The 72089-nt window shown below is 37.6% G+C and overlaps 1 long non-coding RNA gene across 2 annotated transcripts; it reads right to left on the minus strand.

The window, feature by feature from the left end:
* Positions 1–16565: 16565 nt before the first annotated feature.
* LOC122238109 lies at positions 16566–36351 on the minus strand. 2 transcript variants are annotated; one of them, XR_006217067.1, is made up of 3 exons: positions 35987–36351; positions 35007–35096; positions 16566–16680 (listed from the first exon to the last, which is right to left on the minus strand). It is a non-coding gene; the product is annotated as an uncharacterized LOC122238109 (long non-coding RNA). The 2 variants fall into 2 exon arrangements; XR_006217068.1 differs by lacking the exon at positions 16566–16680 and adding an exon at positions 24705–24773.
* Positions 36352–72089: the final 35738 nt, after the last annotated feature.

Below are 72089 nucleotides of genomic sequence, written 5' to 3' on the forward strand. Positions count from 1 at the left end.
GCTGTGAACACAAATCATTGGCTGAAGTCCCAAAAGTAGTATTGCTTTAATAAATGTATTTTAAAACTTTTTGAGACATATTATAAACTTCTTTCCATAAATAATGAACCGATTTATACTCTCATCTATTATGTATGAAAATATCCACTTCCCCCACCTCCCCAATATTAAGTATCATCATTTTATAAACATTTAACAATAATTAAACACTAAACAATAAGAAGAATTACTAAAACTCACAGAGCAATTATTATATCCCAGAACCTGTTCTAAGCAATTTATCTATATTAACATCCATTTGATATGCAAATCAACCTTGAGTTAGGTACTACTATGACTCCCATTTTACAGGTGGGGAAAGTAAAGCAAAGAAAGATTAAGTTACTTACCCAAGAGGAAAATTCAGGAGGATTACTCAGTACATTTCCTTCAAACTCAGGAATTCTAATTCCAGAGTTGGTGCTCTTATCCACTATAATATTATTTCTCATTGTTACTGTAAATATTAAATGATTTGATTGTTGGTGTGGCTGAGCTTTCTCTAATGCTACTGACCTCTTCTCTTGTGAACTGCCTTTTTGTGTTCTGTGCTCATTTTCCCAATAAGGTGTTTTTAAAAACTTTTTAATTTGTAAGAATCCTTAGAAATGAAGGATATTAACCCTTTATCAGTTCTATCTATTGAAATATTTTCCCAGGATATTTTTCTTCTATCACCTTATTTTTTCAGAATTTTTCACTTTATTTTAAAACTTTCTAAAATATGTAATACTTTCCTTGTGAAATACAGCCTATGTGGTCTTAATACATCAAAAATAAATATCAATGCATTCCACAAACATCTCATCTCTAATAATTACTTTAGAATTCTAAAATTAATTTAAAATTTTAGATAAATAAATGGAAGATAGGTATATGTGTTTTTACTCTAACAAAAATAGAGTAAATTCTATGATAAACCTCTTCCTTTCTAATTGCCTTTATCTCATATGTTTAATACATCTGTAAGCCATATTACTTTTAATATTTTAACAGAGAAAAAACAACAATATATATTCCCTTCTTAGGAACACCATACATCTATTGTGCAAGCCAAAGATCTAACTGCTATACCTGACTTCTCTTTCCTTATATTTAGTATCCAATCTACCCATCAAGTCCTCCAAAACATACCTTTAATATGTTTATTTCTCTTCCTCTCCATCACCACCATCCCAACCCAACTCACCATCATCTTCCACCAAAACTACTTGTATATTGTATGGCCTCCTCTGATGTCACCTCTCTCCCACTCTCGCCTCCCCGTCATCCATTTTCTACCCAGCAACCAGAGTGCTCCTTTCACAACGTACAAGCAAGACCTCTTGCCCATTTAAAACTTCTAATGATTAGACCACAATTAAAATAAAAACCAACTTCTTTCCCAGCTCACAAAGTCCTAAATAATCTGCCCCTTGCTTTTCTTCCCACTCTCATCTTTGGCTACTCTCTTCCTCATATCCTATACTCTAGCTGCAAAAACCTTTCTTAAACTCCTCTAACACACTGGCATTCTAGAGCACCTTCAGTGTTTTGCATAGCTGTTCCCTACAGTTAGATATCTGACTCCCCCTGCCTGTCCCCTCCAATCGGTATAGTTTGCAAATTACCATCTCAGGGAAATTTTCCTTGACCTCCCAGTCACTTCATATCATGTCACCTTATTTAACTCTCTGCATACTACTTGTCACTCCCTGATATTTTTGTTTGCGCTCACTATTTACTTGCTTATTTTCTATTGTTCTGATTAAAATATAAGTTCCATGTCTTTAGACCTTGTCTGTCTTGTTAACACTGTATACCCAGCAACAATAGCAGTACCTAAAATGTTGCAGGTCCTCACTAAATATTTATTAAAAGGAGGAATTGTGAGGTATCTGGAAATTACCTAATACCAACAGATAAAATTAAACATTTGTGTTCAATATATACAAGATAACTTTTAGAAAATTAGAACTACCCCAAAATAGAATGCCTGGTCTCTAAGGCAGTATACAAAAAGATATCAGACAGCCACCTATCAAAGAAGTTGGAAATCTTAGTTCCAAGCAACATGGCCAACATGCAAATCTTCTTCCTTTTTTTTTACACTGCTTGCATTTGCTACCATGAACCTCTGCCCATTCTTCAACCCCTGTCCTCCATGCTCTTCTTACTCTCTTGGCTGCCAACTGCCCTCAATCTGTGTCTTGCTCTTTGAACTTGACCTACAGCTCTGGCCTTCCCATCTCCTTGGAATAATTTTTGTTCTTTAGGAATTAAACACAAAAGCAAAGCAATAGCAGAGAACAGCTATAGATAGCAAATCATATAACTTCTTATCCCCAATCACTAGCCACTCACACATGTACTCTAACAATTCATAGTTAATCAGGTTCTGTTCCCACTTGGAATTCCTATTACACATGGAAACATGTTTCTAATACCTTTATTCATATGATAGACCCTTAACATCCATGAGAAATGTTTTAAAATGTGACAATGTATAATTTCTCCCACAAAAATGAAGTATAACTGAAAAATTTCAACTGACCCCCTTCCAATTCATAAAGACTCCACAGGGCAGAAACAAAATTATTAACATAAATTCTATGACTAAAATAAGCTGTACATTATATGTGCCTCAGCAAAATGGCAAAGGATTTCCAGGGTCATTCAGAAATACTTTAAAAAGCACACAAAAATTAAAGCCAATAATTCCAAGGTTTTCTCTTTTCTCTCCTTGGCATCTTATTCAAAGATGCATTTTTATGCCTCCATGCCATGCTTTTTAGATTATCAAATAGTACCATATGTAATTATAACTAGATTATAAACCATTTACTTGACAACTATGCGTGCCTGCTCTTTTAAATCTAATAATTCAGTGCTTCCAGAAGTTTTATAACGTACCAACAATTCACTCTGAACAGCTTTAAAACTGTGTCCTCCAACAGACCATTAACCTTCGCACCTGTTGTGGAGGACAAAGATGCAGATTTTCCTAGTCCTTTTCATAACAATGAATTATAGTCTGTTGAAGGCAAAAAAAAAAAAAAAAAAAAAAAAAAAAAAAAAAAAAGTATGAAGTCGATTCTCTTGAAAAGGGTCCTCTATGATGATTTTAATGTCCTTGGTCATATTTTTCAAGTGAAGAATTTGCATGTCCATATAAACATTTTAGTCCATTTCTATTTGTTTCTAAAAGAATTGTATATTCACATATCAGCAAGTGTATACGGAGTGATTTATGTAAATTAGTCATTAAGCTTATACCTTTCTCCACTTGGAAAGTGAAGTGTTTTTAAGAGTAGGCAGCTCATCTACACTTCTACAAAACTCTGTTACACCAAAGATCCTTCATTTCAAATATACAGGTACCCAAATCCTTTTCATTGCTACCAGGAAAATAAGGATACAGGTAGACTGTATCAATTTAGGAGACTGTCCAGTCTGAGCATTAACCCAGGAGACAGGAAGCTGGTAAAATCCAACCAAATTGAAGTAGTTCACTAATCTACTGGTACTCTCAACTGAAGCCAGTAATTTTTAAAAGGAACATCCTTGGGAATAATACATTATACTTACTAAGTGATTTTGCTCAACTATTAAACAAGATACATATTATATAGACATGAACCACCTGTGTCTTTAGTGGGTTTTTTTTTGTAGTTATTTTTTGAGAGAGAGAGAGAAAGAGAGAGAGTGAGCGAGCAGGGGAGGGGCAGAGAGAAAGAAAGAGGGATAATCCCAAGCAGCCTCCACACTGTCAGTGAAAAGCCCAATGTGGGACTCGAACTCACAAACCATGAGACCATGACCTGAGCCAAAATCAAGAGTCAGGCACTTGACCAACAGAGCCATCAGGTGCCCCCTGTGTCTTTAGTTTTGACCATCAGTTCCCCTCCCACTAAAAACTGGTCCACACACACACCCTTGGCATGACTGGTCAGTGTCTGTCTGTTACCTCTGAGACTGTGTTCTCTTCTTCAGTCTTCCTGTGTGGACTGCAGCACACTCACACACTTTTAAGGTGTTTATTCTGCACCTCTTTATTATATTACTCAGGCTTTCCTGTTCCAATAACTAGTTCTCAGAAGCTCATCTTCCCCTTCTAAATTACTTGTCTTTGCACACTTTTCTTCTCTTCTGCACTGCTCAGTCTAGACATTATACTTGACTGCCACTGCCCCTTTCAGGTTGAAAATATTTTGCCTTCCAATGAAGTTGCTGGAAACCCCTTCATCTTTTCTGTCTGAATGTCTTTATGGGATACTCCAAGGCCACTTTGTTCTATATTTTACCACCAATCAGAGCAAACACAGGCACTTTAAGAAATACCTCTGTGGCAACATCCAACATCTCAGGACACCTCTTGCCTTTTATTCCCATTTGCTTACTCTGTTTCTGGGTCTCTGATTCCCAACACATAACTGATTATCTTCCCAGATCCGTTAAATTAACACTTCAGTAACTATATGCTTGGTTCTCAATTCCAACCTCAACCCTAGACTATTTACGTACCTAGTGTGACTCCATATTCTCAGGCTCCACTTTTAGGAAACCAGACTAAGACATTCCCTTATGGCCAAACTTAATTCTGGTTAATATAAAATATAAGAAAACAAAGAAAAACTAAAACACATGTTCTATGAGGACACATTTGCCCTAACACTGGCCTCTCAAAGGAGACTTGCCAACTCTAGTTACTATATCGCCTGCCACCCACCACTAAACTAAAACACAAACAGTATCCAATTTTCTCTCATTCATTTGCAATTCAAGTTTATCAACTTTGAATCTTTACCTGACCCCAAACATTTCATTCTCACTTCTTACATTTCCAACCCTATAGTCCTTCAGACTGTCACTGATGATATACTCCTTGGTCTACAAGCCTGAGAGTCCTCAAACATTGTTTTGACTCATGCCTTTACTTCCTCAAATCCTGTGTCACCTCAGGTTGAGTGGGTATCTCTGCCCCGGCCTTGTCTTTACAAGTTGTAGTCCTGGAGGTAGAGGAAGGGAGTATGTAATGATTTCATTTTTAATTTCAATTATTTTTGTAATTATAGTTGGTGCACTGTAAGATTTTTGAATCATTGAACTAAGCCCAGGCTTCTTTAAAAAGAAATATAAGACAGGGAGACAGATGGCTCAGTTGGTTGAGTGTCCAACTCTTGATTTCAGCTCAGGTCATGATCCCAGGGTCATGGGATCAAGCCTCGTGTCGGTCTCCACGTTGAACATGGAGCCTGCTGGAGATTCTCTCTCTCTCTCTCTCTCTCTCTAAGATAAAAAAAAAATGAAAAATAAATTTTAAAAAAAGGTAAATCTAGGGAGAGGCAAGATCCCATGGACTTTATTATAGTGCCATATCAGAAAGGAACTTGAAACCATTAATGGTTACCTATCTCCTAAAACATGGCATGTGAAATTTATTCCCATTTAAAAACATATAGAACATGTCCCAAAGCAATAAGAATTATGTGTAAATTACACAGTCTGAAATAAAGATATTTGGTAGCTAGCTTCCAACTACAAACAAAATGTCTGAAACTTAAAAATTCTTATTGCTCACCAACTCTCATCAACTCCTTTATTTTCTCCCACCTTTAATTTTATTTTTATATAAAAAAGTAAAATAATGTTACTTTCAGGTCAATAAAGAGGTCACCAGTTGAAATGCAGCCAACAATTCTAACAACTTTGAACTCTCATTAAAAAAAAAAAAAATTACCAGTGCTGTATGCCAGTTCCCTAGGTAACCAAGACTCCACTTCAAAAACGGACTGGATAATCAAGAGAAAGCAATACATACACATACACTACACCAAACAAAAGGCAATTTTGCTTCATTTGCTAAAATAGATTTTACCAAGTGTTTTTACATGGTGGCAGATGGTAACTGCATTAATATTTATGTTGGACACGGCAAGAGAGGCTCAGAGCAAAAGGACATTAGATTGAAGATCCATCCTTGGAAATAAGTAAAAATCAACCTGTCTGTGTAGAATGAGCACATGCTACCAAATATGAGTGTAAATCCATGCTCTCCCACCCCACGCTATCTTGGATAAGGATTATATTCTCTGCACCTCAGTTTCCTCATGAATAAGAGCTAAACTGGAAGACTGTAATGGGGATTAAGTAAGATAATGCTGGTGAATCACAGTTACAGCTACCATTTCCCACGTGCTCACCTTGGGTTAGGCATGTGTAACAACCTAATGAGTTAAATATAGGCACCTCCAGTTTACAGCCGAAAGTAAGATTCTAAGAGTTTAAATAACACATGAATGTTATTTAATGCCACATGACTAATACGTAGCAGACATGAAATTCAAACCCAGGACTGCCAGAACTCAAAGTCCATGCTCTGGACTATTCCAGATTCCTGCAGTAGGACAGTACCTGAATCAGACCAGGCACTCAATAATGCTTTTTCTTATTAATCAATATTTTAAATACAAGGAGCACCTTGAGGGCTTCGAAGCTGCACAACTCTAGGGGAGCCATTCATCTCAGGGTCTGTATGAATGATACACTCTGACGAGTTGTGCGATGCACTGCACAGCCTGTACTTCTGTACAAAGTGACCCCTGGGCACTAGTGTTCATAGGGCTCTATAATCAAGAGAGAAAAAAGGGGACAGAAATATATTCAAAGAGGATTTCTATCTGTAGTAGGCCTATAATATTCAGGCTCTCCCAGCATCTTCTGAACAGCTTTTATATGTTTCAGGGATGCCCTAAATTATGACTTCACCTCTTTAAGTTGGAATTTAAAACTCCTTTCCTAGCCCTACTTGCTTATACTGTTTGAGTATAAGCATATATAAGCATGGGGCCTGGATTAAACCAAAGTTCACCTATAGATTTCATTTCAAAAGTGATCAACGTGAGGCACTACATCTGACTCTCTCACATCTCCAGATATTTAATTTTCACTTTTGCCAGCTCCTTATGACAGAGCCTTCTTTCAGACCAGTTGTCCAAGCCCCACTTTCTACCACCAAAGTAGCCTAACAATGTTTTCTAAACAAAGACTCTCCTCTTCCTAAAATAACTCCTGTGCCATCCCAGTGGTCAAGACAGCAATATTTTTAAGTCTCTACTCATGTGATATACTTGCTATAAGTGGATACACACAGAAAATGCTAAATAAATTCTAGTTTCCTTAATTCTTTCCCTATATATCTTATTATCTCTACAAGATCAGACACTGGGCCTTATTATGCCTCTCAGTATAACCACTGGTGACCAGAGTTGTACATCAGCAGGGCCATGTTTGTTGAGAGTAATGATGATCTGTTGAGGATAGTGGTGGTGAGGACCCAAAACACAAAGCTAAAGGGCGCCCATAACCACCTGCTATAGACTGAATGTTTGTGTCCCCCAAAATTCATCTGTTGAAACCTAATCCCTAATGCGATGTTAGGAGGTAGGGCCTCTGGGAGGTGATTAGGTCATAAGGACAGAGCCCTCATGAACAAGATTAATGCCTCTCTACAAGAGGCCCCAGAGAACTGCCCTGCCCCTTCTGTCATGTGAGGACACAGCAAAAAGATGGTTGTCTATGAACCAGGATGTGGGCTCTCACCAGACACCAAATATGCCAGTGTAATGATCTTAGACTTCCAGCCTCCGGAACTGTGAGAAATAAACTTCTGCTGTTTTTAAACCATTCAATCTATGATATTTTTGTTATAGAAGCCTGAATGGACTAAGACATCTCCCATCCCTAAAAGTTGTATTTCATTTTACAAGTGTTCCTATAAAGAAGAAAGATGGAATTTATTCACAGCTTTTGTTAATTCTCTTGTCCCTTTTAAATAATGTATTTTGATTTTTAATATAATCCTTCAAGTAGCAGAGCCTTCTTTCCATCTTGAATTATTTTCCTTAGTTCAACTACTACTTTTGTTTCACTAAAACAGCTCTCAACTAGGCATTGCCAAAGGCTCTTGGCGATGTAAATTAATTCCTATGGGCTCAAGCATAATCATCTGGTAATAGAACAGTAGTGAAAATATGACCTGCCTTGGGTATCAGGAGCTGCCCGGGCCAATATAGTTATAACCATTATATATACAGGCAAACCCCTCAGCAGAACCTTAATCCCTTCTACTCTGTCAGAGGCCTTAATGACTTAATGATTCTTAAAATACAGGACACTATGCTATGAATACAGATTATCAACCTCCCACCCCCTTTCAAACTCTCCAGGTTGGCCAGGTTGGCCTTGGTAACCTATAAATACTAGCTGATAACTCCTATCTGTGTTTATGCATGTGCCTATGTAGAATCGACCCATTCTTCCCTTCTGAATATCAGTGAATCTTTTTTTAATCTCATATCTGCAGTATGAAACTGACAGAACCTATTTCAAGAGTTGTTCTCAGAGTTAAACGATATCAGGTATGTAAAGTACCTGGCACAGTGCCTGGTATAAAACAAAGCTCAACGGAAACAAGTTTCCTGCCCTTCCTCTTCTCCTTCTCCTCCAGCCCCTAATGGTTTCTCCTTGCCCTGAACGCCTCTAATACAACGCTTTGTTTCTTCTTTTACTCATCTAAACCCTGGTAAGTTATTCTATTTAATTCATTCAGTACTTAATCAACATTAAATTTGTTCAAAACTGTTCGAAGTTGGGATATATGTACAAAATACACTCAGGACTTGTCCTCAACACATGCACAGTGTTGTAAGAGCAGAAAATTTTTGAAATTAAACAGAACTGCACTACAATGTACTTTCTGCTATAAAAAATTAATGTATAAAGGACAGAGTGACAACCAGGGCTAGAAAATATCAATGAAAGCCTCAGCAAAAAGATATTTAAGCTAGGCATTAAAAATTAATAGGACTACATCATAAGAATGTGGCAAAAAAAGTAACTCAGGCAGAGGAAAGAAAAAAAAAAATTCACCAGAGCAAAAACTTCTGTAAGCATATTAGACTTGTATTATTAATTATGATTACCAAGACCATACTTTTTAAAGTAAAAAGCAGGATACACAAATACAAAGAAAACTATACGGACATCTGAACAAAATAGTTTGAAAACCTAGGATATACAGTTGCCATTTCTAGAAAAGCAAAATAAATGAACAAAAACCTAATTATCAAAAGAATAAGGAAATGGTTAAATAAGTAGTGACTAACCAAATTAAGGAACTATGCAGACTTTAGTAATGATAATAATGGAGTAAATGTAATGTCATTTCAAATATTTAAAATAATATAAAATTGAAAATTCTTATTATAATATGTGAACAAAGACTTTAAAGGAATATGCATAAATAAAATAGCTATTTGGTGTATTAACGGTGATTATTTTATAAAAACCTTTTTGAATCCTTTTACAATAACGCTTTAAAAATAAAGGATGAAGTGTGTCTATTCAGGTAATGCTTTTTATTGACAAAATTATTTTAAGTTGTTTTTCAACTTAATTTATAACAACCTTTTTTATTTCCACCAAAAACAGCAAACCAGAAGCATCATGTACTTAAGCAAATATTCCCATAATGTTAACTTACACTGTCCTGTCCTCCTCCACCCTCGCCATCACCATCCTCAAAACTCAAGTTACTCCCATTTAGAAAGGCTGTGGCTTTTCTTTACTCACTGTATGGCATATTTTATGTTCAAAGCACAGAAATTTAATTACTTATAGTATAAGGATTTTGAGCTGACGTTGTCTCAATGAGAACGCATTTATTTGAAGACAAAATGGATTCTCCTATTTCTCGCCTTTTTTTGGACAAAAAAGATAAGCCAGGAAGATCTTCACCGGACACATGATATCTAAACATGAGGTTGTCAATCTCATGTGGAGTCAAAAGGAAGAACAGGGAAGATCAAAAGTTAAGAGCATGTTAATTTCTTATGTTTTTCTATTTTTATTTCCTAACATTTAAAATCAAGAATACTTTAGCATTTCATCTCAATGTACCTAAAAGATCCATTTTTGAGTTTCTAATTAACTGATTGTTATAGAATTTTACTTTCTGAAATTGTAAGATAAATGCACCTATCTTTAAGAAACTATCAAAATAATTAGGAGTCAAGAATGTCACCATTCAATTTTAAAGAAGCAAAGTGAACTGAATTTACCTTATTAACTGTCTTTTAAGTGTGATAGATGTGCTTATGCATTTTATTAGATTTTTAATAAACGTAACAAAATGTACTACAAACAGTAAAATAATTATTTCCTTCAATGCTCAGGATTTTTTTAAATGGCATTGAATACCACAGTTTCTCTTTCACGACAATTATTAATCTTGAAAGGTCAGCTATAAATATCTTTTCCTAATATCTTTGTGGGTTGGATAAAAACTGAACGTCTGCCTAATGAGCATGGTGCTTGTCAGCCTTGATTTTCTTTCTGTGGCCTTCGGTGATCGGCACCTCGAAATACACTTCCTAGAGCGACTCAGCAACAGGAGCTCAAATCTTTCTGAGGTACCTGCTGTTATGGGAAGCTCGCAAGGAAAGCAAAGAGAAAAGGCAGTGTGCTTTCGGAATAACCAGAGACAGAGGACCGAAAAATGGAATATATCTCTGCCACATATATAAATACATTACATGTAAACAGCATGTTATAGCTTATTAAGTATCTTACACACAGCTCCTGCACTTAACAGATCATGGAACAACTTCAGAGAGCCCAGAGACATGGCCATGGCCGCTTGGCTATCGGAGAGCCTCGAGACGGAATTTTCCTGTCCCAAATCCTAGTCTACTCCAAGTGTAACAGTATAGCTCATGGTGTTTGTAATGAGACAGACCGAGGCTTGAGTTTCAGCTCTGCCATTTCCCAGTCTTGGGCAAGTCACTCAAGACCTATGTGCCTCAGCTTCCTTATCTGTAAAATGAAGTAATAGGAGCCTAGATTGCATAGGGTTGTTGTGAGCATGAAATACGGCACATAAAGCCTTTCACACACATGCAGCCCCAGGATCACCCTAATGCTAGTTGTCGTGATTGCAGCAACAGCTATTACTGGCATTCTTCTCCAGATGCAGCTGTCAGAACTGTTACTGCAGGAGGCAGCATGGTGTAGCAGTTAGGAATGTCGAGTTCTCACGCTAAACCTTATCTGGGTTCAAATCCCACCACTGCCAAGTAAAAGCTATGTGACTTATAGACAGGTTGCTTAACACTCACTCTGTCATCTCAGTTTCCTCCCCTGAAAATGAAGGCAGTGATAATAAAACCTAGTTCTTTTGGCTGCTGGAAGGATTAAATGAGTCACACATACACAATACTTAAAATGGTGCCCAGTATTGGAAAGTACTTAATGAATACTAATTTTAATCTATTGTCATTACTATCTTATCAATTTCCAGCACCTTCCCCCAAGTTCCTGACAGTCAACCCTTTTAAAACAGCTGAGCATCTATTATATGCAGATGTTAGCAGTACATCGAAAGAAAATGATGCTTCCTACCTTCGGTAGGCACAGTTACAATCTATTTTATTAGCTAGGACATAAATCTACACTAATGACGCAAGGCATCATATTCTAACTGCCAATGAAGAGTAAAGACAACAGGTGAGACTAAAGTCCAGAGGAGGAAACCAATTTGAATGCATCAGTCTTCCCTCTTTGGGAGCAGATTTGTTATTTATAGCCAAAGAACCAAGGAAATAAGGAAATGAGATGTGGTTCCGGGACCCTGGAATTTCATGGCCCCACAAAATTTGTTTAAAAATCAAGGTGAATGAAATAGGGATATCTAAGACATTAGAAATGCCTTAGGCAGGCTGAGGCATTAAGAAAATTATCTACCTTCTACTCATACTACAATTTCTTTAAAGAAATGTATTTTAACAGCAAAAGTAGATAGTAAGAAATAATCTCATAATATGAAACAATTCTCACCAAAAAAGGGAACCAATGATTGTGAGGGTGTGTGTGTATATTGTACATAGGTACATATATATTCAGGTGCACACTTTTTCTCTTACTACTCTCTCTTTGTTTCTGATTTCTCTTCAGACTGTTGAAACCCTTGAGCAGGCTGAATTCACAAATCAGTCTTTGGCAACCACTGGGGTAAAGTGCAGTGCAGAACACAACAGGTGTGGACCAGATCTATACTGGCAGAGCAAAGCAAAGAATTAGATCATTTTAATCAAAATGTTTGGCTTCAATTACTGAAATAACTTCTTTCTTTACCAATCTTTCCAAAAATCTACTTCCACTTCCTGATTCTGTTGGCTGGGATAAAAACTTTTTTTAGACTTATCATGCTAACAACCCCAACCCAAGGAATAGGGGCCGCAATGAGTTAAACTGAAAATCATAAGCCAGGCCAGTAAATGGAGATGAATTGTTAGTGTTCCTAGAAAGAACAGCTCCGTTTTCCAGATTTCCTGAGGAAGGAGCTGCACAAAGTGGCTTATTTGATTTTGCAGACGGAAGCAGGTAGCACAAATCTAGCAGGAAACAGAGCTCTCAAGGGAATTATTCAGGGAATTTTTGAAAGGAAGCACTTCAGAAAAAAATTTAAATAACTCTTCCAAGCAAAATTGGAAATATTATTTAGAGGAAAGAGCACAGACTGAATCCCTGTACTACCACCTACTAGTGACATCTTGGCAACCCTCTAACCTCTCTGAGCCTCAGTTTTCTCATCTACAAAATGGAGAGAAAGATCATACACACTAGCAGAGTGAAGGATTAAATTACAATTATATACACTGCCTGGCCATTATTAGGTGTTCAAAATGGGTAGCCATTATCATTACAGTTATAAGGTTCACTCGTGTGGGGACCACTAAGAGTATTTATTCACCAGCAAACATGTGGTTGGGCACCTGCTGAGTCACACAAGTCTTTGAATCCAAGGTCCTCAAAGTCCAGGGGGAGAGACAGGGAAAGAGAAATAGTGCAAATGGATTCTGACTGATTCTACAAGAAAAAACATAGACAAGGTAACAGTGATGGGACCATGGACAGAGCAATCAAATGTGTAGAGGAGGCTCCAGGAAAAACAAAACACCTAAAATATTTTTGGAAAGGTGTGAAGGACTCATTTTGTGTGGAAGTCTGGGAATGACATTTCAGGCTGGGGGAACCACATATGCAGAAACACGGAAATATGGAGCACCCTAGTGTGTTCAGGACACTGTAAAAAATCACTTTCTAGAAACCATTCCCAAACATTTAATTTGTCACAAGGGCTTAAATAGGATATTCATGCCATTTTATCAAATACAATAAAATCTCACAGTGCAACAAGTATGGTCATAAAAGCAACTGGTAATTTGCTCCTATCCATTCAGCATTCCCACCGGGCAACAGTGAAGGGTTAGTTCTCTTCTGTGAGAAGTGTGGCATTAAAGTGGCTCTTCTCCCATGATTCAGCTCTTTTTCAGTTCAGCATATAATGTTACATTTCGATTGTAGCAACTGGTCTATTTCCTATACCTCTAACAAGTGAAAAACATGTCTTTCTCTGCACAGTGACTAGAATAATACTTTCAAAAATATGTATATTATTTCGGCTTAACCCTGCAACAACAAAGCACCACAATCTTCATGACTAAATTTTTGGAGCCACATTGATCATCACAGAGGGAACGGACTATATTTGCATACTAAAATACAAATTATTTAGTGCCAAAATAACACAGGAATTTAGTACAGATTCTTGTCAGACTGGATATAGTTAGCTTGTGCTGACTTTTGACTGAGTTATTCAATGGTTTTATTAATATGTTAAAGGATAACATCCTAGCTATTTCTGAATCAAAATCTTAGGTTTCAGTAAATCTTTCCTAGATTTCATTAGCCTTGGAAATACCAACCATTTGCCAAATGAAAAGAAACACACACCCAAGAGTAAACTCAAATTGTCGGACACCAAAGAACACACATTACTTCTCAGCATGCTTTTCAGTATCCTTAGAGTTTCAAGAAGGAATCGTGACTTTAGAGCCTTAACAGACTTTAAAAGCACCTTCATTATCTAGATTGGGAAACTGTGGTCCTTGAAAACTGAAACCATGGCTTATTCACTTACAGAGTCTTACCAGTTAGGACTGAAAACCCAACCCGAACAGGCTTGAGTAGAAAAACACTTTTCCTTGACTAAAAAGTCCAAAGGTAAGGCTGACTTTGAGGTGTGGCTTCATGCAGGTGCTTACCTACATCAATGGTGTTACCAGCACATCAAGTTTCTTTTTTAAATCCTTATCTGCCATTGCCTTCTGCTCTCTTGGCTTTCATTTGTGACTCCATGTGGCAATAAGCAGCTCCCCCCACCTCCTCTCAACATCAAATCTCGAAGAAAAGAAGATCTATTTCCCACATCTCTCCCCCAAAATCTAGGATTCCTTCCAAGGGCCCATGGCAGTCATTTGCCTACTCTAAACTGATCACTGGATCCCGACAGGAGAGATGTGATTGTTGTAGGCCTTTGGGACAAGACACAGCCTGAACCTATGGGTGGAGTCCCATCTGGTCCATACAGACAGAAGATGGGAAAAGGATGGGTTCCCCATATGAAACTCAGAAGTTATTGCTGAAAGAAAGGAGAAGAGAGTCTAAGGGGACAAACATCTAATTAGTCCTATTTCTGCTACTTACTTCATGCAGATCAGAAGAGAATGATATAAAAGCTCTGACTACATGGTAAAAAAAATACCTCACACTAAAAAAACATAAGATTTAAATATGTACATGTGTATACACACAAAGCCCTATGGTATAAATGTGGGAGGTTGCAAAACTACTTCAGATTGTAAGCAAACCAAGCTAATGACCTCATCTTCATAAGTCATGAAACAGCCTTCACACACCTTTACTTAGGTGTAATTCACATAGGGAATACATGGGACTTTAAACAGGAAAAGCCTAATAGCACTGCACTTTTTCCACAAAGAGCAACTCTTAATACTACCTGTTATCTACTTCAGAGAGAGTTTAACTGCTTATGGGAGATAGCATACACTCCTAAAGGAAAGGACTTTAGAATGACAGAACAGTCTTCTAGGTAACACCCAGTCTTGAGTGTGTTTGTGACAGTGTGTGTGTGTGTATTTTTTTAACTGCTCCAAACCAGAGTGGTGAACTATAACCCTCTTCCCACCACACCAATCACAGACAAAAAAAAGCATCTGTCAAGGATCTTTCAACTTTGTCATTTCCTGCATTGCTTAGATTTATGCAATAGCAAGTCAGAACGGAAATAGCTAATGCAATAAATATATAGTAGCTTAATTCTATTTGATGGTGAAAGATGGAACTCTAACCAGCTAAAGTTGCTCTATACTGAGGAAAAACATTCCATTACAAGAAGCAATCAGTCCAGTGGAGGATATCCCGTGGATGAATCAATGTGGAAATAAAAGGACAATTCCAAAACAAACAAACAAACAAGAAAACAAAAACAAAAAACATCAAAAGAAATAATCCCTCTCTGGCTGAGACCTTAGGACCTCCACCATCTCCCTTAAAATGTCAGTTGCTTGAAGATAAGAATCTACCTTAGTTATCCTTACATCCACAATAATGAGCACAGCACAGCTTCCATCGCATAGCAGGTGTTTAATAAATGTTTTTTAATGTATATTTTACTTAAATGAACAGAGCTGAAATGAAATAAGAGACTACCACTATGTTACCCCTTTTGACAAAAGCATTGCCTGCCAATAAGCACTCTGATAGGTTAAATCCAGACCTAGATCCACCCTGGTCCAATCTATCTATCTCTGTACTATTTGCAGTGTGCCGGGTATATTAACATGAGCTTAGCAAAACTGGCATAGTCCATTACTGTCCATTCTATGTTTCTCAACCCTTCCTTTATCTGTCACAGTCCTGCATTAAAATGGAGCCCTTCACAGTTATCATTCAAGATCGCAGAACCCAGTGGACCAAACCCATCTTTTTAGGGAAGGTCCTATTACAACTTTGAGCAGAAGTGGTAAGTAGTCCTCCTAACAGAATTACGTACTAATAGGGACTCTTGCTGTTTGGCTGAGTGACATCTTACAAGATAAACCCTATATAAAACAATTGCAGTTTATTATGATGAATTTTACAGCCAGACACCTAAGTCAAATATTTTAGAAAAAATTGCTTCTTTCTATGTTTGTGTGGTACCTCTTTAAGCACATGTGCTTTAAAATCTGAGATACTCCATCTCCTAGAATCCCATATGCCTCTTGTCAAATTCCAGGGAGACTGCCTCCTCCTGTTCGGTGGGTCTCAGCATGTAGAAGTAAAGAAAAGACATACTTAAGGAGGGTATGTTAACACAGCTTTCTGACTTGGAGAAGAGCCAGAATCCGGAATCATCTTTCTGGCTTCCCACTCATTGTATCAGCCACTGTGACATTCAAATAAAGCCAATATGGACCGGATTACAAATCAGAAATCTACTGTAACCCTTTCTGTTGCTCTTCCAGAACCTTGATACCCAGATCGGTAAATGTACTGGGCAGAACAGAACCCTTGAAGTTGGCAACCATTCCTACACCAGTAAACCACCTTCAGCAGAGCAACTCAACAACCTTTACCTCCCATGTCACTCTAAGCCATGTATCACCAAGCCTCTTGTTCTCAACTCACCACTGCTGTCAACTTGATCTGGACGATTCTGGATTCTAGTACTGGCTTTTGTGCACTTCAGTACCTCCTCTGTAAAACAAAGGGATGAACTGATGATCTCTAGAGTCTACCAGCTCAAAAATGACCTCATGTCTTATAAACGTCAGGTTGATGTGAAAACTGAATGCTCATTAGTTTGAAATAAACTTTCTGACTTGGATTAAGCTATGAATTTTCTTAATAAATAACATTTATGGAGTACCTATTATATATTAGGCATTCTTTAATGCTTGACATGTCTTCATCTATTTAATTATCAGAGTCCATATGAGGTGGGTACAACTGTTATCCTCATTTCACAGGTAAGGAAACTGAGACAGAGATACATTAAGTAAACTGCCTGTGGTCATGCAGCTAATGTACTTGGGATTTAAATGTCAGACATCTGGGTCCAGAGCTTACACTCCCAACTACTATTTTATACTGACTTTTAAGCTTGTTTTTCTGTTGATACTACTCCCTCAGCCCAGAATAGTCTACCTCCCTCATTTCAACATTTGAGCAAATATTTCTTGAATGTTCCAGGAACTGTGCCTGGGAACAGAGTTAGAGTGGAGGAACAAGACAAGTCCCTTCCCTCATACAGCTTACTTATAATAATAGATACGGGTGAGAAAGCAAGTACATACTAAATAACTGGATATGATACAGATTTTTAATCATTGTTCTTATTACCCTGTACCATGGACTTATTAATTACTGGTGTGTTATTATTATTAATGTATGATACCACTGAGAGCAAATACAGAAGGCATTTGTCTTAGACTTGGGTAGTGAGAAATCTAAGTGACTTCTGAAGTGACATGTGGAGGATGAATATTGAGCCAGACAAAGAATAGTACTAGTGAATACCTTGCAGTAAGACAGAGCATAGCAGAGTCAAGGAACTCAAAGAAACTGAATAAGGCTCGGGCAGAGACAGCAAAGGAGAGAAAGTGATGAGAGACTGAGCTGGAGAAGTTAATAGAAGTCAAATCCTAAATAGCTAAATTAAGAAGTTTGGATGACGGCAGAATAAACTTTAAGTTCATGGAGCTTCAACCTCAAGGCCCCCCACTTCCACAAAATCTTTCCAAGGCCCTGGGAGGGCACTAATAAGGGTTCATACAATCATATATTTTCAAAACTTTTGCAAAAGAAAGATATATTCACTACAACCGGTAAGGATAGCTAGCTATTCCACTCTGACTTTGCCTCTGTCAAACCTCCTGTTATGTCTATTGACACTGAAATGACGAGGTCGTTTTGGGGATCTAGCAAAGGAAGTCAAGTTGACTATACATTTAGTTTGGGTTTACTCTAAACTAAACTAAATGTATTTCCAAATATGGTCAATTTACTGCAGGCCATCTCAGATGAAGAAAGTTTTTTTTCTTTTTTTGATGAGAATGGCATATTTGATAAAGTTTATGTGCACAATTTTTATTGCCATTTGGGAAGGCAATTTCCAAAAAACAAGTGAGAAATTATAGACTCTTAACTTGGGTACATATAACAGGTCTTGTTTTATCCATTTTAAATTATTTTTAAAATAACTGATAAGTTTCAGATTTAAAAAATGAAATATGAAACAGAAGCAATAAAGGAATGAAATCAACAGAAATTACTCTGAACTTAAAAAGCAAATTGTAACAAAAAGCTTTCAGATCATACCAAATGAAATGATTAATCAAGAGGAAGAAATAAATTTTGAATATTGGATATTTTGATAATCCAATTCATGAAGAGGACTGAATCACGAACAAACTTGGAAAAGATTTCAATTTCTTGCTAATTTGACATGAAATACTTAAATCAACAAAGATGCCCATTAACTCTCAATACTCCACTGCAAAGTGCTCTCTCCCTCTCTCTGCCCCTCCCCTGTTCACTCACTGTCATGCACTCTCTCTCAAAATAAATAAACTTTTTTTTTTTTTAATTATAGAAAGGGGCACCTGGGTAGCTCAGTTGGTTAAGCGGCCGACTTAGCCTTGGGTCATGATCTCACGGTTTGTGAGTTTAAGCCCTGCATGGGGCTCTGGGCTGACAGCTCAGAGCCTGGACCCCGTTCAGATTCTGTGTCTCCCTCTCTCTCTCTGCCCCTCCCCCATTCACACTGTCTCTCTCTCTCTCTCTCTCTCTCTCTCTCTCTCTAAAAATAAACATTAAAAAATTTAAATATATATATGTGTACATATATATTATACATATATATGTATATATGTATATATGTATATATATGTATATATATGTGTGTATATATATGTATAATATATATGTACATATATAGAGAGAGAGAGAGAGGGTGGGGGGAGAGAAATGGGGCAACTGAATGGTTCAGTTGGTTAAGTGTCCAGCTCTTGGGTTCGGCTCAGGTCATGATCTCACGGTTCATGGGATCAAGCCCCACATCCGGCTGTGCACTGATAGCTCAGAGCCTGCTTGGGATTATCTCTCCCCCACTCTTTCTGCCTCTCTCTCTCCCTCTCAAAATAAATAAATAAACATTTAAAAAATTACTTAAAAAAAATATTCTACCTCAAAAGGGACATCAATGGCAAACTGTTTAATGTCATCAACTCTACTGGTACTAAAGATTAGTCCTGAATAAGAAATTCTAAAATGCCCTAAAATCTTACAACTCCTATTTGGAAGGAATTTAATAGAAGTTTCTCTGAATTTGGCTATAGTCTTAAATAGTTGCATAGTCTATAAGTGAGTCATGACATTTTTCTAAAAGGAAAACTGTTCTAAAAAAATGTTAAAAAATCAAATTTTGATTACCAAAGAAACAACTGAATTTTAAACCTATGCTGTCTATAAAAGATATTATAAAATCACTGTCATATGAAAAAATGATCAAAAATTATGCAGCTAACAAATGAAGAATAGGTATTCCAGCAGTGTGGCAGAAATATTTATTTTTCTCAATTTTAGGATTTTTGTGGTATTTCTTGGATTTTTTAAATGTGTAATTTGTTGTATTTTCTTTTTTAATTCTTAATTAAAGGTTTACTTTTGTTCTTAATTTTTGTACTGATAATTTTGTGTTGTTTTTCTTAAAGAGGGTCCCCAAAATTGTATAAACACTAAACTCTACCCCTGAGTTTGGGCATTATTGCAAGGCATTTTGTTCTCTTCTCTCTAGTCTATTCATCCTTTAATGCTCAGCCCAAATGCCATCTCTATACCACTGTTCTTTGTGTTGCTGCCTATTTTCACGAATGAAAGAAGAAATTCAAACGTTTTAAGCAACTACTCTTCTGGACAAATCATGCTATGTGCTTTATGACATTACCTCACTTAATCATATGTTTCTTGAAGGCAAGGCAATTGTTTTTCATATTTCCCAAAATAAAAAAATAAATGCCGGTAGTAATAACTCTTGCCTTTAATGAATGCTCTTATGTTAATTTTATGTCTTAACTAGTCCCTCTTAAGTATGTTGACTAAAGATAACATTTAACCCTTTGGGTGACCCATTTTAAACGTGGACATAGTTTCCCAAAATGCAGCTTCTGGTTAAACCATAGTTTCTTTGCCCATACACACAGTCCTTCCAAATGTTACAGTTGCGGGGGCAAACTGTGCATTTATACCCAAGATAATCACACGCCTGTAATTGCACTTAAAACTCTTGGGACTCTGGTACACTATGTTTTCTGTATCTCACTCTGCCTGAATATATTCCCTTCTAACTAATCATAGTCAGTTCTTAACATCCCCACTGAGAATGACACTCTAATCCTCAGGGATTAAGCAGACACTGCCCCTGGTCTTCAGCATTACATTGTTAATCCATTAGGATTAACAAAAGTACAATTTGAAAAAACGAGGAAATAATTCCGCTGCCCATAATTTAGGATGGCAAAATCAGATCGATTAAGGCTGCCAACATATGATATAATTAACACAACCATTGTATGGAGGATATTGCAGCACATATGGTATGATATGTAAAACCAAACAATGTTTTTTATAATGTGTGAATATAGATATTATAAAGTTAAAGATCAAGTGGAGATCTCTTCCTTAGTTCCTCCTTGGGCTGTGTTTTTAACATGACCCTGACTCTATCAAGTGTCAGTTTCATATTTGGTGATGAAATTGTCTATTTAAATAGAAAGTTATAACCAGCATTTTTTACTTTACATGTCAGGTTCTTAATAGTTTCCTAAATAACAAGGAACACTCTTAGTCAGTTGGCATTTTCCAGTGTTTTAATTGCCTGCTGTGATATAATTATTGTGACATTTTGGGATGTTTTTAACATCCTGAATTAAATATTCTGACATCCCACAGAGCACTTCATGAAAACAGTCAAACTGTATTCAAGTCATTAGCAGTCTACAGCTGTCCTTTAATATTAAAATTATTTTCCAACACAAAACACAGATGAAAATTAAAGTATTTAACAACTTTGAGCTCGGGTTAGATTTGAGTTCTATATTACCCTAATTTATCAGGGAAAGAAGATCAGGGTGACTCTGAGATTCTCCCATTAAACTTTATCTAAAGCACCAAATGAATTAGGGCCACCTCATGATAAAAGAAAATGAACAAAATGTACTGATTTTAAAAGTGCAATTAGCCTCCCATTACATAGCCACAAATTCTACATCAAGGATAATCACCAGAACACTACATCTCTTTATTGTCCTGGAGAGCTGGCTTGCTTTTTTTTTTTTTATTCATGCACTTGTCTACCCATCTATCTGTTTATTTTTTTAATATGGTATGTTCAAATAAAACCTGACAGATAATTCAGGTAACTGATATATTTTAAATAACAGACTCCACACTGTAATTCTGTGGCAAAGTCCTAATGGGTTTCCAAAGGGAAGGCCTGCTAGATGGACCACTGATTAGCATAGATAACGCACCATTGTCACCTGGATGTCTTATTAGCATCTCAAATTTAGCACATCTGAAACTGTCTCCTTGATTCCCTTACCTTCTCCTCCCACAGACTCCCCCATCTCAAGAAATGGCAACCCCATGCTTCCAGTGGCTCAGCCCACAATCTCATCAATATCACTGACTACTCTCTTGCTCTCAAATGTAATCCAAACCATCAGAAAATCCCATTGACTAACATTCAAAATATATGCAAAATTCAGCACTTCTCACCACCTCCTCCTTTGCCTCTTACTTAGTTCAAACCACCAGCATCTTTTTTTTTCAATTGAGGTAAAAATACACATAAAATTTGCCAAGTTAACTATTTTTAAGTGGGTATTTCAGTGGAGTTAAGTACATTCACAGTGTTGTGCAACCATCACCACTATCCATTTCCAGACCTTTTTCATCATCCCAAACAGAAATTCTGTGTTCATTAAACAATAACTCCCCATCCCCATCCCTATCCCCATCCTTATCCCCATCCCCATCCTCATCCCCACCCCAGCCCCTGGTAACTTCTAGTCCACTTTCTCTATGAATCTGACTTTCCTAGATACTTCATATTAGTCAAATCATACACTATTTGTCTGGCTTATTTTACATGGCATAATGTTTTAGAGCTTCATCCAGATTGTAGAAGGATCAGAATTTCATTTTCTTCTTAATCTGACCACTGGATGTCTATACCATATTTTATTTACCCATTCATCTGTTGATGTACATTTGGGTTGTTTTAACCTTTTGGCTTTTGTGGATAACGCTGTTATGGAACCTGGTATATAAGGACCTGGTATATGGAACCTGGTATACAAAAATCTACTTTTGATTTCTTTGTGTACATATCTAAATGGAATTGCTAAACTATATGGTAACTCATTATCATCTTTTGAATGAACACTAGTATTCTGACTAGCCTCTCTGTATCCACCCTGGTAATTCCATAGTCCATTCTCCCCACGGTAGTTAGGGTGATCCCTTTACAACTTAAATTACATCATGTCATTCTCCTGTACAAAGTGCTCCATGGTATCTCATTGTCAGAATAAAATCTAAAGCCCTTCCTATGAACTGCAAGAATCTCCATGATCTGACCTCTGAGAGCCTTCCTGACCTAGCCCCTGTCACTCTTCACCTTTGCTCACCCTCCAGTCTACCAACCTCCCTTCTGTGCCTCAGACCTGACATTCACGCTTCTGCCTCAGGACCTTTCCACTGACTGCTTCCTCAGACTAGATAACCAGATAGATAACTGCATGGGTCCATCCCCCATTTCTTCAAGGTCTCTGCCCAGATATAACCTTACCAGCACTGCGTTCTTTACCTCCTTATCTAATGTAGCCCACAACACACACACACCATTCTCTATCTCTCTCTTAACCTGCTATATTTTTTCCATAGACCTTCTTACACCTGGAAAATCATAAATTTCTTGGTTTATTTATTAATTGGCTGTCTTCTCTCACTAGAAAGTAAAATTCCAAGGTCAGGGACATCATATTGTTTATTGCTGTGTTCCAGGAGCCTAGATGGATGTTCAGCACAAACAGGACCTTAGTAAGAGTGGCTGATGTTTCTGTGCTCACTGCCCTTCCTTCTGCTCTGAAAAGAGGTTCTGGGTTTTATCCAAAGGGTCCTGAACATCAGAGATACCAGCCATTTGCAGTCAGTAATGGGCTCACTGGAAACTAGTATCTTCCTAATCATCTCAACTGCTCTTTCCATGGGAGTGATGGCGAATAGAGGGGATAGAACAGATTTGGGTTTTTTTCCAGTAATTTATTTTTCCTTATTATTTGTTATGTTCCTTCTAGAAAATGTAGGGAATCTAGGTGAACACAAAAAAGAAATTAAAAATCCGTAATGTGCTAACCAAAAGGTAATGATTCTTAATGCTTCCATGTATATCCTTCCAGTCTTTTTTCCTATTTATATTCATTTTTCCTAAAAAATGGAACCAAATACATATTTTTATATCCTGCCTTTTTCACTAAATGGCTTGGTCATGAAATATTCTCTGACAACATTATTCCCAATGGCTGGGTAATATCCATTGTGCATAAGTACCATAATTTAACCCTGTATATTGGGCATTTAAATAGTTTCCCATTTTTCTGTATTATCAGCAATGTGGCATCTTTAAAGCTAAATCTTGCAGGCTGCTCTGAAAATGTCCTCATGATTAATTCCTAAAAGTGGGATTTGGGGGTCAGTGACTACAAAGAGTTTTAAAGATTTTCATATGTACTATGAATTTACAATCTTCCAAGCAGCGCAGGAAAATATACACATTAGGGGTGCCTGAGAATTGTCACCAAAGCTACCACAGTTGCTTAGTGGAATAAGCAAAACTGACCTCAGGATTAGGCTCATGTGGGGTTGGACTGGGAGGAGCATAAGCAAAGGAGATTAGAATACAGGAAAAGTGCGTTGATGGGAACTAGAGCCAGAAATACAAAAACAGACTTTACCTTCTTCACAGTCTTTGCACTAAACTGACCAAGGTGATAAACAGTAGTACTTCACGCAGGCACAATGGTCACAGGAGAAAACAAACACGACAAACTTTAGTAACAACAGTGGATGAAATTTCAAATCACTGTAATTGTTTCAAATGCTTTGGGCCAACTTCTGATCAGATTAAATCACTGTGTGATGTGGTCATGTGACTGACAGAGAACTAGGAGCATGTTCTTCTTTGTAGTTCAAATATTAAAATTTGTTTTATAATGCGGTTTAATTACAGGAACATTTTAAAGAAACATGTCTGTTCTTCGAAAGTTTATTTCATTAAAGCCTGATCATATAAGCTGTGCAACACCTTATCCAGATATAAGCTGAAATGGAACATACTACATGTCACTGAAAGTAAGCAAGCTAATGAGGTCAGTACCAGTGTCCACACTGTTTACAATCTGTTTATGAAAATGCCCACGTGGACCAAGGGACAGCACCACTGTCAATCTATTAAAAACTGGTAAAGCTAATTTTTCTCATTATTAGATGAAATTAGCATCTGCAAGTACTACTATTCCTTCTTGTACTCCACTTTGGAAATCACTGTTCTAAGGAAGAACGTGTTATGCCTTAGGAAAATATAATTACAATACCATATAATGTGATTTATACTTTTCAAAGCACATTAGTGTCTGCAAAGAGCTGTCAGTACTCACTGCCTCCACTTCTCACCATCCAGTGCTCAATGTCTTCCAAACACCCTTCGCCTTTCGAATGAAGGCTTCCTTTTGGTGAAAAAATAAATTAAAAAAAAATACTTCTCAGTCTTCATCTGTCTCCATCCCCGTTCAACTGTCGAGATGGTTACTATGCCTTGTCTCTTTTTTCTTCACAGCTTATTGAGGCATAATTTACTTACCATAAAATCCAACCCTTTTAAGTAAAAAATTCAATTCTTCTCAGTAACTTTACAGAACCATGCAATCATTACCAAAGTCCAATTTTAGAACATTTCTATCACTCCGCAATCATTACCAAAGTCCAATTTTAGAACATTTCTATCACTCCAAAATATCCCTCAGGCCCATTCATCCCTTTTTTCTTAAAAATTCCCTTTGTTTGGTGCTGTGACAGCACATTCCTAATTTCTCTATTGTCTTTTTCCCTTGGCCTTTCCCTCCTACTCTATTTCACCTTTAAATATTGATATTCCCTTACACTCTGGTCTTAGGTTCTCCTTTCTTCTTACTCTGCACTACTTCCCCAAGCCACCCCGTCCTCTCCATGACTTTAATTGCCATCCCTTCTACATCAAAACCTCTTCTCCATCCGGGGTGCCTGGGTGGCTCAGTCGGTTAAGCGGCCGACTTCGGCTCCGGTCATGATCTCATGGTCAGTGAGTTCGAGCCCCGCGTCGGGAGCCTGTTTCAGATTCTGTGTCTCCCTCTCTCTGACCCTCCCCCGTTCATGCTCTGTCTCTCTCTGTCTCAAAAATAAATAAACGTTAAAAAAAATTTTTAAAAAAAAACCTCTTCTCCATCCATATCGCTTTCCTGAGCTCCAAACCTTTGTGTGTTCACTTGTGTACCTGCTGCTTTCCGTGGAAGTCTAGAGACATCTCCAACAGAACATCCCTAAAAATGAATTTGTTATTCTCAGCCAACCCAAACTTTTTCCTCCTCCACTGTCTCATCTCTCTATAAAGATGCCACCAGCATCTTTCACTTAGTAGCTCATACCAGAAAACCTGAACATTATCCTTAACTCCTGCCTCTAACTTATCATATCCAGTGCATCCCTGCTCTCCACCTCCAGGGGTACTCCCCAGCCCCAAAGCACCTACATTTCTTACCTGGATAACTATCATAGCCTCCGAAGATTTTTCTGCATCCACTCTGCACACTTTCTACGCTTTCCCCCCTCCCCTGCCCCCACTGCTTTCACAAACAAAAAGTTCCTATAATGAAAATCTATTTAAAATGTTTCAATGGTTCCTATAACCCTTAAAGTAGATTCGAAGTTCTTTGGTTTTCCAAGTGTCCATGGATAAAGAAAATGTGGTATATAATATGATGGAATATTTGTAAGGCATAAAAAGGAAAGAAACCCTACCATTTGCTATAACATAGATGAACCTTAAGGGCATTATGTGAACTGAAATAAGGAAAAATTCATTACCACAGCCTACAAAGCCCTTCACCATCAGATCCCAAATGACCCCTAAGTTCACATGCATCCCTCTCATTCTTGCTCACTGAAATTCCACCACAGTGTTAAGGCACCAAACTTCCCTCACAGAAGGTTATTTCCTCTCCCTGAGATGTTCTTCCCTGAGTCTCTCTACCTCTCAGTCTTACTCATCCTCAGGCCTTCACATATATGTCCCCCTCCCAAGAAAAACATTCCCATTCAGTTTCCCTGAAATACATACTCCCACGTAACACCCCCGTTTTATACTTGTAGTACTCATCATAACTGTAATTAAATAGCAATCTATATTATTTATGTCTGTTTCCCTCCCTAGGCTGTAATCTCCATGAGGACAGGGACAATGTTAGATTTGCCTCATGGCTATACCCTTAGGAGCTGGCTCAGTGCTTAACACATAGGAGGCACTCAATAAATATTTACCCAAGGACTGCATGGTTTCATTTGGTCCTTGCTGAAATCCTCAAAGATAACCAAAAACATTCACACTGATTGGAAAAGAAACTAGCATTCAGAGAAGGTAGGTAACTTGCCCAAGATCAATCACAAAGGATTTTAGAAATATAAATAGAATAATGCATTGAGCAATTTAGAATGCTTACTTAATCAAAACTGAGTAATGATTAATGATACTCATTTTCATTAATATTGTTCAGCTTTTAAACAAATGTTCCAGCCAAGGAACAAAAGGAATTAGTCAGCCTTAGGAAACAGAGTTACACTAACTCAAAAAATACTTGTGAGTTAGAAATTAACACATATTAAGTTACTCCCTCTCAGGAAAACCTAACCCATGGCCAGCCTACTATTTGTATGCACTATTCGTAGAAAGATGACTGATAAAAGCAATTCATGGTTTCTCCCATTGCTATACTCAATCACCAGTATGAATAAACTGCTATGAATCAAGGACTCACTGTATGGGATAGTATAGTAGACAGTACCACACCTATTAAGCACTTTACAAATGTTTGCTGACTGGATATACGAATGAGCCAAAACTTGAACCCCCAACTTTCTAATTTAAATTTTACATGTAACTTATACCTCAATTATAAAAAAATCTACACATAATTTCTTGAGCCTCCTTGTTTCTGGGAATTTACATGAACTAGCTTTTTAATGGTACTACCTACCAGATTACCACTACTAGGCACCTTAACATTGTCAGAACTCTCTGGAGAGAAAAAACAACAATTTGAAATAAGATGTGAATGTGTAACAGACACAAGAATCTTCTCTAATAACACAACAAATACACCAGTAAAAACGAAGGAATAAAAGCAACAGATATTATTCAACAAATACCTGTTGAATATCTACCATGTGACACATAGTGTCAATAATGATGTCAGCCACATTTGTGTAGTTCTTTAGAGTTTACAAAATCTTAATACCTACTCTTCCTGGTGCTTCTCAGGAATGAACTCTAACACTACAACCTATGGTCTAATAGCCACTTGATTTCTGATCCAATCCCTCTGAGACCCAACAACCAACATAGAGACAGCAGATTAGTCCTATGAGTTTAGTACTCAGTGTGCTAAAATGAGTCCTGGTCTCTCCTAAGCACACCAAACCATGGCGTTGCCTTTAACACTTTTGGAAATAACCCCTATGACTGGTTCTTCCACAGGTCCTGAATAGGACTCCAGTTCTTTCCCTAGACCTGGAGTCTTGCCCTAAACCTCATCTAAATGCAGCCTTGAAAATTACACTAAAACTTGCTGGTCCACTGTCAATGAGATTGAGACCATGTCTGTGAAATTTCCCCTTATAGCAGAACAGAGTAGGCCCAAGTCACTAGTCCAGCAGGTCAACCTCAAGAGTTGATATCAGGGCCAGACAAGCCTTGACCAGGCTCTGTAGACATCAACATTACCAGAAGTGATGGTCAGAAAAGCCAACGGTCACAAAGGCCGCACCTTAAACCTGGGCCAAGGATTTTACTTATAACCAACAACAGTAGATGATACAGAAATATCAGGAACACAGTACATTAAGGAAAACAGTCTGAGTCAAGAATCAAAGTGGGTAAGAAGCAAAAGGTTCCCAGGATTTAATTTTGAGACTCCATTCCTATTAGTACTGAGTTAGTAAATGGCTGGGTTAAAGGCACAGGCATGAAGGGAAAACTGGAACTTGCAACCAAAAGAAAACTAGGACAGGTCCTTATAACAAGATAAAGTGTATTATTCCCATTTTACAAATAGAAAACTGAGGCTTGAAACCTCAAGTGATTTGCCCAAAGAAGAACCCTGGTCAAGGGCTAAGATACACCTAGCACCAGACATCCTAATAAACACTATAAAAGCTTGTTGAGGATAAAGGAATGAGCCAAAATTTGAGCCCTAATTTTCTGATTCATATTTTACATGTAACTCTTGAGCCTCACTATATATAGAGTTTCACATAAACTTGCCCTTTAATGGTATTTCCTACCACCACCCTGCCTCCATTAGTGCTAAAGGAAAGCCAAATAACTCATGATTAGAGTCAGGCGGGTCTAATGTGAGTCACTTTTGCAGAGGCAAGTTTTAAAAGAGAAACAGGAATCTGCAGAAAGATCTGCCTTACAGTGGCAATAAGTTAAAATGTAAAAATGGAAGCCATCTATTTGCATGTTCCTGAGAGAAACCAAATTTGCCTCCCTGGAGAAGCATTACAGTTTATTTCTGTACCCCAAAGGCAAAATCACAGTGGACACAAAAGTGCTAACTTAAATGACATCCCGGAAATGACAACCTCTACATAAAATATTCCTCTCTCAACCCTCTTTTCTCTATACGCTGTCTGGTCAAAGCAAGGGGTGGAGAGTACCTATATGTTAATGCACTGAATATATTAATAATAAACATTTGTTTTGAACTCTATTTTAAATTAGTAATGAGACTTTCAGACAGAGAGCTCAGTGGAAGTCTGTGTTTGTGAATAATATAGGTTAATCATTGAACCACCCTATGAACTCACCGGGCACTATATAGAATAAACATATGACTACAGTGTGTCCTTTTTTGCCCCTGTGTTACTTAACTAACAGCCTAAGCTTGAGAGGACATTCTTGTAAATGATAGAATAAAATGTAGAAAATAACAATGAGACAAGCCAAAAATCTCAACAGATGGAGACATGAAAGGTTAAGGCTGACATTCCTTCTTTAAAGTCACTGTGATAGGATGAGGGTAGAGAAATGTCAAACAGAAGGGAGGTAAAACAAATGAAATTCACCACAGTAGCTGGCTTATGTCAAAATCTCAAAGGTGACTAGAAAGGCCTTTCAAGTCTAAATAAAGATGGAAAAATACCAATAATTATGTCTTCTATTTATCACCTTTCAGTAGCTGGAGACATTTTACAAACTTTAACTCATTAATCCTCACCACATGACTGTGAGTCAAGTGGTTGACAACTGGTCTACCTTGTTTCACAGAAAAATGATGAGACCCAGGGGATGGAATGAGTGGCAGAGTTTCTGCACCATGCCTGTAGGGCAGTCTGGGAAGGAATTTAAGAAATTCTAGCAATTCTAAAATTCAGACGCTAAACCCACAGAAACTTGGGCTCCCAAAAGAAATGTACCATTATAGCACAATCCAAAATCCTAAGACTGGAGAGCTATTTTCTTCTAATTAGCTGCTGGAACTATAATTCTCTGATCTGTTCCTTCTAGGTGTTAATGAGAATTTTTCATTTTTGAAGAGAATCTTGATACTGTCAGTAATAATAAATTTGGAACCAGAGCTTTAAGGTCATATGCCATTATGATGAGGTCCACATATTACCCTGTACCCATATTACCCTGTACCTGTATCATTGTTCAAAATATTTGTTGTCACTCTCTGAAGAACATTGTAATCAAGTGTGGTCTGGTGACTTGTGTTGCCCTTCTCTGTGAGAAGATGAAATAACCCTACCCTGTTGATGTTACGCCTGACCATGTATCTATCTTTGGCCAATGAAAGGTAGGCAAAGTCGCATCTGTCACTTGTGAGGAAGCTTTAAGGATTAACACATAGTTAGCCATGTGCATTTCCCCTCTGCTGTGAGACCTGCAAGTTGCAGAGAGAGATCATGCCATCAGTTCTCCCAGTCACACAGCTAAAAATGAACAGAGCTGTGATTTGAACAGAGACTACTGAGCTCCGGCACCTGTTCTCCTAGCCATTATTCTGTAATTCCACCACTGTAACAGTGTGGCCTGAAAGAGTCTGGTTGAATTATTCAGTAGAAACCATATAATCAGCAATTTCTTTAGGCACTGGTGAGAAACAGGCTGAGGCTTAGAAAGGTAATGATTAATTAAATGTTTTTATTTTTTGTATGCATGTTTGAGATCTTTATGTAAGAAGTATATTTTAATATTAGGTAGAAACCTGTTTATACTTTAAGAAAGAAGAGACTCTGTCTAATAGGCTAACACCTGCCCTCAAGGATTTCAATTCCAATTCTTCACTCCCAACAAAAGCTGGCCAACTGAAAACTTCTGAGTTCCACTCTCCTGTTTGTAGGGCCTTTTAACAATGGTTACTCTTCCCAATCATTAATTCTTCTTCGTTTCTGTTTTTCTACTCTGGAAACAGAGATCCAAACTACAACCTTTGAATATAAGCTCCTATCCCATTCTGCCACTTCCCAGTCTTCCCCATGAGAGTAATTAGCACCTCCATTAAGCCAGTGACTCAGGACCCAAATCTGGAGACACTCTTTGATTCCTCTTTCACTCACATCATTCATTTAATTCTTCAGCATATATTATCATTCTATCTTCAAAATACATTATACATCCCACTATTTCATGCATATCCTACCACTACACCCAAACTCTGAGCATCAATGCTCCCAGGACTAAAGCAATAGACTCCTAACTGGTCTCCCTGCTCCCACTCTTGATCTCCTACAAATGGTTCTCCACAGAGCAGCCACAGTGATCCTTCTAAAAGATAAATGGGATTGTGCCATTCTCCTCCTTTTAACCCTCTAAGGGCTTCCCACCAGGGGTAAGCTGGTCAGTGTTTAAAAACCTGTGTGAAATCACTGAGCACAGTGCTGGGAAGAGATGTTAACAGTCTGATCTTAAGTAGCATAAATGGGCTCCAAAATTTCATGGTTCCCACCACACTTAGAAAAAAGTCCAGAAGGCCTACTATGACTTCAAAGCCCTACATGGTCTGCTTCTACTACCCCTCAGACCTCAATGTTCTTATTCACGGTCCTCCAGTCATACTGGCCTCTTTGTTGTTTCTCAAACATCCCAAGGATATGCCCATCTCAGGGAATGCTTCTGCCACAGACACTCACAGTGAAGTGACATAGCCTCACTTCATTCAAGTCTCTACTGAAATGTTGCTTCCTCAATACACTAATTAGGACCCCTCCTTCTCCAAATCCTTACCCCTGACAGTTTTAACACTAACATTCTACTAAAATTGAATTTATCTGTCTATAAATCCACTGGGGATGTAAGCTCCTTGCAGCAAAGGACATTGCCTTGTTCACTGCCATAGACCCAGCATCTAAAAAATTTCCCTTAACATTACAGATGCTCATTAAGTAATGACTGACTGAATATATGAATGAACAAAGCAACTAATGAATGATATTTCTCAAAATAAAAATACAGAAATATGACAATATGGAAAGGAGTATGGGGAAAGGACAAGCATCTGTCCTAACGGAGTCCCTGAACAACAGTGAGACCCAACTTATAACTGCCTTGGTCTTTCAAGCAGGAGTTGGGGAAACAAATGACAAAAGTGAAGACTGAGGCAAAAATAATGTGATAAAGAAGAAAGGCAAGACTCAGGTACAAGGAGCTAGAGTTGTTTTAAAGAAAGAAAAGAATAAGGACAAATTAAGCATAATTCTGATCCAGTAAAGAAGGTCCATGAGTAGTGGTCAGGATAGTCAGGCACTAATCCAAATACTGCCACACACATGCTAAGAGATCTCAGCCAAGGGATTCCACCCAGTTTCATAATCTATATTTAAAAATCTATAAAAAGAGGGAATGCAATGTCACGGTTTCTCAGACCATTTGTTACTGCATAAGATTATATGGTTGCAAGCAACAGAAACCAATTCTGGCTACCTTAGGCAGTAGAGAACTTTAGAAAGGGAGATCGAGTAGCTCTCAGAATCAAAGGGAAGCCTGGAGAACCAGATCAGGCAACTAAGCACAGGAACTAAGGTGGGACACAGTATTTCACAGCAAGAATAGAATGATAATACTACCAGTATTAGCAGCTGCAGTTATAACATATACTGTAGTAAAATATGTACCAGGCACATCCTAAACTGTTTTGATGTTCTAACTGATTTAATTTTTAATTTGAACCTAGGCTATTAGGCTCCTGAGTCTCTGTTCTCAGCCACTCAGTATACCACATGACTTCTCTGACGGGTAGTTACTTCAGGGCCCCCAGTGACTTTACCCATTTTCCTGCCCTTGTGTTATTTCACCAGGATTCAAACTCCCAGGAGAGGCAGCACAACTGAAAGGATTTGGGGCTATTTATTACCCAGCCCTTGGCTAAGGGTGGATGCTTCAGTTGTCGGATCTACTCCTGAGAATGCACAGAAAAGAGCAAAAGGAACTCTCTTAAAGGGAATTCTAGGTGGCACTGCCTAAAGCAATGGGAATGGATCTCGTGCAGCCAAATACAAAAGTCTCTTGCACACCATTCCATTTAATTTTGTAATTAAGGTTTCTAAGATTTCCGAGATCCCTCTCACCCCACTATGTGACTGATTTTCACAAAATCTCTTAAGAGTCAAGCAGAAACAGGCACAAGACAAACCAGAATAGGACACTAATGTACTTTATAGAAGGAAACAAGAATAAGAAAGAAAATTGAGGACTATTTCCTGACCTTTTAATGTGTATCAGAGCACTGTGCTAACAGCTTTACATGTAATCTCATTTCATTCTCTCAATGTTATGAGATAAGTATTTCACATGAGGATATTGAAGGTTAGAAAGATCTAATGATTTGCCCAAGGTCACACAGCCAGTAGAACTGAGACTTACCCCAATTTGTCAGTTTAGAATTTTAATTTTTATAATTTATAAGATATTAAGATATGCTTGACTGTACAAAAATTCGAGTGGTCTTTTAGGTGATGGGAAAACAATCCTAAGCATACATAATATGCAAATTATTTTATAATAAAAGCCTGAGAAGATTAAATTAAACCATAAATGTGAAAATAGCTTTAAAGCTAAAAGCACTAATTAGACTGAATGTATTATGTTATAATTAGTATTCGGATATTAAAATCACGTATTGATTATTGACCCAGCAAAGTAATAAAAAAGAATTTCTTTTATAATAAAAGCATCAAAACCTTGAACTTTCCTTATAATCATGCATATTAGGTGTTGACAGCCCTGTTATCTCCAGCCCAGGGAAGGAGAAAGCAGGGAAAAATGGAGAAAACAACTGAGAAGGGAAAAAGGTTGAATGCTGATGATGCCTTCCAGTCACCCTCGAGTCAAGTGAGTTATCCATTCAATTTAACCCTCCATTTCCCTTACAAGGAAAAAAATCGGTTCACTTGTAGGAAAGTTTTTGCTGGCAATAACCATTATTTCAAATCGTTTTTTTAATTAAGGGGAAGAGAATGCAGAGAAATTTCTTTTCTTCTCAAAATACAGAAGAGGAAACGTCAACCAGAAAGATGCAAATAAATAAATAATCAGTCTTACAGATCCACATATTTATCTATTTGTGAATATTTGCAGATAGGGGTGGCTACATCTACATATGCAGTATCCATACAATACACAGAACAGAAATAAACACACCAGAACTTTTAGCCACAGATAGAAACTGCAGGTAATGCAGGTTAAGTCATTAACTAATTACACGACTCTGGGCAAGTCACTTGATTTCCTTTTGCCCTTTGGTCCACACCCCCCCAGATGGGCACTACACAGAAACTCCCTGAAAACCAGATGTTACATCAAAGCCAATATTTCCTGGAGGCCAGCCTTGCTGACTTCTTTGAAAAGCACTAAATTTAGAAGTAGCGTGCAAATAACACTGCTCGGATTAAACTCGCTTATTAGTGGTCCAGATGATAATCAAAGACAAACAGATGGTCGCTTAATGAATGTTATTGGAAGGAAGGCATCTTTAAATATAGGATTTGTGTGAAAAGTTTGCTTTTTCTTACAAGTTATTTTGATGATTATGTTAGAATATTGGCATCTCTTTTTAGAATATAACCTTGTGGAGCCTCATAGACATGTTGAGCAAGATCAAAGCTTTGGAGAGCCAACGATAGGTTTCTCCAAGTCTAATAAGCAAAATTATGCAGTTAGAATGGAGATCAAAAGCCTCAAGAGAAAGCATATAGTTATTGAGAGTCAGAGTACATATCTTAAGGAATCAGAGATGTCAAGTATACCTAGCTTTTCAGAAACCTGGCATGTGAAATCATGTCTATACCATTGCCAGAATGAGGAATGGTTGTTTCTTTTACAAAAGATTTATAATAGGATTCCTTGTGACCCAGAGGAGCCTAACAGCATTTAAAACAGGTTTTATTTGTTTTTTGTTTGTTTGTTTGTTTGTTTTTTCACAAAGCATGCCATTCTCCTTGCTCAGTCAGTGGCTATATTTCAACCCCTTCTATAAGGAGGAAAGCACTACAAACTACATGCTAAACCAGGCAAGACAGCTTTCCATGTTACAACTGGAGACTGAACCAGCATCAACTCATGCAACTGATTTAAAAAGTGTCAGGCACTTGTTACAAAAGGCATTTGTCAAAAATAAATAAAATAAAACAAAACTACTCACACTTACCAGTTTCCATGGAGTACAACTGGGGTTGATAGAGGCATAACTCTGAAGGTTATATATTACTCAGGGTCCATTCAGGATTCAGAAACCACACTAATTGAATAAAGAAAATATTCAACTAACTGAATGTTGACTATAAAGTATTCTTAACTAGATGTAAAGTTATTAACTAGGTAACTGAAGGAGTAAAAAGTAATCCTGGGCTTCTAAATGCTTCAACCAGCTCTCTGGTCGGAGAAACCTGATTTGCAGCATTCGCCAATTTCCATGGTGTAAATACTCCCAGTGTGGCAGACTGGCAGATTTCCAGCTACCAAAGTTTTACTGCCTTGCAAAATTTCTGAAAATTTAACAGTGGGTTTTCGCAAGCCAATATGGGCTGATTATGAAAAGAGGTAGCAACTGTAGGAAACCGCTCACACCCTTGGGGCTGAAGAATACAAAGAGGCTGCAATTATTCAAATTTGGAAGCTTGGAGGGGCCCCACAGAGCTGAACCAGAGATCTGAGGAGGGAGCGCTGCTGCACAGCTGCTGCTCGTAAGAGAGCTGAAAAGAAGCCCATGGGCCTGAGATCCTAAAAAGGTGTGGGGAAGCCTGTCTGAGCCTTGCCATCCACCACAAGACCGCTGCCAGGCGCCAGCACCTGCTCCACGGTAACCACGGTAACCACGTGCAACCAAAAGGCTGGATCAAAAACAGATATGTCGGAGGAGATGCAACAGCACTCTGTGCAGTGTGCTATTCAGATGTTGAAGAAACGTAACAGAAAAGGACCATTAGGAAGTTTGACAGGAAATACAACCCCGCATGGGTAGGCATCGTGGGGAACTTCGGTAGTCACCTGCCCCATGAAACCAAACGTATCTACTCCTACTTGGGCCAAGTCCTCATTTTCTGTTCAAACTGGATTACAAGCACAGACAGTGCCACACACCTAACGCTCCATCCAAAAAACAGGGACTGCAACCTAAATTCCACGTACCAGAGGCTGAGATCTTGAGGCTTGCCTAAGAGAACACTTCGATCTCTGTTTTGTGAACCTTTATCGCCCTGCTTTGTGCAGGGCATTTTTTGTCCTACCGTGTTGTGGTTACTTAAAAATTAGCAAAACAGCTTGCATCTGTATTTTCTATTCCATGCCTCTTGGCCTTTTTTTTTTTTTTCCTCCTTACTCTGCTCCTTTCCAAAAACAAAAAACAAAAACAAAAAACATAATAAATCAACAAAAAGGAGATGTGTCTGGTGCTGCTACCTCCGAAGTGGCGCACAATATCTGGAAATGTCAGAAAAAAATGTAAACGAGGTTCAATTACGAGTCCGGGAAGGAACTCCGTCGCATTACGGAAAAGCTTCACCACAGCGCAGGTCACAGGAACAGGAAACAGATTGGAAGCCAACAGGAAGCAGGCGGGAAGGAGCACACCCTTTCCGCCCCTTCCGCTCAGCCCCGCAGTCTCCCTCTAGGGCCCCCTAGTGGAGGAGTAGCAGAGAGTGTCTGCAAAGCCGCTCGTAGTTTGCAGAGTCTGAGCCTCAACCCTGCGGAGCTGAATCTAGGAAGGAGGGTTTGGAGCTGAAAGGCAATAGCTTAATAACTGGCACAGTTATAATCGGAAGAATTATGCCTTATACTTGTACAACTCTTTACAATTTGAAAAGCTTTTTAAAAAAATTATTTGAAATAACGACTACGATTTACCACTGAGTATTTACAACGTGCCGGGCACCATACTAAATTCTATACACAACCTATCTCGCTATTTTCACAATAATCTTGTAAGATATTGTTAACCCCATTTTGTGTATGAAGAAATAGAAGTACAAAAAGATTAAAGAAGAGTTGCCAAACATCGCACAGGTTGATGGCAATGAAGTGGTTTTCAAACAAAAGTCCTTTGACTTCATTTCATCACTCTGCCTCTCAGCCACAAGGTATCATTTTCAGTTGAGGAAAGAAACCAAAATGTCAACACCAACTTCATCTAAGGTTTACTCAGGAAGATTTATATTAGAAGATTTATATTCTTAATGGGGCATAGCAGAGATGGCATTAGTCCTAACAGTGCTTGCTCTCAGCCATGGCTTGGAACAATTGTTGTGGTATGCAACAAAGACTCCAATTAAGAGGTCTATCTGTTAGAGTTGGAGGTCTGCTGGAAGTCACAGAACCACAATAATGACCAAAACAATTCAGGGGTTTCAGTTTTCTCATGTAAAATGAGCTCAGAGTTTGGCAGTCCAAGAATGATATGATAACACTGTGATGCCTTCGAGGATCTAGGTTCTTTCTAATTTTCCACTCCATCATTCTTCCCTTGCAGGTGTCTTCCTTTCTTGTGCTGCATCGCTGTGACAACGCTGTTCCTTCATATCAAATGTTGAGTCCATGTCTTAGTTAAGAGGGGAAAGACAAAGGGCAGCTAATTCCTTTACAAGAATTTTCTCAGAAGCCCCTCCCAGGAACGTCTGCTTACAAGTCATTGCCCAGAACTGTGTCCCATGAGTACTCACAGCTGAAAGGGAGGCTGGGAAATGCCTTTTGTAGCTAGGGATATTTTACACGATAAAATAGGAGTGCAGTGAGTTTGAAAAAAAGAAAGGCTGGATATTGGTTTGCCCATTATGCACATGAATCACAAAACATAAACAGGACTGGTAGGATCAACAGCATATCTCCCCTTTACCTATTTATCTGTACCTTTTCCCAACCTCTTCACTTTTCATTAACTCTGTGACCCAGATTTCACAAGGCAGCTTCAGTTGAAAGTATTCACCTCTTTGTCTCCATAAGTTCCCTCATACTTGCCAGCCCTGTGTCCTGACTATGGTTTAGAAATTGTGTCAGTATAAACTACTTACTTTTTTTCCTGTCGTATTATTTAACAATGCTTCAGTTTCTTTTATCTGTTGATTTAGGCAAGGCTGACTTTGAACCTAAAGTCCCAGAATGTCTGTCTGTTTGTCTGTAGTTGTTTTGTTTTGTTTTGTTTGTTTACCATTTTGACAAACTTTTGTCTTTTCAGCAATTCAATTTAACATTCTTGAGGGTTTGGGCCCATTACTGAACCACACTGATATGTCAAGAGGGCATATTACACATATCATATGGAGTGATATTTTCCTTCAACCAAGTAGCTGCTCTCCTTTTCATTTAAGGTAATTGTGAATTTGAAGAGTGAGGGTTAGGAGATCTAAAAGCTAGGCCTGTGAGCTATTTGCTCTCTCCCTCACCTCTCTTCATACTACCTTAACCATAATAAACAGACCCTTAAACAACAGGTGGAGTTCAAGAAGATGGGAAAGTATTCCAAGTAGGCACGGCACCCTGCACCTCTTTTCCTGTTTCTCTTCCTTCCTCTCCAAGAGATCATGGTCATGAGAATCAATGGTGGCCAAAGACTTACTAGGAAGATGTGTGAGGTAAAAGGCAGGTGACACACTATAATTACTTTGCAATATCTTAGACTTCATTTTACCAGATTTTCCTAAGATGTTGATCTCTGTGTGCATTTGTGTGTTTGTGTATGCCCCTAATTCTACACACCTATACCACCGCAGGAGGCCCTTATGCCTTTTTTTCCTCTTTCTCTCCTGTTTTTTTAAATAGATTTTTAGGACAATTTTAGAATTGCAGAGAAAATGAGCAAAGAGTACGGCATTCCCATGTTCCCATAAACCACCCCCCCCAACACACGCTATACTTTATTATTAATATCTTACTTTAGTGTGGTACATATGTTACAATTAATGAGCCAATATTGGCGTATTATTATTAAATAAAGACCATAGTTTATTAAGATCACCTTAGTTTTTACTTAATGTCATTTTGCTGTTACAGGATCCCACCCAGAATACCACACACACGTGTACTTGTCACGTCCCTTTGGCCTTTTCTTGGCTGTGACAGTTTCTCAGACTTTCCTTTTTTTTAATGATCTAGACAGTTTTGAGTAGTACTGCTCAGGTGTATTGTAGGATGCCCCAAACATTTGTCTGGTGTTTTTCTCATGTTTAGTCTGGGGTTATGGGTTTGAGTGAAGAATATTATAGAGTTAAAGTGTCTTTTTCACCACATCATATCAAGGGTACATACCATCGACATGACTAGTTATTGTTGATGTCGACCTTGATCACCAGGCTGAAGTAGTGTTTGTCTGGTTTATCCACTATAAAAGTCACTCTTTTCCCCCCTTTCTATACTATCTATGTTTTGCAAGGAAGCCGATGTGTGCAGCCCACACTAAAAGAGTGAGAAGTTATGCGCCCCCTCTTTAGGGTATTTACACAACTTACTTGGATGTTTTCTGCATTGGAGATCTGTCTCTTCTCCCCCATTTATTTATCTACTCAACCATTTGTCTATGTCAGTGTAGACTCATGGATATTTATTGTATGCTTTGGGATATAATCCAATACTACTTTATTTTTAAATTAAATTATTTAAAATTAAATTTGTTTGGCTTAAATTGTTCCAGCTTTGGCTACTGTCATCTCTTTCCATTGCCTCCTGTGCCGCCTCAACATATACTTTTCAATGTGAGTGGTTTTTTTTTTTTGGGGGGGGGGGTTGGCCCTTCCTTACTTTTGGGCACTATTAAATACACCAGGCTCATCTTATATTATTTCCTGCCCCAGTCCTAGAATCAGACATTTCTCCCACTATATTTTCATTTTTACTGTCAATTTTAGTTCTTTCAACAATTGGGAGAAATGGTTTCTATCTAGCAATTAGCAGCCCTGGCAGGCAACTCCAAAGCAGCATGGGCAGTAGAAGGAACAGAAGGAATGACAGGAAGTAATCCTGTCACCATCCTCATCCCTTACCATAGAGTCATCTGCAGCAGCAGAGCCCTGGACAATTACCCTGGAGGACTAGCTGCTTCCAGCTTCTAGCCCACAAAAGCAGCCTAACTGGAAACTGGCCTATCAAGGGCCTCCCTGGACGTGTCCTGAGCCAGGGGGCAGGGAGTGGAGGATTCTTTGTTCAGTAAAGATGCATGAGGTGCCTGTTTCCTTTTGCTTCCAACAAAGAGATGAGAAGCAGACACAATAAAATAAGTTCAGAAGATGCAGATCCCTAAGCAATACAAGGAATAGGGGTTTCACATCGTCCTTTCCATGGAGTTCCCAGGAATGGAGTCATAATTTCAGATTGCCAGAAGAGGAAAGCCCATCTGCAATAGGAAGTCACTTCCTGGGCCCTAGAGTGGATGCTTTCCCTCTAGAAGAACCTCTTTTCTCTCTTTCCTGTAGGGAAAAGACTTTTCCCTTTACCTTACAAAGAAGGATCACCCATGCAGCACTTCTGCACCCTCCAGAAATGGTTCAGACTCTGGTGCCAAAAAAGAGAAGGATGAAAGGAGCCCAGGGAAAATCTCTGGTGAAGATGGAGATATTCACAAACCCCTCAAGATATCTAGATACCCTTATGAGAGTTGCCAGTATGTGCAAAGTGGCTAGTGAGTTGTTCAACAAAGCAACGTCAAATAAGAAACACTGCCATTTCCTGAAGGTGCTAGAAGTATGTTGGTGGGACCACCTTACAGAGAAGGGGATCCAACAAATTGTGTGCTCCTGAAAGTGTCAATAAATGGGTGGAAGGAAAGAGATCCCAAAAAGCTGGCTGGAGTTTCCCTTCTGATGGTTCTCAGAGGCTGCTTCTTCCAGAAACCCTCCTTGGTCCATGGGCTGGCCTGGGCTGGGCATCTCTGAGTACCTAAGGCTGTGAACTCTCATTCACTTATTAACAAATGATTACTCAGCCGCTAACAGGAGTCGAGCACTGAGCTAGGTGCCAGGGAGAAAGAGATGACTTATACTCTGCCTCAAAACTCACACACCAGAGAATAGGAAACCAGGGTGAGGGATTACAACATATCAGGATATAATTACAATATCTTTACCATGTTGAACGACAACAGTCAAGACAAAATAAGAATAATTACCCAGGCTGGGAGGCAAAGGAAGGCAGCGTGGGTAAGGAAGAAACTAAACAGAGTCTTAAGGGATGACAATTAATCCTCCAATTCCACTCCTTGACCTTTCTTCATATTACCTGTTATAGTATTATCATATTCTTCTCTTTACTCAGTTATTTTTTTCTCTTTAATTTCTATTGTAGTTACTTCTTTGACTCACTCACTGTATCAGTCAGGGTTCCACCAGAAAAACAGAACCAATAGGATATATAAAGAAATAGGGATATATAAAAATAGAGAAAAAGAGAAAGAGAGATTCATTGAGGGTAGTTGGCTTACACAATTGTAAAGCTGGCTAGGCACGTCTAAGATCCTTCAGATAGGCCGTGAGGAAGGGTACATTGGAAACTCTCCTACAGGAGCTGATGCTTCAGTCCACAGTTAGAATTTTTTCTTTCTCCAGGAAACCTCAGTTCTGTTCCTGAAGACTTTCAATGAGTTGGATCAGGCCCACCCAGATTTTTCAGGATAATCTCTTACTTAGAGTCAATGGATTATAGATGTTAATCATCTACAAATACCTTCACAGCAACACCCAAATAAGTATTTCATTGACTAACTGAGCTTCACGCCTAGCCAAGTTGACATTCATAGAACCGACCATCATACTCACCTATCTTTTTCTACGATTTGCCCTGAGGGCACCATTCACAGAGTGCCCTCTATCTCACACAATGAGATAGATTCCTCCAGGAGCTTCACAATGTGGTAGGCCTGCCTCTTCAATGATTCCCCATCTCTCCTGTCCCATCACCGACTACAACGTCAAGACTGCCTGGACACAGGCCTGGCCATAGCTGCCTGTCTAGGCATACCTAGTACACAGATCCCTACTGAGCATTTCCTGGATAAGCAAACAAGACTATTGTAATACATGTGGAAGGGGAAAGGACAGATAATCATTCAGAAAGATGGTAAATGCAAACCACATTATTTTAGAAATTAAAGAAAGATGAAAATATGGGAGTTTAAGACTCTCCAAAAAACAAAAAAGAACTTCCATTCCTAACCCTTCCTTCCCTTCTCCTTTATTAAAATGTATAGAACAGGAGTTCCTGGATGGCTCAGTAAGTTAAGCATTTGACTTTTGATTTTGGCTCAGGTCATGGTCTAACAGTTCATTAGGTCAAGCCCCATGTCAGGCTCTGCCACCGAGTATGAAGCCTGCTTGGAATTCTCTCTCTCCTTCTCTCTCTGACCCTCCCCTGCTCACATGCACACATCCTCTCTCTCTCTCTCTTTCTCTCTCTCTCTCTCAAAAATAACAAATAGACATTTTTTTCAAAATGTGTAGAACAGAAATTAATTGCTCAGTCCCTGTGGTCAAGTAGATTTGAAATCTACTTGACAATTTCATAACCACTGTGAACCTCAGTTTCTTCACCCATAGCATGGAAAAATAATAGATCATACGTTGGAGAATTGTTACAAGGATAAAATGAGAAAAAAATATATGCAAAAGCGCTAAGCACAAAGACAAGCATATTGTAAAGTTTTTTTTTAATTAGCTACTATTATCATTAAGTACCTACTATGTGCCAGATAGAGTAGGGAATACTGAGATTAGTAAGATCCTTGACTATGGGGACTATAAAATCCAATGAGAAATATCAGACATATAAACAGTCCAACAATACACTGTGAAAATTCCACAGATGAGTAAGCAGAGAAAGAAATAAGTACTCCAGCCTGGGGATTAGAAAGACTTCAGAGTAGAAACTCCTAATAAGCTGGGCTTCCAAGGACCAGTAAAGCCTTCCTGAACAGAAAGGTAGGGAAGGGCATTGTAAGCATAAGGAATAGCATGTGTAAGGGGCAGAACAATGGGAAAGCAGTGCGCCTAGACAAGAAGTTCAGTGTGAATGGAGCACAGGGGGCATGTGGTGGGGGGGAGGAGATATAGGGGAAGGTAGAGGAGGTGAAGAAGTGGGGGGATGGCTACAAATGTATCCATCTGATGAAGACTGATACGGCATGCTGAAGAGTTTGGCCTCTATTCTGAAGGCAGTTGGAGGCTGATTTCCAACTCTGCTTTGGGCTATGGAGCAATTGTACTGTAAACTGAAAAAGCAGAGTTTGTATTTACTCATCTACAAGCTAGACATAGCAAATGCACAGATTCCCATGGGTATATTCCTCACCAAGGTCATCAGTAATCGGAGCAGAGGAGGGCCAGGGGGGTTATATATACCAAAAACAAGTCAACCATGGCACCCATCCAAGCCCATCACCATACATCACCCCACATGGCTAAACTTACAGAGGATTTGGGGAAGAAGAAAATTCTCTTAGCTAAAACAAAGGACACATCTTCAAATTTCTCTCACTTCTCTTCCTTCTACATACACCAGTTCTGTACCACTTTACCCATTTTACTATTCCCTCCTCCTTCAGCACCTGCTTCTCTTGGCTTCTAGGACCTCTCATTCTCCTGGTTGTCTTCCTGCCTCATGGGATGCACCTTCTCAATCTCTTTTGCTAGTTCTTAATGTTGTAGCCCCAGGTTGCAATCTTTGGACCTCTTCCCCATCTTCACTCATTCCCTAGGTGCTCTCATGCAAACATATTACTTTAAATACCATCAATATGCTGACAATTTCCAAATTTATATCTCCAGCTCAGACTTCTCCCTTGGATTCCAGACTCTGTGTTTGATTGCCTGCTCAATATTTCTACTTGAGATGTCAGGCATCTCAAACTTAAAATGGATAAAACTAAACTTTTTGGTCTTCCAAGCCACATCTGTTCAGTAAACATAAATCACATGAATCCTTTTAAGGTATAAATCTTATCATCTCATTCCTCTACTCAAACCTGTACAAAATTTTCTCTGTTTAATCACATAGTAAATGCCAAAGTCCTTACATTCTACAAAGCCTTAACTATTGAATTCCCACTCCTTTACCTGCCTGACATTGATCTCCTATGACTCTCTACCTTGATCTTTCCACTGCAGCCACACAGGCTCTGTTACTTTTTCTCAAATACATCAGGTGCACAGTAGCCTCAGAGCCTTAACACTTGCTGTCCCCTCTGCTCAGGATGCTTTTCCTCAGATGATCGAAGTTCAGATGTCATTTTCTCAGTAAAGTCTTCCCTAACCACATTATTTAAAATGTTAACTCCACCACCATCAATATCCTTTTCAGAACCTTCTATCTCTTCTGCTTCATTTTCTCCAAGGCACTAGTCACCATCTAACTGGACATGTCATACATTTTTACTTGTTAATTTATTGTCGTTTTTCTGCCTCCTGTGCTGCCAACACTAGAAAGTAACAACACATGAGGATTTTTTTTTCTGCTTTTTTTCACTGACTTATCCCAACTGCATAAAACAGAGCCTGACACAGAGGAGGTCAATAAATATTTTCTAAATCAATGAAGCAATATAAGGAGAAAGAAATGGATTTAGAGCTTGAAGACACAGGTTTGAATGTAGATTCTGTAACTTATTTTATCTACCATTTTGTCAAATGATTTGTCCTTTTGGCCTCAGGTTCCTCATCTGCAAATTGGGGATAATAACCTCTGTTTCACATGTATGTAGCAAACATTAATTAAGACTATGTATAAAAACACAATATAGTGGGCACTCAACAAATGATTATATACTCATTTACCTTCTTTAATTTTTCTGACAAATCAAAAAGCCAACCCTGTAATAGATTAGAGTTTCATCCATTGCTAAAAGTTCTTAGAAAAAGTATGATTTGTAAAAACTGAGTTTAAACATCTAAATTTCATAAACATTATCATTTCCATAATCTGCATTTTATAAACATTATTATTTTTATACTACATATTAACTCCTCAAACGTCAAAAGGAAGTTAGGGTCCAGATATATTTTGCTAATTAAGATGATAGACTAAAGTAACAGGTTGCCCATTTTATGTCAGGTATTCATTCACAAAAAATTTTATTTTGCAAACATTTATTAAGTTCCTGCTATGTTCCACGCACTGTTCTAGGCCCTGAAGATAGAGTAGTGAAAAGTTGCTGACTTCATAGCATTCATATTCTAGTGGGGAAAGAAATGAACAGATATATTGAGACAGTAATGTGTTACAACAGAAAAACAGTAGAAGGGAGCAGAAAGTGATACTGAAGACAGAGATATTTTTATAAGATAGTCTGATTAGGTGAAATGTGATCAGAAGCCTGAATGAAATAAAGGACTAAGCTATGGGAACACCTAGGGAAAGAGTGTATCATGCATAGAAAACCATAAAGAGAAAAGCCCTAAGGTAGAAACAGATTTGATATGTTCAAAAAACAAAGAAACAAAAAGAGAGTCAGTGTGGCTATAGCTGTGTAAGTAAAGGAGAGAATAGTCAGAAATGAAGTGACAGATTACCTAGGGACCACAGCATGTAAGGAGTGACAGGCACTGGCTTAACTACTAGCCATTAACCTTTAAGCGATAGGATGTATTTTATAATTACATGGCTGATGTTTGGTTAATATTTTGGCATATGTCACCCAGTTTTTTTCTAGGAATTTAGTAATGCTTTTTTGTTGTTTATTATTGTCATCACACTACAAATACAGTCTGGAAACTTGTTTGTTTGTTTGTTTTCAAATTTTTATTTACATTTTAGTTAGTTACTGCACTACTAGGCATTTACCCAAAGGATACAAAAATACATATTCAAAGAGGTATATGCATCCTGATGTTTATAGCAGAATGATCAACAATAGCCAACCTATGGAAAGAGCCCAAATGTCCATCAACTGATGAATGGATAAAGAAGAAATGGTGTATATATACAATGGAATATGACTCAGCCATCAAGAAGCTTGCTTTTTATAGTTCATGTATCACACATTTTGCACAGACCTTTGCATTCTTGGAACATATATATTTAATGGTTGTATGATGTATCACTATGCTTGTGTGCTCCAATTTAATTAACCATTCTCCACTGTAGTTGTTTTTTATATTTCACTATTGTACATAATGCTCAGACTTGGATTAAGATGGTGGGCCAGGCTAACTTTCCCTCCTATCTGTCCAAAATCTCTAGAAATGACAGAAGAAATATATCGGAAGGAGAGGGGAAAAGGAAGAGGAGAAAGTGGGCAAGAAAAAGAGAAAGATGAAAAGAGAGAAGAAAAAGAAAAGGATGAAGAAATAATTTTGCTATCTGTGGACCAGAAGTAAGCTCATCATCAGTGGACTAGAAATTGGTAGGAATCACTAAAAGATAAAAACCGAAGGGATCAGATGAACATAGGGAATCACAATACAAAATATACTCAGAAGGATGCTATGGAAGTCCTACCAATGTTCCAGGTCAGATACAATTAGTACAAGGAGCAGGAGAAGCCTTTTAGCTCCTATCAGGGTGTTAGCTGAGGAACTATAATCAGAGAAGCTTTGCAAGTCAGCCCTTCTCTGAGCTCCTTCATATTGAAAAATTAACAGTAGATTCACTGCTCTGGCCTACAGACATGCTTGTGATGGAGAGTTAGGAGAGTGCCTAGGGAGCTAGTTCCACCTGAGCCCCCATATCCATAAGTCCAGCATACCCTACCTATATCCACCTATATCCAGCATACCCTACCTATATCCACCTGTAATCACCAAATTCTGTAGCCAAAATTACCATTCACACTGAAGCACTGAGGATTTCTCAAACACGGAGATGAGCAGACAGCATGCATCTCTAAACACCACTAACTCCACAGAAGAGAAGTGGAAATGGTTCTGGAATAGCAGAATAAGAATCTCTCAAAATCTACCCCTCCATGAAAGCAATGAGCACACTGGAACATATTATATAAATTAATACTTTCAGAACTCTGAAAATTAACAAAAGGCTTGAAACAATCCAAGGAGTGTTTATTAAAGAAAAATGACTGGTTTTCAGTAATAACAGGAAGCCTTTGTGGTACTTTAACTTACCCTATTCCCATCCGCTCTCCCTAGTTTTATAGTAGGCTTGAAAACCAACAGCCTTGCAACTATAATACTTATGAAAAACAGCATCCCATAGCCAACGGGAGGTACAGAACACACTTGGAATCACCAAAAATCTCTGTTACAAGAGAATTATCATTATTTGACCTGTCAGGCAGCTCCCCGGTATCATAACAGTGTGTTCTTAGATTCTGCATGTTAATCTGGCATCTATTAAGCATAGGGCCAAACTAAAAGCTACATGTTTACCTCTATTCTGCATGTCAGCTTCCTTGAAATTCACCTGTCATGTGCTGATCCAAGGCTGGGTCCCTATCCACCTTCTTATCTGACTCTTACACACCAAGCCAATATTTCCCCTGCCCTAAATCATCTTAAGGCCAGGTACCAGGCAACTAGAGACCACGCCTATAGCCCAAAGTATGTCAGAATTATTCAAACTGGTCGATCCTAAACTATTTATTCTGTCTTGCTTTGCCTTTCCTTCAGAAACCTTAATAAATGTTCCAGCTGAGTCTTTCCCCTTAAGTCTGCTTCTACCTAACCAAGCCTGGTATTTCCCCTGTGGCTTTACATGGTATGGTGCATCCCCTTCTATCAAGAAATATAAGTAAAAAATTCTTCTTTCAGTAGCCTTGGCCTCTGTGTGTCATCATTCAGTCATATCCCAGGTATAATTTTAAAACACCTAGAAATTCCCACTCAAAGGACTTATCTTTACTTGACCTGACTCAAGAGCTGAATCAATGTAAACAGCCTTTTCTACGGGGCATTTATTGGGAAAAAAAAAAAAAACAGTGGCAATTATTTAATATTACAACTGCCTGGGTGAGGATTAACAGTTGGGGCAAACACGGAGCTAACTAAAAACTTCAAAACATATTTTTTTAAGCTAAGTAATGAGACGTTCATGGAAGGTTTTGAAAGCTCCCACATATTCCTGGGAATCTAGAAAGCAAAGTGCATACACAGTACTGGGTACATGCCCAGGAAAGACCTGAGAAGGCCCTTATCTCTGACCTTTGACTGAGCTTAAGACTCTGCGAAGTAGAAGGTGAAGGCTGAGGCAGAGCTGTAAGTACCAGAACGTGGAAACTATGCCAAGCGTATGCACAGAACCCTTTGACAAAGCCAGGGAGAATTGGTTCAAAGCATTCAAGGAAATGCCTTCTAATCTTCAGTTGACCACTAAGCTAATTGAACAGAGACTTCAGTGACCACACATGACAAAAAAAAAAGTGGCTTTACAGAATTCATTCCAAAAAATTGCTACAACAAAATTCAACAACAACAAGCCATGGGGAAGGGGAGGAAAAACAGTTTTCAGAATTGGCACATTAGATTATTTTAAGTATCTAATTTTCAACAAAAAAAGAATGTGAGACATAAAAAAAAAAAAAAACAGGAAAATATGGCCACACACACACATACACACAGTAGAAACAGTTTCTGAGGAAATCTGAACATTGGACTTACTAGACAAAGATTTTAAATCAGCTGTGTTGAGGGACCCCAAGACCACTCTCTGGCTCATGATTCACTAGGACTCAGAGAATTCAAAAAACCTGTTATACTCATGATTACATCTTGTAACAGAAAAAAAATATATAGCTATTAAAATGAGAATGGAAAAAAGCACATCGGGTAGGGTCCAGGAAAAACAAGCTTCCAGCTGTCTTCCCCCAGTGGGATCATATGGACAATGTTTAATTTCCCAACAATGACTATGACAACATGTGCGGAGTACTGCCAATCAGGGAAGCTCCCTAATTTTGGAGCCCAAGCCTTTCATTTGGTAGTCATTCATGCCATCTCAATAGACCTAGAAAAAGCATCTGACTAAACTGGATCTCCAGTTAGGATAAAATACTCAGCAAACTACGAATAGAGAGGAACTCCTCAATCTGATCATGGAAATCTGAAAAAAAAAAAAAAATCAGAATTAACATCGTACTTCATGGTGAAAGACCGAATGTTTTTCCCCTTCTGATCAGGAATAATACAAAGATATCCACTCTCACCATTTATATTGGTGCACTGTACTGGAGGTTCTCACCAGGGACAGTAGACAAGAAAAATAAATAAAAGGTATCAGATTGGAAAGAAAGAAGTAAAATTATCTCATTCACAGATGACATGATTATGTAAACAGAAAGTTCTAAGTAATACACACACACACAAACTATTAGATCTAATAAAAGCATTCAGCAAGATGCATTCAGCAATATCAGTTTATGAAAATCATATACATTTTATATATTAGCAATGAACAATACAAATATGCAATTAAGAAAATAATTCCATTTATAATAGCATCTAAAGGAATAAAAATACTTAGAAATAAATTTAACAAAAGAAATGCAAGACTTATATACACTGATAACTACAAAACATTGTTCAAAGCAAATAAAGAAAATCTAAATAAATGGAAAGACAGATGTTTATGGATTTGGAAATCTTGGTATTATTAACATTGCAATACTCCTCACACTGATCCACACATTCAGTACAGTCTCTATAAAAAATCTCAGCAGCCATTTTAGCAGAAATTGACAAGTTAATTCTAAAATTCATATAGGAACACAAAGGACCCAGAAAAACCAAATCAATCTTGACAAAAAGCATAGTTGGGATCCTTGCTGATTTCAAAACTTAATACAGAGCTACAATAATCAGGGACGCCTGGGTGGCTCAGTCAGTTGAGCGTCTGACTTCAGCTCAGGTCATGATCTCTCAATCCATGAGTTCAAGATCTATATCGGGCTCTGTACTGACAGCCCAGAGCCTGGAACCTGCTTCAGATTCTTTGTCTCCCTCTCTCTGCCTCTTGAACTCTGTACTCTGTCCCTCTCTCTCTAAAATAAATAAACATTAAAAAAATTTTTTTAAAAAGCTACAGTAATCAAAACAGTGTGATATTGACATAAGAACAGATGTATAGATCATGGAATAGAATTGAGCATCCAGAAAGAAACCCTTGCATTTATGATCAACTGATTTTCAACACAGGTGCCAAGAATATTCAATTGGGAAAGAATAATCATTTTAACTAATGGGGCTGGAACAATTGGATCTCCATATGCAAGAGAATGAGGTTGTATCTTATCCCTCACACCATCTGTAAAAATTAACTCAAAATGAACATATATGTGTAATTATTTTAAAACTCAACACATTAGGGCACTTAGGTGGCTCAGTCAGTTAAGTGTTTGACTCTTGGTTGCAGCTCAGGTCATGATCTCACAGGTTCATGAGTTCAAACCCCACATTGGGCTCTGTGCTGGCAGCATGTAGCCTGCTTGGGATTCTCTCTCTCTAGGACCCTCCCCTGCTCATGCTGTCTCTGAGTGTGATTATGAATATATAAATATAAAGAAAGAAAGAAAGAAACTAATGTTTATACATAATATAAATAAATGCATTTCAATAAATATATTTATAAATAAATATATATAATTTTAAAAACTCAAAACATAGATTTAATGTTTATACATAATATAAATAAATACATTTCAATAAATATATTTATAAATAAATATATATAATTTTAAAAACTCAAAACATAGATTGTATAACATAATGAACATAACTGAAGATTAATATGAGCCAATGCTCCCAGAATGCAGTATGAAAGGACAATGTGTTAAATATATAAAAGAAACTTCAAGAAATATGTCAACTGGATTCAGAAGTTTAGAACTCATTTAACAGGATTTCTGTAAATAACAGCACAGAGAATGTAGGAGAAGAAATAACCAATGAAATAAAAGAAGAAAATTTCTCAGAACTAAAGAAAGATACAAATTTTTCAATCCAAAGACTCTAAATAAATATGAATTTTCAGAATTCCAAGGAAAAGAAAAAAATTGTAAGTGCTTTCAAAGGAAGGTGACATGGGAAGAGGGGGGGATTAAAAGATCCACTACAAAGTTCTGAGAATTAGATTGGCATCAGAATTTTCATTAATTTTAGATTCTAGATATAAGGGAGCATTATCTTCAAAGTTCTAAGGGGAAGTGATTATGAGCCTACACAAAAAAGTATTCATATTATTCTAAAATTTTCACTTTTAAAAACGTGGTATAACAAAAACTTCTTAAAGGCATAAAACAATTTAAGACAATACAATTGAAAAATTAAGGCACACTATTTCCATTTATTCAACATATGTGTATTGTGTTCCTACTATATAGCAGGCAACATCGCAGTTACCAGCAACACAAAGACGAACAAGATACAGTCTATTCTCATTATCTTGGGTTCAGTATTTGCAAATCTGACTCCTTGATAAAATTTATTTGTAACCCCAAAATCTATATTTACAGTCATTTGCAGGCATGCACAAATTTGAAAATTTTGAGATGTCTGATATACACATTCCCAAATGAGGGCAAACAGGAAGACACTGCCTTCTTATTTCATCTTTCATGTAAACAAGTATCTGTTTCATGGATTATTCATTACAACATTTTCCTCACTTTTGTACCCTTTTTTTAGGGGGTGGTATTTAAATGGTATTTAAAATTTTAAATTTAAAAAGCACACCAAGCATGGTGGTATAGTGCTGCATAGTGTTCCTGAGCATAAGAAGCTTTTGATGTGCCTTATGGAGAAAATGTGTGTTAAATAAGCCTTGTAGTGCTGTAGTTCAATTGCTAATAAATCATCAATATATAGTAAATAAAGTGTATTAAACAGAAACACACAGTAAAAACAATACAACTGTATTGATCAGTTGCTGAAAAGAGTGTGACCAAATGCTCACAGGAACCTGATCCTGTATTCATCTTAGGAACAAAGCTTCAGTATTCACTAATTCAGTGTTCACATGACCTCATAGAAATAACCACAATGAGTAATGAGAGTAGACTGAATATTGTTTGCCCTCAAGTACAACACAAACTTTTACAAATATACATAATGTTGCATAAATTTAAAAAAATTTTAAATCCCCTAAAAGCCTGAAAATAAACTTCAACTATTGTCTTTAAACTTTCCCAGCTGCTTTATCTCTTCTTTCACTATCAAAAATGTTCTACACATAAACTACCAGTTCTATCCTTCTTAAATTCCTAAAAACATGGTAACATTTAAGCCGGTGATTGCACCAGTCATCTTTTCTGGGTATTAAAGCTCATTGCATTTCTTCTTTATTTAAAAATCATTATATAGGGGTGCCTGGGTGGCTCAGTTGGTTAAGCGGCCGACTTCAGCTCAGGTCACGATCTCGCAGTCTGTGAGTTCGAGCCCTGCGTCAGGCTCTGGCCTGATGGCTCAGAGCCTGGAGCCTGCTTCCGATTCTGTGTCTCCCTCTCTCTCTGCCCCTCCCCCGTTCATGCTCTGTCTCTCTCTGTCTCAAAAATAAATAAAACGTTAAAAAAAAAGTTTTAAAAATCATTACATAAAAAATAATAAATAAAAATCTATAATTATTGTTTTAGACGTTTTTAGAATTTCTGTGGGCGTCTCAGATATAAAATCCATTTTATGAGGGGGGAAATTTCTATTTTTTAATCTTTAATATAGGTAACCACTTTCTTTTTTTAAATAAATTAGCCAATAATTAACTAGTGAGAAGTGGCAATACACAAACAAATAAAATTAATAGCACAAAAACTGGAGTACAAGAAATGGTGAGCTTAATGAAGACAAACTGGGAAAATTTATCTTCATATTAATTTTTCCAAAAAAAAAGATTTTTAAATTTGTTTCTTACTCCCTCAAGAAACAGAACACATTCATCAAGAAATAACCTTTTCTTGTAATTATTCTCCTTTATTTGCATATTTGACAAGACTTGCTTCTGTCAACCACTTATCTGTAGTACCACGATTTATGAGAGAGCTAAAACACAAGGATTAATGAGAATATCAGACTAACATATTTTGAAGGCATTGTTACTCTTGTAGTCTTTGAACAATAAAACTACTAAGCTTGTGTACCATTTTGTTAATACAGGGAATCAAAATTCAAGTGTGAGAGAGTGGAGAAGGAATTCTAAAATCCTTCAGCTGTTTTTTAATGTACCTAATTGTCTCTGTTGTGAGAACTAAGAGGACCATGATTCCCAATTTGCTGGGGGAGGCTGTCCACTATATATCAACATAGTTTTTTTTTTAATTTTTTTAATGTTTATTTATTTTTGAGAGACACAGACAGACAGACAGAGCATGAGCAAGGGAAGAGCCAGAGACACACAATCCGAAGCAGGCTCCAGCCTCTGAGCTGTCAGCACAGAGCCAGACACAGGGCTCAAATCCATGAGCAATGAGATCATGACCTGAGTGGAAGTCCAACACTTAACCAACCAAACCATCTGGCACCCCCATAGTTCTTAATATCACTTCCTTCCACTGGAAAAAATGTCCTGGCAGTGAAGGATATGTGGAGAGAAGGATAGATAGATGGGGGTAAATATCATTCTCTTCTTTATTTTGCCATTCTCTTGTGTAGTATTCTTCCCTGTGGTCTACCATTGTTTGCTCTGGCCCAAGATAACACAGATTTTAGGATAAGAACCATATGATCCTGTCAATCGATGCAGAAAAATCATTTGACAAAATTCAGCGTCCTTTCTTAATAAAAACTCTCGAGAAAGTCGGGATAGAAGGAGCATACTTAAACATCATAAAAGCCATTTATGAAAAGCCCACAGCTAATATCAGCCTCAATGGGGAAAAACTGAAAGCTTTCCCCCTGAGATCAGGAACAAGACAGGGATGTCCACTCTCACCGCTGTTGTTTAACATAGTGCTGGAAGTGCTAGCATCAGCAATCAGACAACAAAAGGAAATCAAAGGCATCAAAATTGGCAACAATGAAGTCAAGCTTTCACGTTCTGCAGATGGCGTGATATTATACATGGAAAACCTGATAGACTCCACCAAAAGTCTGCTAGAACTGATACATGAATTCAGCAAAGTCGCAGGATACAAAATCAATGTACAGAAATCAGTTGCATTCATTTTTTTTAATTTTTTTAACGTTTATTTATTTTTGAGACAGAGAGAGACAGAGCATGAATGGGGGAGGGTCAGACAGAGGGAGACTCAGAATCTGAAACAGGCTCCAGGCTCTGAGCTGTCAGCACAGAGCCCGACACGTGTCTCCAACTCACGGACCACGAGATCATGACCTGAGCCGAAGTCGGCCGCTTAACCAACTGAGCCCCCCAGGGCGTTCCAGTTGTATTCTTATACACTAACAATGAAGCAACAGAAAGACAAATAAAGAAACTGATCCCATTCATAATTACACCAAGAATCATAAAATAACTAGGAATAAACCTAACCAAAGATGTAAAAGATCTGTATGCTGAAAACTATAGAAATCTTATGAAGGAAATTGAAGAAGATATAAAGAAATGGAAAAACATTCTGTGCTCAATGACTGAAAGAATAAACATTGTTAAAATGTCAATACTACCCAAAGCTATCTACACATTCAATGCAATCCCAATCAAAATTGCACCAGCATTCTTCTCAAAGCCAGAACAAGCAATCCTAAAATTTGTATGGAATCACAAAAGACCCCGAATAGCCAAAGTAATTTTGAAGAAGAAGACCAAGGCAGGAGGCATCACAATCCCAGACTTTAGCCTCTACTACAAAGCTGTAATCATCAAGACAGCATGGTATTGGCACAAAAACAGACACATAGACCAATGGAATAGAATAGAGATTCCAGAATTGGAACCACAAAAGTATGGCCAACTCATCTTTGACAAAGCAGGAAAGAATATCCAATGGAAAAAAGACAGTCTCTTTAACAAATGGTGCTGGGAGAGCTGGACAGCAACATGCAGAAGAATGAAAGTAGACCACTTTCTTACACCATTCACAAAAAAAACCCTCAAAATGGAAAAAGGACCTGAATGTGAAACAGGAAACCATCAAAACCCTAGAGGAGAAAGCAGGAAAAGACCTCTCTGACCTCAGCCACAGCAATTTCTTACTTGACACATCCCCAAAGGCAAGGGAATTAAAAGCAAAAATGAACTATTGGGACTTCATGAAGATAAAAAGCTTCTGCACAACAAAGGAAACAATCAACAAAACTAAAAGGCAACCAACGGAATGGGAAAAGATACTTGCAAATGACATATAGGACAAAGGGCTAGTATCCAAAATCTATAAAGAACTCACCAAACTCCACACCAGAAAAATAAATAATCCAGTGAAGAAATGGGCAGAAAACATCAATAGACACTTCTCTAAAGACATCCGGATGGCCAACAGGCACATGAAAAGATGCTCAACGTCACTCCTCATCAGGGAAATACAAATCAAAACCACACTCAGATATCACCTCACGCCATTCAGAGTGGCTAAAATGAATAAATCAAGAGACTATAGATGCTGAAGAGGATGTGGAGAAACGGGAACCCTCTTGCACTGTTGGTGGGAATGCAAACTAGTATAGCTGCTCTGGAAAACAGTGTGGAGGTTCTTCAAAAAATTAAAAATAGATCTACCCTATGACCCAGAAATAGCACTGCTAGGATTTACCCAATAGATACAGGAGTACTGATGCATAGGGGCACTTGTACCCCAATGTTCATAGCAACACTTTCAACAACAGCCCAATTATGGAAAGAGCCTAAATTTCCATCAGCTGATGAATGGATAAAGAAGTTGTGGTTTATATATACAATGGAATACTACGTGGCAATGAGAAAGAATGAAATGTGGCCTTTTGTAGCAACGTGGATGGAACTGGAAAGTGTTATGCTAAGTGAAATAAGCCATACAGAGAAAGACAGATAACATATGTTTTCACTCCTATGTGGATCCTGAGAAAGTTAACAGAAGACCATGGGGGAGGGGAAGAAAAAAAAAAGGTTAGAAATGGAGGGAGCTAAAACATAAGAGACTCTTAAAAACTGAGAACAAACTGAGGGTTGAGGGGGGGTGGGAGGGACGGGAGGGTGGGTGAGGGGTATTGAGGAGGGCACCTGTTGGGATGAGCACTGGGTGTTGTATGTAAACCAATTTGACAATAAATTTCATATTAAAGAAAGAGAGAAAGAAAGAAAGAAAGAAAGAAAGAAAGAAAGAAAGAAAGAAAGAGAAAGACAGAAAGAAAGAAACCCAGGTCAAAAGCTGCTTCTTCTTATTGAGGAGTGAAATGAAAAATTTTTATCAGTTCATGTAACAGAAACAGTTTTATTTAATCTGATATAAAATTATACGATAATTTTTTTTTGTTTTCTGGCACCCAATCATAAATGTTATACCACCTCATACGAGCAATTGCAAAAATAAAGGTAGAAACAGACTTCTGTACCCTATCACATCACAGCTCAGTCAAAAGAAAAATTTGGTCATCTGTGTCAATATGAGAATTCCAGGCCTTTGGGTGCAGACTAAAAATAGCACTTTGGACTACAAAGAAACCACAGACTTCCAAAGCATCGAGCAGAAGCAAGTTGAAGAAAAAAAGATTTCTCTGCAATGTTTTTTAGTTGACTTACATTTTATTTAAAATAGTTGGTAATTTTCCTTACAAAGGAGTAGACAGCAAGTATTTCTTTTCCATTTTAATAATAATATTAATAATAATGATGATGATGGGGTGCCTGGGAGGCTCAGTCTGTTAAGCGTCCGACTTGGGCTCAGGTCGTGATCTCACGGTTTGTGAGTTCGAGCCCCAAGTCTGGCTCTGTGCTGACAGCTCAGAGCCTGGAGCCTGCTTCCGATTCTGTGTCTCCCTCTCTCTCTGCCCCTCCCCCGTTTATGCTCTGTCTCTCTCTGTCTCAAAAATAAATAAACGTTAAAATAAATAAGTAAATAAATAAATAAATAAATAATGCTATTACCTTTCTTACCACATCTACTTGTTATAAGGAACAAATTACAAAATAGATATAAAATCAGGTTGAAAGTTGGCAAGTACAACACAAATCATTCAAATGGTTTATTAGCAGAAATAGCATTAACAGTTTAACTAATGCCTAATTTTAACAAATAAACATAAAACTTGTTAGAAATATAGCCAAAGTGTAAATGTGCATGCTTTTGATGTGTTTGGCAACAAAACACTTTTTTCTTTAAGAAATTAGATTCACTGTGATACAGTCTTCAGATGTTCATGAAAGGCCCTCATTATTTCAAATGAATGAAATTGTAAACTGAAAATATAGGGTTAAACAGAGCTTCATAATGCTTTTATGATCCTTATTCATTTTCTACTTTATATCATGGGTAAAAGTATATACCTTATATCTCATTCATATCCTAACCTCTCTGAGGACAAAGTTCCTGTTTGATTTATCTTTGTAACTTTCCCAGAACCTTTGCACATAGTTGAGAACTTAGTAATTTTAAGTCAAAGGCATCCAACAGAAAAAAAAGCAGCTTAGTTTCAAATCCAGGTCTAGATAGATAACATCAAAAGCCTTGTCCTTTTCTGATACCATAGCAGTACCATAAGCAAGTCTCTCATTTTGTGAAACAGTGTTGAGGGTTCTACGGACAGCAGGTCTTACACATATTTCAGATGTAAGTCAACCTATACACTTGGCTTGAGGTTGGAAGTAATTTCAGCTCCCCAAGTTGTGTTCCAACGTCATGTTTTTCTCCCACCCCACCACCCCTGCTCTCCTCATCTCAAACCTTTGCCTTCTTGGTTCTTCTCCACAAAGAAAAAGTACCTAGAGCCTGTTAATCATATGAGCTCAAAGTAGATGCTGATGGTAACATCTCTACCTCCAGAAAGGACCCACAGAATTCCTCTGATTTGAATTCAAATTGATAATCCATATTTTGAAAACGTTAAAATACAAATGTTTTCCATCAGCATCCTTGTTGACATTAAACTACTGAAGAGCTTCACTACTTCAAAGCACTTGTATACCATTTTGTCCCTGTGTCCCCAGTGCTGACCTCACCATGGCCAGGTGCACTCAGAGAACACTGGTATATAAAGTCATCAGTTGGGTTTGCCTCACTGCTTGCTTTTCCTGGCCTTGTTCTCTAGCATCTGGATTCTTAGGGAAAATACTGGAAAAAGTAATATCCAAGAAATCTATTAATAACTATTGTCCTACATTTTCCCAAAGCATGATCCTCAGAAAAATGGTCCCCAGAGATGCTCTACACACACACACACACACACACACACACACACACACACACACGAAGGAAGGAGGAAGAAGAGAGAGGGAAGGAGAGAGAAAGAGGAAAATAAGGAGGTGGAGAAAGAAGGAGAGAAGGAAGGAGGAAGGAAGGAAGGGAAGGAGGGAGGGAGGGAGGAAAAAAAGGAAAAAAGAAGTAAAAAGAAAAAAGAGAAACTGCATACCTTACATTTGATTGCAGGTTGACAAGAGATTTTCACAGCCCTTTCTTCCCTAAGGGCAGGAAAGAGGCCTCTGTTATGCCCCAAAAGCTAGTCAGGCCTGTGGAAAGTGCTTAACAAATATTTGTTCATCAAAAAAAAAAAAAAAGTAAATGCATTTTAAATACTAAATACTCTGAGAAGAACTACAGTTTGAACTGTCTTTTTTCAGTTTTGCTTCACTCAGAATTACCCAAATGTATCTGAACACAAAATCGTTTTTTCAAAGAAATAGTGTTATGTGGATCACATTCTAAGAAATGTTGATAGGCATGGTAAATCAAACCAAGGAAAACCTATTTTGCTCTAAAGGTTAGGAAATATTTTGTTTGAATTCTCTAGAATCTTGACTAGCTCTGAAGACACTTCCACTTTTATCCAGTGGTCTGAATAACTCCCCTTAGAGAGGGATGTTCAAGAAGGAAGTAGCAACCTTAAAATCTTTTCAATTTTGCTCAGTTTCCTGACATCATGGGAAAATTAACCAGCTCAGTTGTAGGAGATAGCTCTGAGTTCTCAAATGGACTATTTTCCTCAGACTGTGTAAATACCAATTTCTCAGATTTTTGAGATAAAAATACAACACTTTATCCCAATGTCAACATAATTTCTTAAAGGTGAAGAACAACAACAAAATCTTGAACACTACCAGTGACTTAGTTCTACAAGCATAGAAAGAACTAAGAATCCCCCCAAAATTTTAGAATTCAAACATCTGAGTTTTATATTTTTAAACGTTTTTTGAGACCAAATGTTAAAAGAAGTAGGTTGCATTCTTTCAAAATTGTTAACAGTGATCTTACACATATATGAGATTTTTTTTTAATTTACCCAAAGTTTGGTTAGCTCCAGTTCCTCAAAGGAGACCTAAATGCTTTTAGTTTTCAAGTAGATGTATAAACAAGATGGCTGTCCCCTCCTTTGTACAGAATTATATGTTTTTTAAATATACAAATAAACAGGGGCACCTAAGTGGCTCAGTCAGTTAAACATCTGACTCAGTCTCCGCTCAGGTCTTGATCTCAGGGTTGTGAGTTTGAGCCCCACTTTGAGCTCCACATTGGGCATAGAGCCTACTTATAATATATAGATATATAATATATAATATATATATATTAGAGATAGAGAGTCTCTATTCCAAGAAGTTCATTACCTTTCAGAAACCATACAGATACAAAGTATAAACACAAATATTGCACTGACATGACTCAGCTGAAGCAAATTAGTTAGCAGTCTGAGCCTCAGTTATCTCCTTGTGAAATAGGCATACTTAATAGACCTCACTCCATAGGTTATTGTAAAACTGATGGAAAAGTTCCTAGCACACAAAAATCATTCAATGTTAGCTTTCATTCTTAGCCTAAGCCCCTACTTTCCAGAAATTAAAAATAAGATCCAGACAGCATAAAAGGGGGTGGATGTCCAAAGCAACATAGCTAGTTAGTATCAGAGCAGGAATTGTAACTTAAATTTCCCAACACTGATGGAGTTATCATCATAACAACAAAAAAACAAAAACAACAAAAAAACAGCAGTGAGAAAAATAACTTGAAAACACATAAAACTCAATGCACAAAGGAACTGTAAATTGACACAACTGTGAGAAACAATTGATTTAAGAGTTACAGAAACACTTGAGGGAATGAAATGGTTATATCATAAGGTTGGTCATGATGGCCACACAAGAATACTCCTAAATCAGGGCCCCCCGGGTGGTTCAGTCGATTAAACACTGGGCTCTTGATTTTGGCTCAAGTCATGATCTCATGGTTCGTGAGTTTGAGCCCTGGATCAGACTCTGTGCTGACAGTGCAGAGCCTGCTTGGGTTCTCTCTCTCTCTCTCTCTCTCTCTCTGCCCCTCCCCTACACATGCTTTCTCTCTCTCTCAAAATAAACCAACTTAAAAAAAAAAGAATACTTTTAAATCATATTTTGATTAAAAGCAGGAAGCGGAAAGATGGAGAGAAGGCAGCTGGGGGCAAGAGATGGTAGCAGACATTTGAAGGCTGTTAACAAACTGCATGCCAGGACCAGCAAACAAGCTCTCCTTCCCACATTGAGACTAAGGCCTGGAGTAGTGATGACCAACATTTACTGAGAACTCTCTATGTGTCAGGCACTACTCTTACTTCTATCCAACATACAGGAACCCAGTAAAGTAGGTACTAGCATGATTTTCACTTCCAGGTGAAAAAAATGAAGGTCGAATATCTTGCCTACAGCCAAATACTTCATAAGTGATGCAGCCAAGAGTTAAACCCAGGTAAGTCTAACATTAGACCCCAAACCAATTTTATGCTAGAAAGGAAAAAGGGAGAGGAAAAAAGCAAGGGAAATATGATTACTAAATGTTTTTGTTTTCTTTGTAGGCTTAAAGTATTTTATTAAAAGATAAAGATATGTTTTTGCAAACATGTACATCCATGTAAATCATTTCATACATGATTTTTACCAATTTTCTGGTATATTTTAAGGAAACTGTTGAAAGTAGTATATAAGTTGGGCTTTTTTAAGTCAAAACAACCAAATTTGAGAGGAGAGGGTTCCATGTTTTACAAAAGTTCAAAAAACTTTCTGGTACAAAGAATAAGTTAAATCCAAAAATTCCAAACATAATCACAACTTATTTTTAAAATTCAGTCCTATCTGACTACATTTATAAGTGGTAAAGATTCAATAGCATGAAACTTCAAAATGATGTAAGGTGTAAATGAATCAACAACAAAAGGAACAAGAGATTGGTATAGTATATCACGAGGCTTGACAAGATGGGCAAATTCAGCTTTAAGGTGTTAAAATATGTTCATCTTGCCATGCTTATTAACAAGAGTGGAACATTAAGAACACAAGCCTCTGGGATCCTACAAACCTGATTCTATCCCAGATCTGCAACTCAACGGCCACGTGAACACAGCATATTACTTCATTTCACTAAGTTTCATTTTCTTTATGTGCATGAGGAAGATAATCTCTATTTCACATACAGTAATACACATAGAGTGTTTGTCACAGGGAGTGCTACATAGTAGGCATTACAATTAATTTTAACACTACATAGATTATATTTTGCTTTGAAATTTATAATTTTGTAAATGCTACCAGTGACAAATTGAATAAATTATACTTAGTTCTCATTTTCTTTGAACATTTACGTCTCATTCTCTTTGAATACTTCATCACTCATTTGATCCTTTGACTTCTCCTTGACCTTCTCTCCTTTCCTAACTTCTGTAATGTTGAACTTTATTGTCTTTCTGCCCATCTCTGTGATTGCAGTTATTCATTTCTTTCTTCTCCTATTCTCTTAGGGTGAAGTAGCCCAAAAATTAGCCCTTGGCATTCTTTCCTCTCTTCATACTCTCTTCCTTGAAGCAAACTCATCCACTCTCATAATTGCCTTAATCACATCTAGGTAGATAGCAACCTACTCTACCTCCGTACTGACTCCTCACATGTACTCCTCGCACATATCCGGCTGACTCCAGACATTTCTATGTGACTGTCATGCAATTTGCTTTCACTCATCATGACTAAAATGCCAGTCACTGCTGACCTTGCTGTGGCCTCTGTGTATCATCATGCATCATTCCAAACAAAAGGAACATACTCTCAATGTAAGTAAAAAATGAATTGACTAGAAGGCTATGTGGGCTAGTTCACAGGATCCATGGGAAGGTTGGAGAACCAGCCTCAGAAAATAGGCAGAAATGAAGGGGAGCAAAAACACAGCCAAAACCCCACAACAGACCCAGGTTGCTAAGGATGCTGCCCTTATGTCATGACTACCCAACACTTACTCTCTTGCTACTGGGCTCACAACTCTGCCTCCCAAAATTATCTCTGATCATAAATTGCTCCCTTACATCACTTCCTCAAGAACCAGAGCTCCAGATGGGAGCATATGATGTTCCCACACTAGGTCACAAAGTTACATTTTAGCTATTCAATGTAGAAGCTAAGAGACAGATGATTTGTTCCCATACACACACTTCTGGCTCCTATGGTGGAAGGTAGGACGCTGCCTTCCTATTTTAGGATCCTTTCAAAATAGAAAGAATATTTGGGTGCTGGGCAGCCAAATAAAACATATGCTTCTATACCTTCCAATAAAACTAGCTTTTCTGTCTGACCACACTGCTTTTGTCATCAGCCCACGATCACTATGTGTATCCTCGATCATCAATATGTTTTGGGGTACTATAAAACTTTCCTCACAGTGTCTCTATCCTAGTCCAGTATCTCATCACCTCATATGGTGCCTTTGAATGATCTTCTCCCTGGATCCCTGCCTCTAGATTCTTTTCTTACACATTTGTGCTGGGCATTTGCTCTTTTAGTAACAGTGCTCCAATTTTCTTTAGATAATTAACTCTCCTTCATCGCATCTGGGACGTTAATCAAGGTGACCTGATTTCCAATGCAATAGCTGATCCATGACCCATGATAGACCATCACATGCTTCCTCTTGGAATATAGATATTGACCAGATGTAACACAAAGACTGAAAATGGTCATATCTAATTTATTTCAGGTGATATGTTATAACAGTTCTGTACAGTAATTCCTTCTACCTAGACTCCTAGAGTGTACTTGATCCTGTGTTTTTACAGTCTGATTCTCCTGACTTCCCATCTGTGGGTTCCCCCCCAAAATGACTTTTAAGTTAGTTTTCAACCACAACTCTCTGATTAAACACTACTTTAAAATCCATTTTTTTCTGAAATATCTCTTTAATCATATGGCTGCTCTGTTCAAAAACTTTCAAAATCTTCCCACAGGACAAATACAAAATCTTTTCAAATGTTTTCCAAGGCCTTCCCCACCATGGTCACAATCTGTTATGGGTTGAATCATGCTCCCGCCTCTCCAAAATCATATGTTAAAGTCCTAATCCTTCAAAATATGACCTTACTTGGAAATAGGGTCATTGTGAGGTAATTAGTTAAGATGAGGTAATACTGGAGAAGGGTCAGCCCCTGATCTAATATGACTATTGTCCTTATAAAAAGAACATGAGGTAAAGAGAGATACATACAAAAAGAAGACCATATGAAGACACAGAGAGAAGACTATCTATAAGGAATGCTGAAAATTGCCAACATCTTGATCTCAGACATCTAGACTCCAAACTTTGGGCAATAGTTTAAGCCATCCATGTTTGTGGGTGTTTTGTAGCCCTAGGAAACTAATACACTATCTTTCTGGATTTAGCCTCTACACTTCCTAAGAAAAATAATTTTCTCCAATAGAGAAAATTGTATAGTAAAAATTGTATAATAAAAATTATATTGTATAAACTGTACAATTCTCTTTATTTTTATGTACACTTGAAATTTTTTTGTAATAAGAAATTTTTCTCAATCCCAACAGATTTTCTTCCAGGAACTTCACAAGCTGATTCTAAATTTTGTATACAGAAGACCCAAAAAATCTGGAGAAGAAAAACAAAGTGTGGGAAAATGCTTATCAAGATTTATTATGAAGTTATTTTAATTAAAACGGTGTCTTATGAACACAAAGATGAATAAATTAACCAATGGACCAGAATTAGAGTACAAAAAACAACAACAACAACAACAAAAACAGAACCATGCATGTATAGAATCTTGATATCTGGCAGGCACCACTCTACAGGTAACTGAATGCTGCTGGGACAGCTGGTAGTCCACATGGAAAAAATAAAAGTAAAATCAAATCCCTACCTTATGCCGTATATACAAATCAAATTCTAATGAATTAAAAACATGTGTGTGATGGTAAAACTTTAAAACTTTTAGAGGAAAATATAGGAGAATATCTTATGACCTTGGAAAAGCAAATGATTTCTTAAATGCAAACTATTAAAGAAAAGACTTATAAATTCTACTATAATAAGATTAAGAACTTCTTTTCATCAAAAGACACCATAAAAAGTGTGACAAGACAAATCACAAACTATTGAGGATAACTATAACACAAATAACTGACAAAGGATTGGTTACCAAGATACATCAAGAACTTCTCTGGCTCAAAAAAAAAAAAAAAAAAAAAGTCAAAACAACTCAATAGAAAATTTTCCAAAGTAATGGGACAATCATTTCACTACAAAGGAAAGCTAACTGTCCAATAAACATGAAAATGCCCTCAACTCCATGAATAACAGAGAAATATAAACTAAGACCACAATGAAGCAGATGATATACCCTCTAGATTAACAGAAATTAGGAAAGATAACAATAACAGATACTGACCAGAATGCTGCTGGTGAGAATATAACTTGGTGCAATTACTTTAGAAAAGAATTCAGCATTATCTTGTAAAGTTGACCATTCGCATCCCTACAATCCAGTAATTTAACTCCTACGTATATATCCTAGAGAACCAAGGAAACATATTTAAAAATATTCATGTCAGTGTTGTTTCTAGAAGCAAAAATAGTGGATCTAACAAAAATATCCAATAACAGAAGGTTGGATAAATTATAGTATGTTGACATACTGGATTATTATGTAGCAGTGAAATGCAATGAACAAAAGCTATATATGACAGTAAGAATATAATGTTAAAAACAACCTTGAGCAGGAAAAAGGCCACAGAAGCTTACACTGAGTATGATAAAACTCATAAACAAGCAAAATTGAATAATACATTGTCTAAGGTTACATGTATATATGGAATTTATTGCTAATACAAACACAAGCAAAGGATAAACATAAACTTCAGGATAGAATTTATCTGACTGGGATAGAGAAGAGGAGGCCCGGAATAAGAAGGGAAGTGTCCTAAAAGAACACAAATGGTTTCAATAGCATTAGTAATATTCCATTTCTTAAATTTAGTGGTGGGCTGAATAGTGTTGGTTATGGTTATGCATCAAATCTTAATAGACATTGCATGAGTCCTTTTTTTTTGATACCTGATATGTAATAAAAAAAAAAATTAAGGAAAACGTCTCCACATTCTGAGATGATATAGATTAGTTTTATGGCTACATTCTTTGCACTGAAAGCATTAATGCTCATGGTGTTTATCTTGATGTATGACAGAGGGTGATTCTCTATGTTCATTTTTTTCCCCAAAAGTTAATACATCCATTTTCTATTGTCGCTAACACACTACCACAAATTTTGCCTAAAACAACATACATTTATTAGCTTATAGTTCTCTAGGTCAGAAGTAATGAAGTTCTTTGTTCAGGATCCCAAGGAACTAAAATCAAAAGTGTTGGCTGAACTACCTTTCTTCAGTGGCTCTGGGGAAGAATCTGCTTCCAAATTCTTTCAGACTGTTGGCCAAATTCTGGTCTTCGTGGTTGTGGGACTGAGGTCCACAATTATTGTCAGCTGGAGGCCACTTTTAGCTCCTGGAGGCTTCCCATATATGTAGTCAGCAATGGAGAACCTACCTCATATGAATCCCTCTCACACTTCAAGTCTCCTTCCAGAAAGAGCTTATCCCTTTATAGGGCTCATCTGATTAGATCTGGCCTACCTGGATCATCTCCCTATTTTTAAAATCAGCTGATTTAGGAACTTAGTTACATCTGCCAAATCCCTTCACAGCAGCACCTAGATTCATGTTTGACTGAATAACTGGGAGAATGTGTATCCACACTAAGAGTTACAAATTTTAAGGGTCATCTTTGAATTCTGCTTACCACTATTCTTAGTTATGAAACTTAATTTATTAAATAATTCCTCCCGTTGCCACTTAGTTTTTTATGGCTTCATCATATTGCATATGGTTATATATACATCAAGATCCTGTTTCTAGGCTACTTATACTTTAATACTGATCAGCTTATCTTTCTTATAGCATTTCAATGCAATAATTCTTAATTAGAATATTTATAATGTATTTCAATATCTGTTTGGCAAGTTTCCCCATTGGCAAATTTTCTCTCCATTGCTGGTGAAAGCAATCCAGTGCAAACTAACTGTTAACATTTGTAAATCATATTAAACAGTATCTAACATATGGTCAAAGTGTCTAATGCATAAAAAACTAACATTTTTGGACTTGTCTTAAATATTTTCCCATCAGAGAGGCCTCTGCTGACATTCCACACTAAAGTGGTCTTCCCATCACTTTCCATTCTAGGACCTCTTTTAATATTAATCACAGCCTTTATCTCTACCTAGTATTTTCTTATTTGTTTATTTATCTGTTTGTTTTATTTGTTTGTTCGTATAGTCTGTCACCATCCATTAGAATAAATGTATTCTATGAGCATAAGGAGACTTGCTCTGTATGTGCTAGATATTCAATAAATGTTGCAAAAAAGAATAACAAAGATGTAGATTTACGGGAAGGATACTGAACTGGTCATAGAATGTAAAAATTTGTAAAAAAAAAAATATATATATATACACGTATATATATATATATACACGTATATATATATATATATGTGTATATGTATATATATACGTGTATATATATATATACGGAACGAAAGCTCTGGAGAGCTCAGCACCTGGAACTGGCGACTTCATACCTTCAAGACATTGCTGATCTTAAGGCTTGTCACTGCTTGTCTCTCAGGACTTTTATCTTCTGCTGCCACACGTGAGTTTTCTCCAAGTGGTAGGAAACATGGCTGCATGCAGTCCCAGATTTATTCTTTCAGCTTCACGTCCTGAAAGCCAGTGGAATAACTCTCCTAGGTTCAGTTTTTTAAACACTGAGATGGTTTCTGATCGTCTCAGTTTGGTCTGAGCACTTAACTTTTTTTTTTTTTTTTTTTTGCCATTGCAAGTTTGTTTGTTTTTGGTAAGTCAAAAATTTTTTATGAATAAAATTTATTGTCAGATTGCCTTACATACAACACCCAGTGCTTATCCCAACAAGTGCCCTCCTCAATGCCCATCACCCATTTTCCCCTCACTCCCACCCCCCATCCACCCTCAGTTGGTTCTCTGTATTAAGAGTCTCTTATGGTTTGCCTCCCTCCCTCTCTGTTTGTAAGTTTGTGTTTTTTTCCTTTCCCTTCCCTCATGGTCTTCTGTTAAGTTTCACAAGATCCACATATGAATGAAAACATATATCTGTCCTTCTCTGACTGACTTATTTCACTCAGCATAATACCTTCCAGTTCCATCCACGTTGCTGCAAATGGCATGATTTCATTCTTGAGCACTCAAGTTTGTACCAGCTACTCTAACAAGGGAGATGAAGTATTATTTTAGGCCCAGTCTTGATTAATCACTTACCTCTGCATGCCTCACAAAATTGTGTCTACTACAGCCATCTCATCTATGAATATGGTTTATCTCTTTACGTCTTCCTTTTATTATCTCTCAACAGAGATTTGTACTTTTCTAGATAGTATACTTTCTTGTTAACATTACTCTTATGTCTATTTTCTGTAGCTTTGTGAATTGCATTTTTTTTCTTCTTCTCAGTAGTTATTCCTGCTAATATGGAAAATGCATTGATTAATTTGTATTTGTTTAATTGGCTACTTTGCTGAATTCTCTAGTTTGGAATGCCATAATAAAAATTCTCCTGTTTTTAATATTACAAAATGAGGAATCTACATTCGAGAACTTTTATTTTTCATAATGGCCATCTCTCCTACAGTTGTCATCTTGAAAGTCATACAATTCTAGAACATATGCCCATTACCTGCTCCTCTTCTCTGAGGACTTCTCCCAAGCCCATTCTGTTTCATCCAAAGTATTGGGCCTTTGTACTGGGTCAACTCTGTTACCCAACCACAGTCAATTAGACAAGGTGGACTAAGGAGCTCTCCCTATTGGGCATTGACAGCCTGGAATAAGGAGCACACATCAGTTATCTGGAGGTGCTGAGCTTGTATACTGAAGGCAGAACTCGTTTTTGATCAGCCGTCTTTTCCCCTCCTTACCATCACCATGTGCATAGAAAAGTAGAAAAAAAAAGACTAAAAAGGGAGTTGGACTGAGAAGTAATGATGCAGGTATGCAAATTATAATGGATTTTGTGGCTTCAGAGGAAAACAGAGAAAGAGTAAATTTGGATCATTTGTCAAATTCTGCTTTTAGATTTACCAAACACAGTTCTTTGTGTATTTGGATTTCTCCAAGATATTCTTGTTTATTTCAAATAAATTGCCCCTCATGTTAAGCTATTTTTGTGTGGGTTTCTGCTACTTGCAAATAAAGAAACTCTAAGAAAAGAAACTATATCCTATTCTAATCATTCTTTCATTGTGCAAGACATTTTTGACATAATTACTCTAGAATTGTCTTCCAAGATTTGGACATGATCTTACATTTGATGGCATATCTTAATCTTTAAAAAAATTACAACGACCAAAGTCTTTCAAAGATGTATAACTTACACACATGAGATTTGAAGAACACTCACTGAATATTCATTTTATGTTAAATAATAGGCTTAATTGTTTTATAATAACAACTTGTTTCTGGAGCATATATTCCTGGAGTTAGTGTATGAATGAAGTTATGAAGATAAGCTCAGGAATTAGATTTTCTTGGTTCCAATTCTGGCCCTGTCACTTACTGAGTAACAGCGAGTTATATAGTTGTTGTGAGAGGTAGATAAGATAATCTATAAAAACACTTAAAACAGTGTCTTTCATGTAGTAAGTGCTCAATAAATGTTAGCTATTGTTACTATTACTACTAATAACACTATTATTACTATGCACTGTGTAAAGCAATGTGGTTACAAGGGAATATCTACCGAACGTTAGAAATTTCTGTCTTCATGGATGCACAATCTACAAATAATCATTTGAACTTGAGAGGAATGGAAAATCATGCTCTCCTTAATGATATAATTGTGTGAAATTGTACACAGTAATACTTTAAATGAATTAAATAAATATAAGTAGCTTCCATAACATAGTAATTTTCTCAGAAGACTCATTTAATGTAAAAAAACATTTGGCCACTTTTGAGTAAATAACCTATTAGTGCTTTTGTCATTAGGAGCGTTTCTTTATTCCTGAATACTATTTAGTCTCTGGTATTTATTGAGCATTTACTATGTGCCATATTCTAGGTGCTGTGGATACAGCTATAAATACAAACAAGGTCCTGCCTGCATGTAGCTTGAGTTTTACTGTAGGGAATCAGGCAATAAATAAATAATATAATAATTTTGGGCACTGATAAGTTCTGTGAAGAGAAGAAAACAGAACAAAAGAAGAGTAACTGAGATGACAGATTACTCAGTGAGTCCCAGATATCTGAGGAAGTGACACTGAGTAAAATCTAAACAGTGACAAGGACCAGCCTAGAGTATTGTATGTGTCTCTCTCAGCCATAAAATCCCTTGTGGCCATAAACTCGGCCAAAGTTTGTTTAATTCCTTGTTTTTTAATTGCTGATACTTCAAATCTTTTTTTTTTTCACTAGTAGTATTTGGGCACAGAAAAAAGCATCTGAATTTAAAGCCTGTTGGCAACTCATACTGACTATTTTAAAAGAAGTCTATCTTCCTTGTCACATTTTGAACTGCACATAATGATACAAAACTAGGAGGAGGTGCAGTAAACACAAATTTTGTTACCCAATATCCCTCCTGGAATGACTGAGACGAGTTCTGGAGTCCAAGATATGGGGAACTTTGTGTGAACATACCAAGCAGAAATCCCTCCTCATTTTTTTAAAATTGAGGTATAATTGACATACTGTATTATTTTCAGATGTACAACATAATGATTTGTATGCATTGTGAAATGATCACCACAATAAGTCTAGTTAACATCCATCACTGTACATAGTTATAGAATTTTTTTCTTATGATGAGAACTTTTAATATCTGCTCTCAGCAAATTTTAAACATGCAATCCAGTATTATTGACTATAGTCGTCATGCTATACCTTACATCCTGATGACTTAATTTATAACTGGAAGTTTGTACTTTTAGACTCCCTTCACTCATTTCACTGACCCTTCACCCCCACCTCTGGCAACCAACAGTCTGTTCTCGGTATCTTTGAGCTTGAGGCTTTTCTTTGTTTGTTTTTAGATTCCCTATATCAGATTGTACAGTATTTGTCTTTCTCTGTCTGATTTATTTCACTTTGCATTATGCCGTCAAGGTGCATCCATGTTGTCCCAGATGGCAAGTCTTCTTTTTTTATGGCTGAATAATATTTCATTGTGTACAACTTCAGTTTTGCATCAGAGATTTTGGCAACTCTTTCTAGTTCTGGGAGAATAATTAGGCCTCATGGGAAACCTGGACCAGCTCTCGGAGGAAATAAAATCCTTATATTATAATGTGTGTGTTTCACAATTGCTGCAAATTCTGAACATGCTAAATGCTAAATCAAGCTGTATTTGTGAACTTATTTCCAACGAGTCTACTAAAAACTCTTAGCAAAATAATGAGTTCTGTTACTTATAGGAAGGAAATAGAAGTAATATTCAAAGGCTAAACTGAAAAAGATGCAAAGAAATGTAAAATCAATGAGCCCAGGAATTTTTAGGTTAGGTGTCTTACGCGTCCCACCGCATCTGATCCACCTTTAGCCAATATCACCTCTAAATCTTATCCTTTAAGCCTCCATTGAAATGTCACTTTGAGGTTATATCCTGATCACTCTGTACCAAAAAAAAAAAAAAAAAATCTACTCTATCCCCCTATTTTATGCTCTCATTACATTGGTTTTTTTTCTTCATTACCTTACTTTGTTTCTTTTAGAAACCTTCCCCCAATTTGCAGTAATTTGCAGTAATTTGCTTGCTGTCTGCTTGTTCATCATTAAACAACTAGACCGTAAGTTCCTAAGGGCAGGGAAGATGTCTACTCCAGTATGTTCTGGGTTGTATGTCAAGCACCTTCAGAGCACCTAGTATGGAGCAGACACTCAATAAATATTGGTGGAACGAGTGAACGAATGCCATCCTCTCTCCCTACTCAGCTCCATCGCCACCAGACGTTCCATTTTCATCAACTTGTTCTTGCCCACGTTCTCACTGCCCACACCTGACCATCAGCATCCACTTCCAGCCTCAGAACCACTGTTAGTTTGGGTTCTTCATGCACTGCAGAAAGACACTCTAATGACTGGATAAGAGGAGCTGAAATCTAGTTCTTAGTCTGTCTCCAGCTGTGAGTTCTGGCATGCACTGTGTCCACCCCAAAGGGAACACTTTTCTTAAATCTCAGTCTCCATACAGGCTAGCGGAGGCCCCTTCCTGACAAGTCTCACTTCTGTGCTCAAGTCCATCCTCTGCTTTGTACCCTGTTATGGATTGAATTGTGCATCCCACTTGCATCTGCCACAAAAAGAACATACTGAAGTCCTAGGTGCCAGCACTTCAGATTGTGACCGTATTTTAAAAAGGGGTCATTGCAGATATAAATAGTTAAGATGAGGTCATACTAGAGCAGTGTGAGCCCCTAATCCAAAACGACTTGTGTCTTTATAAGAAGGCAACCATGAGAAGACAGAGACATGCAGGGACAATGCCAAGTGACAATGAAGTCAGAGATTAGAGTAATGCAGCTGCAAGCTGGATCTCCAAGATTGCCACCAAGTCACCAGAAGCTAGAAGAGGCAGGGAAGAATCTTCCCACAGACTCAGAGAATGGCCCTGGCTAAGGCTTGATTTCTGACCTCTGGCCTTCAGGCCTGTGGGATAATACATTTGTGTTGTTTTAAGCCACTCAGTTTGTGGTTCTTTGTTATAGCAACCTTAGGAAACTAATACACATGCCTAATATCTTCTTACTTTGTCAGGTGAGGTGGTAAACAGAGACCAAAAAACAAATGAACAAACAGACCCAAAAACCCTGTTTACTGTCTGCTTAGCAGATACCTTTCTCCCTGCATCAACCATTTTTCTCCTCAGTTGGATAAAAGTCTATTACTCCAAGGCAGAAGCTATAATAAATTCAAGGAAGTCCTCT

The sequence above is a fragment of the Panthera tigris genome, chromosome B1 (genome assembly GCF_018350195.1).
Source record: "Panthera tigris isolate Pti1 chromosome B1, P.tigris_Pti1_mat1.1, whole genome shotgun sequence".
NCBI lineage: Eukaryota > Metazoa > Chordata > Mammalia > Carnivora > Felidae > Panthera > Panthera tigris.